At 39.3% G+C, this 72089-nt stretch overlaps 2 long non-coding RNA genes across 2 annotated transcripts; both read right to left on the reverse strand.

Annotated features, from left to right (window-relative positions):
- Positions 1-2946: 2946 nt before the first annotated feature.
- LOC141419598 (uncharacterized) lies at positions 2947-50396 on the reverse strand. The gene is made up of 4 exons (XR_012444237.1): positions 48291-50396; positions 46667-46824; positions 9908-10153; positions 2947-7629 (listed from the first exon to the last, which is right to left on the reverse strand). It is a non-coding gene; the product is annotated as an uncharacterized lncRNA (long non-coding RNA).
- Positions 50397-50538: 142 nt separating this feature from the next.
- LOC141419402 (uncharacterized) lies at positions 50539-58471 on the reverse strand. The gene is made up of 4 exons (XR_012444165.1): positions 57619-58471; positions 52617-56155; positions 52399-52469; positions 50539-51970 (listed from the first exon to the last, which is right to left on the reverse strand). It is a non-coding gene; the product is annotated as an uncharacterized lncRNA (long non-coding RNA).
- Between the last annotated feature and the right edge of the window lie 13618 nt (positions 58472-72089).

Below are 72089 nucleotides of genomic sequence, written 5' to 3' on the forward strand. Positions count from 1 at the left end.
ACAAATTTACTGAACAAAAAAGGAAACATAAAATGTTGAGGATCAAAGTTCAGCTGTCAATCTAACAAGGTGATCTATTTTAACTACATATATGTAAGTTTTTCCTTTAAGGATTGTACAAAGATAATAGCATTATGATAAATAACAGTTGAATAGTAGAAACATTATCATAAACAAATCAAATAAGGTATTTTCTGACCATTTCTAACTTTTTCCTACTTGGCATTATTTTGATTACATAACGGTACTTAAGTTGAAAGGCTGATGTTCCAAGGAAAACAATAATTTAAGGATATAAAAAATTATGCAAGTGGACTTTCCTTAATAGCATGTACTGTAAGCCATAGATTTCAGAATATGTAACAGTAGTGTAATTTAAATTATTGCATAGTAAAGGTGATTCACAAAAATTTATTAATAATTTCTAACACTTACTCAGCATAGAATAATATCTAAAAGCTACATCCATAACCCAGCTCTGCCAGTGGTTATCTCTGTAAGCTGGGAATAGTAAGTAGACAACTCAGAGAAACCTTTTTCTCTGAAATAAGTCATATAGTTCTATAAGGTTACTTTAAAGTCTTTGCATTTTGTTACATACATCCTACTTGATTTCTTTGGATTTCTGCTGCCTAAATTAATCAGGAAATGTACACAGTAAATAAAAGTTCACTAGTCTCATGAGAAGCAGCAAAGGAACACACACATTTCAGGAACATACATTTATGTTTACTTTTTTATTATTGTTGTGCTGGGGGGTACACTGTGACATTTACAAAAGTTACTGCAATATATCAAATATATCAGACCTGAATTCACCCCCACCATCATTCTCCTTTACCTGGCCACCCCCATTCCTCGAATAGTTTCCACAAGTCTCATTTTCCCCCTTACATACATGTGTATACAGTATTTGTACAATATTCACCCTCCTACATCCTTTCCCCAAATCTTCTCCACTCCCCACTCCCACTGGTACCAACTCTCCAGACTGTTCTGCCCTCCTGAGCAACATGTATTTTTTTTAAACAGACTTGATAGTCCTTTTGTAAGTAAAAATCAAGGTATGGCTATAGGACAAGAGGAAATATCTGTTATAATTAATATACTTTGTTTACTTAAGACCTCATATTTGTATACACACATACACATATATAGAATAACGGATATACACTATATATATATATGTATATATACATATACATATATGCATAAAACACACCGTATCTGGCTCTTTAAAGTTGCACTTAATCAGCAGATTGATTCACATTCACTGGGTGGTATCATCTGTGGATTTCTGGGTAATGTGTAGATTTCTGTGTAGATGTGAATTCAAGATTTCCTTGGGCCTCTCTCATGGTCTCTCATTTCTCTTCAGTAGTTTCTTTTTTTGATGCTGAGGATAAAACCCAGCGGCTTCTCACATGCTAGGCAAAAGTTCTACCACTGAGAATATCCTCCAGCCTATCAATTCCCTATATGTAAAAGAAAAAATAGAGGCTGGAAATACTAAAGAGAGCCAGAGCTGGGGATGCAGCTAAGTGGTACTGCCTGCCTATTGTGTATAATTCCTTGCACACACACACAGACACACGTGTGTGTGTGCACAACACACAATGAATTGACATCCTGACATTTAGTACCCAAATTTTGAACTTCTTCATATCAATTTTGTCAAATACTATTGTCTATGAACCATGACATGCACATCTTATAAGGGAAGTAGAAGCTGAAAGATGTAGTACACAATTCAACTCAATTTTTATTTTAAAAAGAGAAAACTGAGTTTTACAATTCAGTTGCTAATTCAGAGGATTTAAAATATTATGAGGCATTGCTTTTTATTTCTTTTGGAGGGGGACAATACTAGGGTTTCAATTCAGGGTCTTGCGCTTGCTCGGCAAGTGCTCTACCACTTGAGCCATGCCTCCAGTGTTTTCTGTTTTACTTCTATTGCAGGTATGGTGGCATGCCTTCCTGCTCTGGGCTAGCCTTGGACTATGCTCCTCCTACTTTCGTCTCTCACATAGCTGGCACTGACTACAAGTGTGGTCATCACATGGAACATGTGCCTGGAGATGGGGACTTATAACTTTTGACCCAGGCCGTGCTTGACCTTGATGCCTCCCGAAGAGCTGGATTACACATGTGCCCCACCGTATCCAGCCATCTATTTTAATCCTTTGCCTGAATTTTTCCCACTCAAGAAAGCAGACTTCCTTTCTAAACACTTCTCATGTCTTTCTTTGCAAGAAATCAATGAAAGTGTTCTCTCTGACAAAACTGCCCCAGGGGAACAAAGTAAAAACTTTCCTAATTTAGAGTGTAAACATCCTTAAATGCCAGGATGTGACAATTAGGATATACTAGCAACCTGCTAAATTTCATAAAAGCTGTCACCAAGATGGTCATTTTGGCCTTTTTTTGTGTTGGTCCATGTGAGGTAGTTATCAATGTTATTTTAGTCTTCATCAACTTCATCATCACCTTTTAAAATAAATATTTGTGCATAGCATTATGTTCAGAGGTTGAAAGAAACATAGAGCGTTAACAAGGGTGATAATGAGACCACTTCATTTGAGAGGTTAACAAAACCATGTATTTAACCTTTCTTTTCTGTCACTTTAGTTTTTTGGAGGTAAAATGCTTTTACCACAATATTCACTGTTTTTAAAGTGTATAGTTCAATGGTTTCCAGCATATTCACTAGCTTGTGCATACATCACCACTAATTCTGTAATACTTTCATCACCCCAAAAAGGAATTCCTGATCTGGGGATACAGCTGAGTGGTAGAGTGTTTGCCTAACATGCACAAGGCCTTGTATCACTCCCCCCTCACCAAAAAATCCCCTCCTTATCCAGAATCTGTCAGTCTCCATTCTCTTCAGTCCTTCTAAACACTAATCTATTTTCTATGTATTTGCCTATTCTGGAACTTTTATGTAACTGGAATCACAGAATTTTGTGGCCTTTGTGTCTTGCTTACCATTTTCAAGGTTCATTTCTATTATAGCACGTATTGTATGTCATTCCCTTTTATTCTTCAATAACATTCCATTCTATGGACATGCCACATTTTGCTTATACACTGACCAGTTTCTGAACATTTGTGTTGTTTCCCATTTTCATGCTATTGTGAATAGTGCTACCATGAACACTCGTGTATAGGTTTTTGTATAAACATGTTTCCAGTTTTCTTCGGAGGACTAGCTGACAAACTGGTGGTTCATATTGTAACTTTACGTTAAGTTTTTGTGGAACTGCCAAAACACTGGAAATGGCGAATTTTACAGTTAGCCAACAATGTACCATGTCTGCGATTTCTTTATACTCGTTATTGCTCTTTTGTGTTATAGGCAACATCCACGTTATCAAGGTGGGAATGAGATAGTTAATAAGGTGGAAGGTAAGCTCCTCTGCAGAACAGGAAGTACTAACTCCAGTGTCCTGTTCTTAGGTTTTTGTTTTGTTTTTAGTGCAGGGTAGAGTAAAAAATGCATTGACCTGTTTCTGTATTCAAGACGAAATTCAAAAAAGAAAACACTGTAGTCAAAAACCTTCTCCATTGTGCTTTCAAAAGTGCACCTACAAGAGTGTGACATGAGAAAGTACCGGGGATTCAACACTTGTTAAACTGAAGTTTGTCCCAATATTAGGAGCCTGTTCCTATCCTGTAATAAATTGGACTCTTTCAAATAAGTTTGTGATTTCATGCCTAGTGAAACTCCTTTTCCTTTTTCAACACATAGTTCAAAAGTCATGCCCTCTTGGAAGCTTTCCTGGGTTCTCTGGGCTTGTGATCATTACAAGGGGCCATGGAGTCACACTTTCTCATTCTTTAATATGAATGTCTGCTTGATTTATATCCTCGTGTTCCACATGAACAGGAACTGAGTCAAATTCACCTCATTCTTTCTCGAGAGGTCAGCCCAGTGCTTGGCACATTCAGCAAGGTTGTTGTGATGTAAGTGGAAACTCTAGAAAACACTTGGGTAGAAATGGCCCAGGTAAATATGGCAATGAGTGCCAACAGTTTTTGGCTGCGATTAATCTTCCCCTGGAATCACTTTCTTCAAGTCTGCTCCTCACATGGGCTCCCCAAGTTGATGTCCCCCAAGCACCCCATATTCCTGTCTCTTAACTCACTGTCCCAGAACTCACTGACCAAGGCCTCGTCTGGAGCTTCCCCTGAGGTCCTGTGCTTCCTGCTGTACCAGGGGGCCAAAGAGTTCTGTTACCAGTCTCTCTTCTGGCTCTGCAGAGGGTTGTAGCCAGTCACCTGACTCCTCACAGGACACCCAAAGCCACTGCCACTCCCTGCCTTGCCCCCGACATGCTCTCCTAACGGCTCTGTGGCAAAAGCTCAGCTTCAAGAATACACCCCAGAAAGCTTGCATTGAGGTTGTAAAAGGGGAGGAGCATATATTACTGCTCCCTTTGGCACAGGCTGCAGTACAGACTTAATGGTAATAGCCAGAGCAGCCAGTTTGGCCCCAAGATGGAAGCTGTATGTAGAGGAAAGCCGAGCAAGAAGACAGTGTGGTGCCACTATACAAGACACGGGCTGCTTACATTTGCACACTTGTATCTAAGGGAGGAATAAATCTCTGTTCAGGCTCCTCTTGTTTCTAGCAGTGACTCATGAGCACATTTGCCTGTTGTCCTCCCCACCAGATTAGAGGCCTCTGGGTCTGAACTAACTAGTGTTCTCCCTGCTTCAAAGGGGCCAGACACATAGTGAGCTTTTGTCAAATGAATGCATGAATAATACTTAGAAAGGAGACGTGGATCACTAGAAAATACTCTGTAGACACGTTATCTCTAGGAAAGTAAACTGTATTTCCAGAGGATTCCATATGATGGCCAGGGACGGATAATTGGAGTTTTTCAGAGAAAAGGATGATCGCAATTGTTAGGGTGAGGCATTGGTACCAATTACTACTGGCATATCTTTCTTTAAATCTAGATTCTATATGTGGGAGAAAACACATAGTACTTTTATTTCTGAGTCTGCCTTATGTTTTTAACATGGCGTTCTCCAATTCCACCCTTCTCCCTTTACAGTTTTCTAGCTATTGGACACCCCACCCCACCCTTGATGAACCCTTCCTCACTGGGGTTATGAATTATCACCCTTACATTATTTAGAAATCACAAAATCAAACGCTGGAGAGGAGTCATAGAAACTGGAGGTCGCATATATTGATGGCAGCGTGTAAAGTGGAACAGCCGAGGAAATGAGGAAATACGTTGGTCCTTCCCCTGGTCACCAGGGACAAGCTTGAGTGATGCTAAGTGTTTCTGCTTTGGTTAGGAGACCTATGGATCTCACCAGTGAAGTGCAAATGTGGGTAGGAGTTGTAGATTCTGGTTGCTGAGTTTCTAGATATGCAGCAATGGGCCAGGAGCCCTCTTTTCTCCCAGTGCTCACACCTACATAAGACAGGGATCTTGTCTCAGTGTCCAATGTTCCAAGACTGTGGGGCAGGCAGTGGAAACTTCTTCACATGCAGTCACTGCCAGGTCCTAGAAACACAGGGCTCAGTGGGGACTATTCCCAGCTTTGGCTGCACAGGTCCCTGGGCTGTGGGGTACAGCTGAAGATCTCCCTTAAATTGAGCCAGGAAAGTGAAGTCACTGGCAGGTTCCAGAGCCACAAAGCTGTTCATATTCTATGTCCAGCTCTAGACACACAGGTCTAGAGCATGTGAGTGGATGTGGGGGATGTCCCAGAGATCTCACTGGGAAAGTGCAGACACTGGTGGGTCACTGGACACCAGAGCTTGCAGTGGACTTTTGCCAGCTCTGACAGGTCCTGAGGCTCATAGGTAGACAGAGTAGCTCTCCTGAAGGTGGTGTCAGGAAATGCAGGCTAAATGCAACCACCAATTTCAAAAGGAAGCACCTTCTATTTTCCTCTGAAGTGTAGAACTCACATTTCAATGCATAAAGTTTATAGGAGATTTGTGTCAAAAGTTACTCTCCTGGGCCCAAACTGATACCCAGTGTAGAGGAAAGGCTTCTGGGGCTTGCAGATAGGAGGATACAGGGCAGGGCCTTCTGATACTCAGAGGAGTAAGCTCAGACAATAGGGCCTTTCTTAATAGGGCTCTCAGTTACAGCACCATATGAATACACTGGTATCAGCTGGTATGAATACAGCTGGTACATCTCTGGTACCAGCTCACTCTTCAAATCACAGTTCTCTTGTCTGTTTAGGCTATACGTTCACAAGTTCTTACAGACATGTGAACTTAGGTCCACAAAAACAGCTTTCTTCACAACAGCTTTGTGTGTAAGAGCCAAATTCTGGAGACCAAAATGTCCATCAATAGGTGAATAGGTAAAGAAATGATGGGTGCACCCAAAACCATGGGATGATAACATAGCAATAAATAGGATTGAATATTTTCTCTTTTGTATGGTGCTGAGGATTGAGCCTAGGGCCTCACACATGCTAGGCTTGCACTCTACCACTGAACTGTATCCCCAAGGAATAGACTTATGATGCACACAATGAATTGTATCAAACTAAGGCCAATGGAAAAGGCCAGCCCCCACAGGTCACCATTTTGCATGATTCTGTTTTGCAGAAATTAAACAATTAGAGAAATGGAGAATAATTTATGTTTGCCCCAGCATAGGGTTTGAGGCTGGCTGTGACTACAAAGGTAGCGTGTGATGGAACAGTTTTGAAACTTCATTGCAGTGGTGGTTACAAAAATCTACACATATGATGAAGTGACATAGATCTATCCAGCCCATTGTACCATTATCAATGTCCATGTTTTGATATTGTATACTAGATATGTACGACGTAAGTATTGTGTGAAGGGTGCTCTATATTCACAGCTTCCTCTGCATCTATGACGATTTCAAAGTAAAAAAGTGAAACACACATACACACACAATCTGACCTAGTGCTTCTCTGAGCTGCAATGAAAAGGAAAGTAAGCATTCTGCAAACAGCCAGGTACAAACACTAGGTACATGTGCTACACTTTATTGGTGACAAGGTGACGGAGGAAAAGCTCAAACCTAGGGAAAGATTGCTATATTTCTGGAACTAGATTGGATTGCCAGTTGACTGGATTCTTTGTCATCAGGCTGGAAGCTCTTCCTCCTCACCAGGTTCCCAAAATGAGCTGGAGATTTTCACATCATGACATTACCTGTTCTGATCTTCCTTCTTCTGAGGATGACAATCTCAGAGGTATTCTGTCCATTCTTGCATGAGACTCTGAAACATCCTCTTGTGTTTTTGCTGCCACAGCTTCCTTCTCTTCAGTCTTTCCACCATCCTTTCTTGCACAAGAAGGGCCTGGGTGGTACCAGAGTTCAGTGTCAAGTTGTTGAGGTCTTGTGTTAGCTTATCCCAGGAAGAAGAATGAGAGGTTGCTTTCTTCCTAGTTGAGATCCCGGGAATACTCCCCATATATTTCTGGCAGTAGCAGCATTCACATTTGAATCTCTTCTTATCTGTATCACAGGGGGAAGAGTATTTTGCTCTTTTGGCAACCTGATAAGGTACAGAGGCCTTGAATAATTTGTGTCTCCTGTGTTCCACTGACTTTGTTTTCATTCGAGCTGATCTTGAACTCTCCCATTGCTATTCTTCTTCCATCATCTCAAAGAAGAAAGCATATATTAGAAACACAAAGAGTCTAGTGAAAACATGTCATGTCTTCTACATTCCTGAAGCACCTACTATACACGGCTACACACATTTAAGGAAGAGCCCCTTGTGATTTCAGCAACTGTAATCTGTACTTCTAATTAATTAGTTTAGTCATTTCTTTAGATTGGCACTAAAATAAGCAAAGACGTGGTCAGCACATTTGGAATAGTGGCTAAAACCCCATCTGCTCCCTGCTGAATTTCACATACTACAGGAATCCCCAGGATAGCAATCTTCAGGTAGAGAACACAGAATGTCAGATCTTAATGTGCAAGTATTCATTCCTCTGAACGACCAACTCATGACCTGTGGAGGCATTTAAAATACTATGGAAAAGGGAAGTGAACCTAAGGAGAAGGTCATTGGCCACATGTTTAGTTTTGAAGGTCATTTCCCATGTCTTCCAACCTCCAATCTCAAACACTTGCAGAGTGTGTGTGTTGTAACTCTCCTTTGTCAGGTAATACAGAAACACGGATATGGGACAGATACCAGCTGTTGAGTCTTTCCTCTGGGCCAGGTACTGAGAGTTAGGTGCTTTGTATCCATTAGCCCATCAACACTGCCCCCAAACTTTTAAAATCGTTAAGGTCCTCATCACCTTGCAAATGTTAAAACAGACTTAATGGCAGACCAGTTCCAGAATTCACATATATTTTTCACCAGAGCACATGTCAATAAACATTGTGAATGCAAGAATGGAGGAGGCTGAGAATGGAGAGTTAACAAGGGTCAGATCAAGGAGAGCATTGAGTGATGTTGCAAGAGCAGCAACAAAGACTCAGACCATCTTACATAGCTGGAACATTTAAGATCCCGCAAGTAGCTTCACTCTTTCAGGAGACCGACTGGAGTTGAGCTCAACCAATGCATGTACTGTACAAGTTTATATATCTATAATTCCTAAATATGAACACATACGTTGGAGGTGGGGTGTTCAGTATCCCGGTGAAGGGGTTTACACATAGGAGAAAAGCTGAGAACCGTGTAACAGAGGAATAAGGGGCTCCTGGTAAGACCCTTTACCTCAAGACACTTTACTTCTCTGAACCTGTTTCCTACCTGTAAGTAACGGATGATCAATCCCACCATTGCTGAGTAGGTTTATATGAATAATAGTACAGGACATATCCACTACAGGATTTTTAGAGATAGTAGCAGTTTCCCTTTGAAAACTGATGCCAAAGAAATAACTGGACAAGTGTAAGTAGATTTATGATCAAAGATGTTCATGCTGCCATTATTGGTACTACTGGAAAATTGAAAGAAATGAACACAAATTGGTGTTTGCTTGAAAGAACGAGGCTTCACACTTGTGGTGGAATGCTATTAATTTAAACCTCTGAGTATGCTTTCAAATTTTCAGATCAAACCCAGTAAATGCTGTCTGGCTGCTGAATAAAAATGGTTGAAATGATCACCAGTGTTGTCTTGACTCCCAGGATATCACCCATCCTATTCTATCCTTCTCAGAATGCCCTCCAACAACCGCCACCCCTCCCCCAGAAAAGCACCACCTATCTATCCAAACCTAAGGGCTCAAGTCATGTGGCACTTCCTGTGTTTAGCTTTTCCAGGATCTACTAAATGTCATTCCCTACCTTATAGATGGTGCTTACAATCCTGTTGTAGATGCTTGCACAGCTATCTTCTCACTAGGTCAAAATACCCTTTGCCTTTTGATTGATTATCCTGACACAGACCCCAGGCATGCTCCCACCTCACCTTTGCTTGCCCCAGGTTTTCCTACTCTTCTTCCAGACACCCCTGCACCTTTATCTTTATCTTCAAGTATCTGCTCACTTATCACCTTCTTGTTATGGCCAGCCTGGAATACCCCATTTAAAACAGCATGCCTATCCATCAGCACTGCTAATCCCTTGCTCTTGCTCTACTTCTCCACCAGCACATATTGCCTTCTACTGTACCATATATTATTTTTATTTATTATATTTGGTATTTGTTGCTGTCATCCCCCACTAGGGCAGACATTTTAGACAGCTTGGTTGCCTGGAGCTACTTAGCTCCTAAGACACTGCCTGCTGTGTAGATGGCCCTCAATGTTTGTACCTAGAGGGAGTAAAGTACTTGGCACAAAGGAAAACCTCCATGATTCAGAGACTTCATTATAGCTGATCTCCTGATTAAATGATGATGAGGGAGCAGTGCAAAGTGTTGAATGCCAGAGGGAGGAAACTACCTGGATGTGATCACCACCACCACCTACTTGTTTATACCAGAGTCCTGGCAGTTGTTTTCAGTGGAGTAGGTGCTTCTCATTCTCCAGATAGTTGTATCAGTCAGACCATCCACACCACTCCCGTCTTGGATAGGAACCCTTAGGCAGAAATCAGAAGCTGGATTCTTTTGTTGCTTCCTCCACAATCTCATGACAAGCCTCAGATTTACTTTTTAAGTTCTTCAAATTCTCAGTCACTCTATGTTCACTTGGAAATACTACAACATAGATATCCTGCAAAACATGAATGTTTGTATTGAAATCATTCTTTCTCTTCTACTAAAGAATGAGCAAGAATTATGACAATGACTAATATTTCCAAAATCCTAGTGTGCTAAACATGTCAAATTATCATAAAACCTGCTAAGCTCATTGCAGAGAGGAGGAAAGGAAAGCTCAGCAAGAAATAGTGACAGACCTATGGTTATAGAGTCAGTTAATGGGAGAACACTTGACTGGAATCATGGGATGTCTGGCTCCCAGACTGCGAACTTCCCATCACACATTTCCACATAAATATTGACATTGATGGGGAAAACTGTACCATAGTGAAGGGTCAACTACTGAGGTGGGGTAACTAGGTAGACATAATAATGGGCCAGTTCTCTATAATTCGGCAGCTTGACAACTTACAGCAAGAACACTTAAGTTTTCCTAGAGGGAACATGTGGGTGGCTGGTTGAAATTTTTCTGGCTGGACCAAGATCGAATTCTGGCTCAGAAAATGGTGTTTAAAAGTAGAAAATGGTGCTTAAAAAGAGAATGCATGCATGTAAAATATTTTGTTTTCATTGAATGACTTTTAGGAATGTTTTATTTTTATTTATTTATGTACTTTAAAAAATTATTGTGCTGGGGGGATACATTGTAGCATTTACAAAGGCTCTTACAATGTATCAAATATATCATACTTGAATTCACCCCTCTTCCCCTGATTCCTGAAACAGTTTCAGCAGGTATCATTTTTGCATTTACATACATGTGTATACATTATTTTCACCATATTCATCCTCCTACCATCTTTCTCTGCCACCTCCCCCTTCCTACCAGTGCCAACCTTCCCCACCCCAGGCAGAACCTGTTTTACCTTCCTGCTCTGATTTTGTAGAAGAAAAACCATAAAAGATAATAAGGTAAACATGGCGCTTTTGCTAGTTTGAGATACAGATAACTACGCAGAGAGATTACTTCTGTTGCTTCCATGAACATGTGTATTACAACCCCAACTGGTTCATCTCTACCAGTCCTCTTCACTCCTCTCTAGTCCCCTTCTCACGGTGGCCCCGGCCAGTTTAACATTTCTACATTCATTTAGGATTATTTTAAAAGTAGAATTTTTGCAGCATCACAAAAACCTATAAAATATTGCAAATGCTTATAAAACAGAATATTGAGATTCATAAAATTATAAAGAGAAGAAAAGAAATAAACAATAGGTAGCCATGTTTCTTTCAACCTTTTTTCTGACTGTGTGTGAGGATGTGGCTACATGGTTAATTTATACCACTAAGGTCATGTCTTCTACATAGTTTTATGTAGGGAACATGTATACAATTATTTATTGTCATTCTATCCATCAAGGTAATTATTTAGAATATATAGTATGCAACCGAAACAAGCAAAACAAGAATTGTTTGGAAGAACATATAAGTAACAGGGTAAACCCTGAGTGAATATTAAGTTACTAGAAGTAATGACTGTGTTACTGGATGACCTATGGCCTCCTACATAGCTGGGACCACAGGCATGTGCAACCACACCTGATTTATTGGTTGAGATGGAGTAGAGGTTGACAACATTGCAGAAGGAGTGAGATGGTCTAAGGATGCTATGAACCAAAAAGTTATTTTCTATGATGCTCAAAGAAGAACTATTTAATCACCTCTGACTTAAACTTAAAAAGATTATGTTACTTTGAAGCTCACCCTACAGACCAATTGAAATTTAATTGGAGTGTTAAGGGATTTTAGTCAGTATAGTTGTTTTCCTGGGATAGGCAAGAGAAAAAGTGGGAAGATCTCTTTTAAGGATCTCTTAATGGAAAACCTGAAAGACTTGGGAAAAGGGAATGATAGGCCTCTTTTGAGCACTCTAGTAAAAGATTTTGATGAATTGAGAGACTCAAGTTTCTTTACAGGATGGTGGGCATGGTAGCTTTGGTGAGGAGCATGACATCACCCTATGACCCCCCAGGCCTCAGTCACATCACAGGTCTCCTCACCATATAAAGCAGTGACCTAGACCCAGTGATTGGTGCCCTTCCATGAGTGGCTCATCAGGAACAGGTCTCATGAACCTTGGCCCTAAGTACCTCAGCAAGGGAAGACTGAGTATGGTGGTTGTGGTAGTGGTGGTGGCTGTGTGTACGTGGTGAGGGGATAAATGGTATTATAGTATGTGAGGCAGAGAATATTGTAGGCCAGACCTCCAGTGTAATGGTAGACACAACCAGGTTTCCAAAGCAGAACATCCATAATTCTCACATATAACACAATGGTATTCAAATGTTAAATGACTCCATTTCCCAAACTGGAAATATGATTACAAGAGAGACTTACCAAGATGGAAAATTGCTAATAGACCCCAGAACACTGAGCTCTCACAAGCCTGAAAGAAAACTTCAGGTGGGGGAATCTGGCTACTCTGCCAAATAGGATATTATCAATATGTAGGTAGATCAAATCTACAATGACCAAACTTTAAATTACCTTTTATAGTGCAAAACAGCTCCACACACATGGGTGCCATGGCTGCCATACTGCTGTGCCACCGGGGAGCACTTTATTTCTTTCTTTTCTCTCTTTCTGAAGAGCAAAAAAAAAACCAATGAAAAGGATTGCAGACTGAATTCTGAAAGTGCCTGGGTTGTCATGGACCCTAGAGAGAAGGATCAAGAATTGAGGACATGGAACCTCCGACTGCTGCTTGTGATGGTGATCTGCTAACCTCTGATAAAACTAAGAGATGCATATAACCCATTCAGGTGGGCTTGCTGCATCTTCTGTCCTGGAGGAAACAGCATAGTTCGGATCAACTTGTGGGCATTGATTGCACCCCTCCTAGACAAAGCTGTTGGCCTAATAAATGGATGAAATGTCCGACCCTGCCTAGTAGGAGTAGAGGTGGCTCAGTCCAAGCAGGGGCTAATTGAGCCTGTGTGTGGGAATGGGCAGCTCAGCTCAGCCTAAGGGAAAAAAAAATCACACACCTCAGAGAAGTTAGTAGCAAGTTGAAAGGTACTGCCTTCCCAGAGAAGAGCTATTGGACCAAAGAGCTCAAGCTACAGCTCCCAGGTTTGCCCAGAAGGTGGGAGGGCCCGGTCACTGTTCACACATCAGCTCCTCAGGTGGGAGGAGGAGTGTTGGGAACCTGCATATCCAAGAAGCTGAACCCGACTGCCTTCCCCCCAAGAGGTACCTGTGCTCAAACATCTTGAGTGGAACCCCATCCAAACCTGTTCGGTAGAGATGGGCACCACCAATTGCCACCCAGCCTAGTGAATATATCCTAAGGAGGGGCAGGGGCCAAGAGAAAGCCCCTGTCTAAAGGGATAGCACCTGGAATGAAAGCGGCAGTGTAAAATCTGAGGATTAGAAATCAGAGGGGAGCACCCAGTGTACTCACTGAACACAGAGGAAAACCACTCCTCTCGATAACAAGGAAGGAATTTATTTGTACCAGTGGGAGGGGTGAGGATATGAGGAAAGGGTGAAGGAGGGAGGATGTGGTGGAACTACTATGTACTCATGTATGAAAACGGAAAATGAGACCTGCTGAAACTGTTCTAAGAAGGGGGAAGGGGGAATAAAGGAGAATGATGGAGGGGGTGAATCTAAGATCTATTGTAAGCACTTTTGTAAATGTCACAATGTATCTCCAGCACAATAATAATATGCTAATAAAAACAAAAATTAAAAGGAAAAAAAAGAAGTATGATTACAACATTCGTGTTTCAAAATATGCAGGGAATAACAGCCTACCGTGTTAGGGTGGGGTTTTGCACTTATCTGTTTATTTGTCTATTTATTCATTCATTTTTATGGTGCTTGACATGGAGCCCTGAGCCTTGTGCATGCTAAGCATGTGCTATAACCACTGCACCACATCCCAGCTGTTTTTTGCTTTTTGAAAGAAGAATTTGAAAGTGTTCAAGGCAATATGTTTGTACAGTCTGTCTAACCACTGAGTTACACCCCTAGCCATTGTTTTTTTTTAAAGAACAATTAAGTTTTCCTAGCATGTACAGGTTCAAACCTCATTACCACCCCCAAAACTTAATAAGAATCAAACAATTCTCAAGGTCATAGATTTGTACCATCTGCATGTGACAAAAGTTAGGTGTAAACATAACAATAATTGTTATGAGCACAATTATTTTGAGCACCAGTCTCTGTACCAGTGTCAAAAAGAGATAGGGAGAGAAAAAGTTGGTTTCACAGTGGAAGTTTCATAGGATTAGAAGGAAAGGAAAGTTATGAAAACCTCTAACAACATGCTCACTCCTGAGCCAAGCAATTTGTCTCCTCCAATTGTCACAATATTGCACAGAAGTGGGTGAATATTTGATTCATCTCTTGTCAGCAAACCCTTGAGACCTGGGACAGGAAGGTGACAATCAGGGGCTAATTCTCACAACTGTGTGACTAAGAAAGGTGGGGATGTGGCCTAACACAATTGAGGAAAAACACACAGCATTCAAGCTGCCAGCCAAAGCCAACTTGAGACAGTTAATGAGGAACTAGGATCCCATGAGGTACCGGCTGACAGGGTGAAGGAATGGGGAATGATGTAGGATAGCAGGGAAGGATAAGGCTGACAAGACATGGAAACAGCCAAGATGCCCCACTACAGATGAATGGATTAAGAAAATGTAGTATTTATACATAATGGAATTTTATGCAGCCATGAAGAAGAATGAAATCTTATCATTTGCAAGTAAATGTATGGAACTGGAGAACATCATTCTGAGTGAGGTTAGCCTGGCCCAAAAGACCAAAAATTGTATGTTCCCCCTCATACGCAGATATTAGACCAAGGGTAAACACAACATGGGGATTGGACTTTGATCACATGATAAAAGCTTTAGCACACAAGGGAGATATAAGGATAGGTAAGACACCTAAAAAACTAGATAGCATTTGTTGCCCTCAACGCAGAGAGACTAAAGCAGATACCTTAAAAGCAACTGAGGCCAATAGGAAAAGGGGACCAGGAACTAGAGAAAAGGTTAGATCAAGAAGAATTAACCTAGAAGGTAACACACATGCACAGGAAATCAATGCGAGTCAACTCCCTGTATAGCTATCCTTATCTGAACTAGAAAAAACCCTTGTTCCTCCCTATTATTGCTTATACTCTCACTTCAACAAAATTAGAGGTAAGGGCAAAATAGTTTCTGCCTGGTAGCGAGGGGGTATTGGGGGGTAAGGGAAGGGGCGGGGGGAGGGGGGGAGGAATGACCCAAACATTGTATGCACATATGAATAAAAGAAAAAAAAAAGATGAGGCTGAGCTCCACTACTCAGTAGAAAATGTGAGGGTCGTTTCCCAAATGCATGGACTTTCTACTTACACCATGGCTTGAGCAATCATAACCACCACTCAGATTGTGTCCTCCTTGTCACCTCCATCTGTCCCTCATCTCCAGACTTGCTCTGTTCTCTGACCCCTGGAAGCTCTGTCTTAAATAACACTCCTAAGAGCTCTCTACCATATTGAAGGGAAGTGATAATTTTCCATTCCTGGCTGCAAGTTTTGTACACCCAATCCAGAGAGTGCACTGAATTCTGTCTTTTTCATTTATTACCTGGAAAAAGAACCCTGGGCATGCTTAGGGACAGATTATTTTATGTTGAAGGTTTTGAGGTGATATAAGCTTTATTTTCATTTCTTTCTATTTGCAGAACAACTAAGCAGGGCCATTCACTTTTTTTTAAAAAAAAGTCTGGCCGGGTATGGTGGCTCATGCCTGTAATTCTACCTTCTCAGGTGGCAGAATGGGGAGGATCACACAGTTCAAGGACAGCCCAGGTAAAAAGATAGTGAGACTCCACCTCAATATAATCAGGCTGGGTGTGGTAGTGCATGCCTGTGGTCCTACCGAAGTGGGAGGCGTGTGTAGGAGGATCTTTGTCTGGAACCAACACCAGGAAAAAGCAGGAGGCCCTATCAGAAAAGAAAAGCATAAAGGACTATGTCAGTGACTCTAGTGGTATAGTGCTTGAATAGCAAGCACAAGGCCCTGAGTTCAACCCTACTATCACAAAAAATGAAATATAAAAAAACAAAAAAAACCTTTTGGGTGTGACCACAGAACCTGGGCAAACTTTGGCCCCTTTGGAGGCCTGTGCAGCCTGATGTGACTGGAAGGAAGATTGAGCAAGAAGCCCAGTCTCAGGGCAGCCCTGACCCCTCTGACCAAGGTCCTGCTGCTTTTGCTGCCAGGAGCCTCCATCCTTTCCAAACTTTGTGCATTTGACACCCCAGCGGCCTGGGCCCCATGAGTGGAACATTCCCTGAGCCCTAGAATGGTGGGTTCCATGTGTCCTGTGAAGTGATCTGTGGAGCCTTGAGGGATTTCTACCTCCACTCTAAGCGTGAAATTCCCCTTTGTGGAGGAGGAGACATCGGCATGGATGGGAGTGGCAAATGTGCAATATCATGTGTGTGTCCACCAAAGATGCTATAGGATTTAACACTGAAAGTCTGAATACTCTTAAACTCTCTGACCTCTAATTTCTCTATTTTGAGAGCCTCTAAAAACACACATTTTCCCAAATGAAAAGAAGTTGGTGATTTGTGAGTAAAAATGTACTTCCTATTCTCTGGCCTCTTTGGTATTTTTAGTAAGGGATAGGTGGTAATATTTTCAGTTGAAAACAGCCACAAGTTTCACCCACAAGACAAAATTCTTTGAAGGCTCTCTAGAAATGTCCTGGGACAATTATCCTGGGATTATGTGGTGTACCGGGACCTTTTCCACCCATGACTTCAGGATTTAGTGAAATCTACTTCCTTAGAATGGAAAAACAATTCTAAGTACCTTTGAAGTACCTTTTGTGGCTGGGTTACATGGTTCCAGGCAGTTGCTTAGGTTTCATCTTCTCCTTAAGCCCATTTTAGAAATCAGTGAATGTAGAAAAACCAATTCAGAAATGTAGTAAACACATCATTTCTGATAAGGGACTACTCCAGATATTGTAAAAGACTTTTTTGAAAGTAGACAAATTACTTAATTAAAAATTGGGCAATGCATCTGAATGGGCAATTCTCAAAAGAAAACCTACAAATGGCCAACAGGTATATGAGAAATGCTTAACATCACTAATCATCAGAGAAAGCAAAGTACATCCACAATGAGACATCATCTCACAATTGCTGGCATAGTTGCCATCAAAAAGGCTAAAGGTAACATGCTGGTGAGAATGTGGAGAAAGAGAACCCTTGCAGGCTGTTGGTGGGAATGTAAAATAGTGCAGCCATTACAAAAAGCAATATGGAGGTTCCTCAATAAGTTAAGAATAGAACTCCTCCATGATCCAGAAATCCCAATACTGGTTATATATCAGTGGTTGATAATACAACACAATTTATAGTCATTGTGCAGGTGCAGTACTGACATGGGTTCTACTCCATTTAGCTGTCCTCCAAGGATGTACTAGTTCCCTATGGTTTATGTACACTGCTGCTGTTGATATATTTTTAAAAACTGTGTAGATGAATGCATACCGAAATTGGAACTAAATATGAGACTCATCATAGATTTTCTCTGTCTCATTCTGTCTCTGTGTGCCTGTCTCTCTCTGCCTTTCCTTCTCTTTTACACACACAGACAGACACATACACTTCAGAAAATAACAAACAATAAAGAAAGATGTTTTGATAATACCTATAGTGGAGACACAAGTTTAAAAGTTTAGATAAGTACTTCAAGCATTCTGGGGTTGGGCAAGAGGTGTTAGTGGCATAGTGATGTGGGAAGAATGATGCCAAGGAAAATTGTTTCTAAGCAACAGCTGCTACAAGTCACAGAAGCAACAACTCAGGTAATGGTGTGAATTGTTTTGAATACTTCATGTATCTAATCTCACCTAGTGGAATGTAATCCACAAGGGCCCAACTTTTCCTACTTCTTTTATGAGTTTGAATTTTCTGCCTCTTTATTGAATTCCTGTGTTCCAAAGACATAGACTGTGTCTCCTGGTTGAGGCTTTGACCCCTTAAATATCTGGGAGAAGAAGCATTTGGGGTCATCGATGAGGAGGAATAATAGAAGGGTGGCTGTGTGACCTGTGGTGATTTCTGGAACTACCCCATAGAAGCCTACAGAGAAGCTCTATTTATAGAGCTCTTATGCTGTGTTGAGGAGTAAATAAGATAAGGAATGTAAAGGTATGTGCTCACAAGTGTAACCTTGGCTTATAGGCCTGATGTCCATTCCTTTGAGAGGCAGTGGGTGAAAACTGCCAGGACTGCCCGCTCTGGGGCCACACAGCTTAGGACTGTATCTGAATTCTCCCTCTCACTAGCTGTGTGCCTTTTGGTAAATCACACGATCTCTCTTTGTCTCATAATCTCATTTGTTAATGAGAGATAAGGATTTCTTGGCATTTTCCCAGCCAATTTGATTCTTTCAGAGATTTTTCTTATCCTCTCAGACACAGGGCCCTTTTTTTTATTCCCAGCATAGTTATGAGCCAAAGATAAGTCTCTACTCTGGCATGTTCTGAGACTCATGCCTGGAATCAAAGGCTAGAGCCTCTTGTCAGGTCACCACTTGGCTTTTTTATCCAGGTGGAATGGAGACAGTTTTCTGAAAGTCTTTTCTCCAGTGGACATTTCTATGCTAGGCATTGCTGGAATTACTGATGGTCATCAAGGGACATGACCCCACTGCCACACTGGATGTTAAGACCTCTAGAAGTAGTGTCACACCTGAGGACAAAAGAACCCGTGGGCAGGAAGAGTGGCCAGTGAAACAGGCTTTGACAGACTGACCAAAGGAGCAGGAAGAAAGCAAGCAGAGATGCTATGCTGTGGAAATGATTTGGACTTCCCGAATCCCCTAATCACTGGGTTCAACTTTCTTGAACCTGCTGTGATAGGCCTCAGTGGTATGGGAGCCTGCCTCTCTGACATGCAATAAAATAACCTGCTTGATAAAGTTGCGTTCTTCCAAGAAGCACCGTGCTACCTCAATCCCTTGCATAGGGCAAGGCTTCCTGGAATTACACTGTGCAACCCAACCTGCAGTGACTAAGACCCATTATTAAGGGTAAAATGTGCATGTCTACACTGGTGTGATAAGGTTCTGGAACAAGTGTAGAGATTCAAGGACAAATTCCATCCATTGAGGTTACAGAAAATTCAGCCAATAAATTTTCTACATCAACTCACATACAACATATTTCCAGTAGCAAACTAATGAAATAAGTGCAGTGAATGAGTGGCCTGAAGCATCACCCCTCTTAAGAATAACATTTCAGAGCATCTGACCAGCACCAGGCTTAGGATTTGGGGTTTGGTAGACTTTTGGCACCCAGATATATTCCCTCCTAGACAAAAGTCCTTCAAGTACTCCTAATCTGTGGGGGAGGAATCTATACTGAAGATGATAATCAAAACAGGCCTGAGTCAAGGGAGTCTGGGAACATGAGGAAGTTCCCACACCCCAAGAAGTCAGGAACAGCATCTCCCAGGGCATAGGATGACATACAGTATTACCAGTCCCACCTACAGATGAGGCAACAGAAGATCAGAGAGATTAGCAACCCACAAAACCCCCATTTTCTAACTACTTCTGTTGAAATGTATAGGCTTTACTCTGTCAATCTCCCCACCATGACTTGGTCATTTGCTTATATTTGCATCCAACCACCTATACTTGCCCCTTATCCTGTACTTTACAGTACATAAACATGCCTCTTGTTTCACATGAGGCCTTTCACCTTATGGAGTGGGCCTACACCTGGGCATGGCTTAAAACTGAATGTTTAGCTGAGTGTCAAAGGCATCACAGAAACTCTATTTGCACACAGTTTTCAACTGAAAACCCACCACTCCTCTCTACAGCTATTCACAACATCCTCCAATGGTGGGGTTTATTAAATGCCAGGAGTTCCCATAGAGGACATAATGCCTCTTATTTTCCACATTCATGTATGCTGCTTATTGGTCCGTCTTAAAAACACTGCTCACTGATGCCAGGGCTATCACAATAACTGACTTCAAATTACACTGCGGAGTCAAAGTAACAAAAACAGCATTGCACAAAACAGACACTTACACCAATGGAATAAAAGATCCAAACATAAGCCCTCACAGCTATACCCATGTGATTTTCAACAAAGGTGCCAAAAACATGTTGGAGAAGAAACAACCTCTTCCACAAATAGTGTTGGTGAAACTGGATATCCACAGGTAGAAGTCTAAAACTTTTCTCTCAGCCTGTGCAAAAGTCAATTCTAATTGATTCAAAGACTTTAATGTAATGCCTGAGAATAAGAAACTCTACAGGAAAACATATGTAAGTCACTGCGAGATATAGACATAGGCAATGATTTTCTGAATAGGATTCCAATAGCTCAGGAAATAAGAGCAAGAACTGAGAAATGGGATTGTATCAAATTAAAAACTTCTGCATATCAAACGAACAATTACCAGAATGAAGAGACAGCCTATAGGATGGGAGAAAATCTTTGCTATTCATTCATTTGACAAGGGATTAATAGCTGGAGTTTATGAAGAGCTCAAAATATTAAACTCAAATGTAACAAATGATTAAATTAATAAGTAAATGATCTGAACAGACAGGTTTCAAAAGAAGAAGTACAAATGCCTAATAAATGTATGAAGATGTTCAACACCCTTAGCCATAAAGGAAATAGAAATCAAAATACCAATGAGATTCTATCCAACCCCAGTCAAAATGGCTATCATTAAGAAAACAAATGAAAATGAATGCTGGTGAGCATGTGTGTGTGTATTGTGGGGGAAGGAAACCTATACACTGTTGCTGGGAATGTGAATTAATACAACGACTATTGAAATCACTATGGAGTTTCCACAAGAAACTAAAGATAGAATTATCCTATGATCCTTGGAACTGCTGGGCATATATCCAAAGGAATGTATGTCACCATACTTTAGAGTTACTCATGTTCATAGCAGTACTATTCACAGCAGCTGAACTACAGAATTACCCTAAGTGCATATCAAAAAATGAATAGATAAAGACAATGTGGTTTGCATACACAATATAATATTATTCAGCAATAAAGAAATGAAATCATATCATTTGCAGAAAAATGGATGAAACTAGAAATCATAAGGCTAAGGGAAATAATCCAGATTCAGAAAGACAAATATCATGTTTCTCTCTCATATGTGGAGGATAGACATAAACATATATATATATATATACGTATACATATATATGCCTACGTATATGTATACATACACACATATATATGTATATGACTCAATATACAATGAAGTGTGAATCAGTGGGAGGGGGAGGGCAAAGGAAAAGATGATGGGAGTTGAATATGATCAAAGTACCTTATACGTATATAAAAAATAGTATTATGAAACTCACTACAAATATAAAAAGAACAAAACACAACAAAAACAAAAAGACCCTAATCACACCATCATGGACTTTCCTAACTTTCTCTTTCTCCCTCAGTAATTACTAAATGGTGAAGCCAAGTGAAGCAGTTATTGTTTTGTCACGTCAATTATATGAACAAATTTCTGATATTGTTGCAATTCTAATGCAACAATCTGAACCATATCAGGAAACGGGTTAACCAATGAGTTGTGTGCTCACTAGGTATTCTTGACAAATTTGTTTGAATAAATATAAACTAAACTAATACAGGAACCAAATCTCTCTCTCTCTCTATCTCTCTCTCTCTCTCTCTCTCTCTCTCTCTCTCTCTCTCCCTCTCTTACACACACACTCTCTCCCCCCCTTTCTTTCTCTCTCTCTCTCTCCCTTTCTTCTTCACCTCTTCATTTTTTAAGATTTGTTTTGCAGCACTGGCAATTGAACTCAGGGCCTTGTCCTTGCTAGAAAAGCACTCTATCACACGAACCATGTCCCAGGACCCCCAAAACATCATTTTAAAGATTATCTGATAACACCTCACTACTGAAAAGTGAAATTCTGTTTGCTCCATCTCTTTCCATACTGAATTAGATTTCCATCGCTGCCATGTTAGCACCAAAATTATGACTTCAGAAGACAGAAATTTACTAACCCATAATTTCCTTATGGCATAAGTCTGTTTGGGCTTGGCAATATAACCTACTTTGGTTTTAAAGGGCCCAAATCAAGAGGTCCCCAAAACTGTGTTGCTTTCTTGAGGCTCTGAGGAAGAGCCTACTTCCAAGCTCATTCAGGTTGCTGAGGGAATTTTGTCCCTTGCAGCCTTAGAAGTGAGGTCCCTGTTCTCTTGCTGCCTGTCAGCTCAGGATGGTAGTTGCTGTTAGTAGCTGGGGTGCCCACATTCCTTGTTCTCCTCTCCCTCTAGCCTTCTCCAGCTGTCAACTTAGATAATCCAGGACATCTTCCTATCATAAGGTCACCTGAAATGCTGTTTCAAAATCTCTACTCAGCAGTGCCTGGATACTGCAGGGTGGAAGCTCCAGGAGATGAGAGTGTTGGAGCATATCTCAACGTCTACCACACATGTTAATTCTTTTTTTTTATTCATTTATTCACAATAAAATAAAATAAAAATAATTTTTTATTATTTTATTCTGAGGCATATAGTGAGTCGTGAGGCATAAAGCCAAGGAAACTGTATACTCTCAGACACTGAATTAAGACCAGTTTGCTCCTGTGTGCCATAAAAAGCCTAAAGATGCTGTTTCTCCAGCCAGAGAAATCCCAAATATTACATATGTGTGACAGCTGTGACACTGGAGACAGGATAGAACACCTCACTTAGGAATCCCTGCTTACGGTTAGTAGTAAAAATCCCACAGGTGCATGATCTTGTGGAAACAGCAACTCTCACCCGGCCTGTTTTTAGGTCACTTTTCTCTTTTTCTGGATCACTTCCATGTTGTCCTGATGCCAAATGGTGTCTTGAGTTCCTCTTGCTACAATACAACATGGTACTCTGGGGGAAGATAGGTTTTAGGCCTCCCAGAGCAGAATTCTTCCTGATATCCTAGAGAAACTGGAACTTCTTACAACCATCTTTCAGATAATGGTGTTAGGCCACAGTAAGCTATTGAAAGTAGGCAGAGATCTCTTTCTTTTGGGACAGGGAAAGTTAGAAAATCCCACCCTCTATGTCTACAGTGACTGGAGAACAAAGGTCCAGGGCCTTAATGATCAGCTTCTTAGGGTGACAAGCTGGCTAGGTTTCCTTTTCCTTTTCATGAGAAATCAAGTACTACTCCCTGATTGAGAACTTAAAACTAACATCCCACACCCCCACCCTAAAGGACAGTATGGCAACACTGCAGGGTCCTCCCCCAGGATGTGGTGTTTATCTGGGAGTCCTGTTGACTACAGAAATGTTTCCAGGTTACTAGAAGTGACATAACAGTAGAGTGATGGAGAAATTGGTCATAAACTCCATCCTTTGGGGGGTAGGTAGAAGTGGGGGCCTGGGGGTGTCTACAAGCAGGAGGACTTCATGGGTAGAGGATTTGAAAGGAGGTGGGCCTGTCTGTGTGACTGGCTGGGATTGGTATTTCTGTTAGAGTACACATCAATGCATACCATTTGCATCCATTACTTTACATCTGTTTCTAAGAGGAACTATTGGAAGTGCTCAATGCATCTTCATGCATTCTTAAGCAGACAGACACAAATGGCCTCCCCTTTTGCCAATGGGATAACTCACAACTGACCAGCCACTTTAGAAAATGAAACATTATTTTTCACTAAATGACCACAGTGGTATAAAGTAATTACCACACACACACACACCTTATCGTCATCATCTTCATTGTTTAGATTATGTAACTGGGGCTCAGAATGCTTCAGTATGCTACACCAATGTACTAAGCAATTGGAGTGTTGATGCAAACCCAGGAGTCCCACATCTTAACCACCATGTTGTTCTGACATTCACTGATGACTGCCACACCCATAACTGCAGCTCCTTCTCTCTCCTTGGTGATGGTTCTATGTATGGAATCATTTCTCAGACAATTCTGTCTGAAGATTCTATAGACACTTCATACTCAGTGTGAGCACACTTGAATTTATGCTCTCCAACAAATAGCAAAAGAGCTTTTTCTCTAGTGTTTGTAGTTCTGTGAAAGACAGCACAATCTACCCACCTGCTCATGCCATCCCAGACTTCTCTGCAGCTCCCACCATTGCTCATGCATCCATCCAATCACCAGATCCTGCCAATTCATCTTCAACACTATCTTCTCTCCTTACCCATCTAGCTCTTAGCCTTTCACTGAGTACTCCTGGATTTGAACTCTCAGAGCCCACTGAACGGCCCTGTGACAGGCAGGCCTCCTCTCAGATTGTCACCATTGCAATGCTTATTGACTTACGTATGTTCGAGCAGTACATTTTGGTATACAAAAATTCTTTTAAGAAGGGGTCCTCCAACCTCTTTATTCTCCTGTTTAATTTCCCCCACCCCTTGGGTACTGGGAATTGAACCCAGGGCTTCATGTGTGCTAGGCAAGCACTCTACCACTTGAGCTATGTTCCCCCTCTTGTTTAGTTTTGTTTGGTCAGTCCTCCCTATGGGGAGGCATATTATGGCATATGCATGATACATACGAAAGACTATACATATGTCTTCAGAATATATATATATGTGTGTATATATATATATACATATATGTGCACTTCTCATAGCTCTTCATATATTATGTATAAGATATGGATAAAATTGTTAGTTTGCTATGGTTTGAGCGTGTCCCCTAAAGGCCCACCTGTTGGAAATTTCATTCCCAGTATGGCAGTGGCAAGAAGCAGGGGGCCTAGTGTGAAGTTAGTCAGTCACTGGGGACATGAATTCAGAAGATATTAGGTAGGCCTCATGAGACCCCCAGTTTCTCCTTGCTTTCCTGTCCTCTCCATGTGATCACTACCTCTCATATGCACTCCTACCACGATGCCATTCAACCATGAAGTGAGGCACCTACAGGCACCCTCCTGAGGATTAGGGCCAGGATGTCTGGAATTTCAGCTTCCAAACCTGAGACCTAAATAAACCTCTTTTATTCATTTTGGGCATTTGGTTACAACAATGGAAAACGGAAGAACACAATGTATACATACATATATGAATATACGTATACCTATATAACAAGTAATGTAATAAATCCATTAATTATTGAAAATATAGTTTCATTGGAATAAGTGTTAATGAGATTGAGGGAGTAGACATATTGCAGGCCTTTACCAGTCAAAGGATATTTGTTAACTTCAATAATCAAATATTCTAACCCTTCTTTGGTGTCTGGGGTTTTTTACTCCCATTTTTTTGACTGACATGGGATCAACTGTGTACCCCAGGCCAGTCTCAAACTCATGATCTTTCTTTTAAGCCTCCCAAACGCTGTGATTACAGACATGTGCCACTGTACCCAGCTTTAGTGGGGCTTTAGAATTCTTAAGCCTGGACCCAATTCACCATGATAACATTGGTGACTGGCTAGAGGGAGGGTTCTCTTTTGTAAAGTGGGAGGAAGAAGATTTGAAAAAGAGAAGTGGAAACGGGGAGCCCATATGTTTTCGAGCAGTGGATGAGTTTTAGGAAACAACACTTAGAGAGTCAGAAGATTTGGGAGTAGAATCCCTGAAGTCACTAGGGCTCAGAAAATCTGTGAAGGACTTTTTGCTTCTCCAAGTTTCCATGAGTGTGAGGAACCCAGTTTATAGACTGTTGCTTGCTCTACATGTCATGCCTCAGCCAAGCATGGAAGTGGTGAAGGTCCAGAGAACCCTGATGTTCCCACACATTGATGGAGGATCCCAGAATGGCCTGTTGGTGACTTTTTCTCAGAAGTAGGTGTGGACTTTATCACAAAATGTTGGGTTCCATCTTGCGTTCCCTCTAGTCAAAGAAACGTTTGAATATCCCTCTATATAGAGGGCTCACACAAGAGAACCAAAGAAGAGAATAGAAAGATTGGAGAACCCCTTCTCTAAAGCATTTTTTGTATACTAAAATGTTTGATAAGAAGTCATGGATTGGATAGACCTTAGGGAAATGGCTAGCTTCCCAATGAGTGTGCCAGTAACTCAGCCCAGAGAATCTCCTCCTTACATGCTAGGGAAAGGGTCCATTCATGTAAAGTGACGCTAATGTACGGAAAGTGAACATTTGAGCTCACAAATCCACTAATATTAAAGGAATTGCTTGAATATTGGGATTCTCAGAGGCTAGGAAGCCTGTATAGGTTAGAAGGATGGGTACTTTGAGGGATTCCCACCAAAGAAGCAAGCACACTTCCCTTATTCCTCCTTTCACCTGGTATCTTTACAGTTAGTCCCTACTACCCAGGGAATTGAATTCTTTTTTTTTTATTCATATGTGCATACAATGTTTGGGTCATTTCTCCCCCCTTCCCCCACCACCTCCCTTACCCGCCCCTGCCCCTTCCGTCTCCCCCCTCAACCCCTCGATATCCAGCAGAAACTATTTTGCCTTTATCTCTAATTTTGTTGAAGAGAGAGTATAAGCAATAATAGGAAGGAACAAGGGTTTTTGCTAGTTAAGATAAGGATAGCTATACAGGGACTTGACTTGCACTGATTTCCTGAGCATGTGTGTTACCTTCTAGGTTAATTCTTCTTGATTTAACCTTTTCTCTAGTTCCTGGTCCCCTTCTCCTGTTGGTCTCAGTTGCTTTAAGGTATCTGTTTTAGTTTCCCTGCATTAAGGGCAACAAATGCTATCTAGTTTTTCAGGTGTCTTACCTATCCTCATACCTCCCGTGTGTGCTCTCGCTTTTATCATGTGATCAAAGTCCAATCCCCTTGTTGTGTTTGCCATTGACCTAATGTCCGCATATGAGGGACAACATACGATTTTTGGTCTTTTGGGCCAGGCTAACCTCACTAAGCATGATGTTCTCCAATTCCATCCATTTACCAGCGAATGTTAACATTTCGTTCTTCTTCATGGCTGCATAAAATTCCATTGTGTATAAATACCACATTTTCTTGATCCATTCGTCGGTGGTAGGGCATCTGGGCTGTTTCCATAATTTGGCTATTGTGAATAGTGCTGAAATAAACATGGGTGTGCAGGTGCCTCTGGAGTAACCTGTGTCACAGTGTTTTGGGTATATCCCCAAGAGTGGTATTGCTGGATCAAATGGTAGATCAATGTTTAGATTTTTAAGTAGCCTCCAAATTTTTTTCCAGAGTGGTTGTATTAGTTTACATTCCCAACAACAGTATAAGAGGGTTCCTTTTTCCCTGCATCCTCGCCAACACCTATTGTTAGTGGTATTGCTAATGATGGCTATTGAAACTGGGGTGAGGTTGAATCTTAGTATGGGTTTAATTTGCATTTCCTTCATTGCTAGAGACGGTGAGAATTTTTTCATGTGTTTTTTTGGCCATTTGAATTTCTTCTTTTGAGAAAGTTCTGTTTAGTTCACTTGCCCATTTCTTTATTGATTCATTAATTTTGGGAGAATTTAGTTGTTTAAGTTCCCTATATATCCTGGTTATCAGTCCGTTGCCTGATGTGTAGCTGGCAAATATTTTCTCCCACTCTGTGGGTGTTCTCTTCAGTTTAGAGACCATTTCTTTTGTTGAGCAGATGCTTTTTAGTTTTATGAAGTCCCATTTATCTATGCTATCTCTTAGTTGCTGTGCAGCTGGGGTTCCACTGAGAAAGTTCTTACCTATACCTACTAATTCCAGAGTATTTCCTACTCTTTCCTGTATCAACTTTAGAGTTTGTGGTCTGATATTAAGATCCTTGATCCATTTTGAGTTAATATTGGTATAGGGTGATATACTTGGATCTAGTTTCAGTTTTTTGCAGACTGCTAACCAGTTTTTCCAGCAGTTTTTGTTGAAGAGGCTGTCTTTTCTCCATTGTATATTTTTAGCTCCTTTGTCAAAGACATGTTGGTTATAGTTGTGTGGCTTCATATCTGGGTCCTCTATTCTGTTCCACTGGTCTTCATGTCTGTTTTTGTGCCAGTACCATGCTGTTTTTATTGTTATTGCTTTGTAATATAGTTTGAAGTCAGGTATTGTGATACCTCCAGCATTGTTCTTTTGACTGAGTATTGCCTTGACTATTAGTGGCCTCTTGTGTTTCTATATAAATTTAACGGTACATTTTTCAATCTCTTTAATGAATGTCATTGGAATTTTGGTGGGAATTGCATTAAACATGTAGATTACTTTTGGGAGTATAGACATTTTTACTATGTTGATTCTGCCAATCCATGAGCATGGGAGATCTCTCTACTTTCTATAGTCTTCCTCAATCTCTTTCTTCAGAAGTGTATAGTTTTCCTTGTAGAGGTTGTTCACATCCTTTGTTAGGTTTACAACTAGGTATTTGATTTTTTTTGAGGCTATTGTAATTGGAATTGTTTTCATATATTCTTTCTTGGTTTGTTCATTATTAGTGTATAGAAATGCTAATGATTTTTCTATGTTGGTTTTATATCCTGCTACCTTGCTGTAGCTATTGATAGTGTCTAGGAGCTTCTGAGTAGAGTTTTTTTGGTCTTTAAGGTATAGGATCATGTCATCTGCAAATAGGGATATTTTGACAGTTTCTTTACCTATTTGTATTCCTTTTATTCCTTCTTCTTGCCTAATTGCTCTGGCTAGGAATTCCAGTACTATGTTGAATAGGAGTGGAGATAGTGGGCATCCTTGTCTAGTTCATGATTTTAGAGGGAATGGTTTCAGTTTTTCTCCGTTAAGTATAATGCTGGCTGTAGGTTTGTCATATATAGCTTTAATAATGTTGAGGTACTTTCCTTCTATTCCTAGTTTTCTTAGACCTTTTATCATGAAATGATGTTGGATCTTATCAAAGGTTTTTTCTGCATCTATTCAGATGATCAAGTGGTTTTTGTCATTGCTTCTGTTAATGTGGTTTATTATGTTTATTAATTTTTGTTTGTTGAACCACCCCTGCATTCCTGGGATGAAGCTTCCTTGGTCATGGTGAATGATCTTTTTGATGTGTTGTTGAACTCGGTTTGCCATTATTTTATTGAGGATTTTTGCATCAATGTTCATTAAGGAGATTGGCGTATAGTTCTCCTTTTTGGAGGTGTCTTTGCCTGGTTTGGGGATAAGTGTAACACTGGCTCCATAAAATGTGTTAGGCAGTTTTCCTTCCCTTTCTGTTTCATGGAACAGGTTAAGGAGGGTGGGTATCAGTTCTTCCTTAAAGGTCTGATAGAATTCCGCAGAGAATCCATCAGGTTCTGGACTTTTCTTTTTGGGGAGACTCTTGATTGCTGCTTCAATTTCATTTTGTGTTATAGATCTATTCAGGTGATTAATTTCCTCTTGGTTCAGTTTTGGATGGTCATATGTATCTAGACATCTGTCCGTTTCATTAAGATTTTCAAATTTATTTGAATATAGGTTCTCAAAGTAGTCTCTGATGATTTCCTGGACTTCTATGGTGTTTGTTGTTATCTCCCCTTTTGCATTCCTGATTCTACTAATTTGGGTTTTTTCTCTCCTCATTTTAGTCAGGTTTGCCAGGGGTCTGTTGATCTTATTTATTTTTTCAAAGAACCAACTTTTTGTTTCATTAATTCTTTGTATGGTTTTTTGTTTCTATTTCATTGATTTCAGCTCTTATTTTTATTATTTCTCTCCTATTTGTTTTGGGATTTGCTTGTTCTTGTTTTTCTTGGAGTTTGAGATGTATCATTAGGTGATTGATTTGGGATCTTTCAGTCTTTTTAATATATGCACTCATGGCTATAAACTTTCCGCTCAGGACTGCCTTTGCTGTGTCCCATAGGTTCCAGTAGGTTGTGTTTTCATTTTCATTGACTTCCAGGAACTTTTTAATTTCCTCCTTTACTTCATCAATGACCCATTGTTCATTAAGCAATGAGTTATTCAGTTTCCAGCTGTTTGCATGTTTTTTGTCTTTACTTTTGTTGTTGAGTTCTAGTTTTATTGCACTGTGATCAGATAAAATGCATGGTATAATTTTGATTTTCGTATATTTGCTGAGGCTTGCTTTGTGCCCTAGGATATGATCTATTTTGGAGACGGTTCTGTGGGCTGCTGAGAAGAATGTATATTGTGTAGAAGATGGATGAAATGTTCTGTAGACATCAACTACGTCCATTTGATATATTGTATATTTTAGATCTAGAATTTCTTTATTGATTTTTTGTTTGGATGACCTATCTATTGATGATAATGGGGTGTTAAAGTCTCCCACAACCACTGTGTTGGCGTTTATATATGCTTTTAGGTCCTTCAAGGTATGTCTGATTAAATTGGGTGCGCTGACATTGGGTGCATATAGGTTAATAATTGTTATTTCCTTTTGGTCTATTTCCCCTTTTATTAGTATGGAATGTCCTTCTTTATCTCATTTGATCAATGTAGGTTTGAAGTCTACTTTGTCAGAGATAAGTATTGCTACTTCTGCCTGTTTTCGGAGGCCATTGGCTTGGCAAATCTTCTTCTAGCCTTGCATCCTAAGTCTATGCTTATTTCTGTCGGTGAGATCGGTCTCCTGTAAGCAACAAATTGTTGGATCTTCCTTTTTAATCCATTTTGTCAAACGGTGTCTTTTGATGGGTGAATTAAGTCCGTTAACATTAAGTGTTAGTACTGATAGATATGTGGTGATTCCTGTCATTTAGTTGTCTTAGTTGTTGAAGGTTTCATTGTGTGTACCTAAGTTGAGGTTACTCTCTACTTTCTTGCTTTTTCTTTACCTGTAGCTTGGTGCTGCCTGCCCTTTCATGGTTATGTTGGGTTTTACTTTCTTTGTGCAGAATCCCTTGGAGAATCTTTTGTAGTGGTGGCTTTGTGGTCACATATTGTTTTAGTTTCTGCTTATCATGGAAGACTTTTATTGCTCCATCTATTTTGAATGATAGTTTTGTTGGATAGAATACCCTGGGGTTGAATTTATTTTCTTTCAGTGCCCGGAAGATCTAACCCCATGTTCTTCTTGCTTTTAATGTTTCTGTTGAGAATTCTGCTGTGATTTTGATGGGTTTACCTTTGTATGTTATTTGTTTTTTCTCTTTTACTGCCTTCAATATTCTTTCCCTAGTTTCTGTACTTGTTTTAATGATGATATGCCGTGGGGTAGTTCTATTTTGATCTGGTCTGTTTGGTATCCTAGAGGCCTCTTGTATCTGTCTGCGAATAGATATCTCTAGATTTGGGAAATTTTCTGTTATTATTTTGTTGAATGTATTACACATTGCCTTTGCTTGCACCTCTTCTCCCTCTTCAATGCCCATGATTCTTAGGTTTGGTCTTTTGATGGAGGCAGTGAGTTCTCGCATTGAGTTGTTTAACTAACAGTTCTTCAGTTTTTCCTTTAATTACCATCTCATCTTCAAGTTCTTAGATTCAGTCTCCTGTTTGTTCTATTCTGCTGGATTGGCCTTCCATTTTGTTTTGAAATTCTGTTTTGTTCTTTTTTCTGAGGTTTTCCATATCCTGAATTCCTTCCTCTTAATGTTGTCTATTTTTGCCAAGTTCATTTATCTCTTTATTAATCATGTTCTTTGTTTCACTTTGGTGTTTATACAGTGCTTCTATGGTTTCTTTTATTTCTTCCTGTGCTTTTTCAAATTCTCTATTTTTGTTGTCTTGGAATTTCTTGAGTGTCTCCTGTACATTTTGGTTGACCATATCCAGTATCATCTCTATAAAATTCTCATTGACTACCTGTAGTATTTCTTCTTTTAGATTGTTCTTGTGGGCTTCATTGGGTTCTTTGGCATAGTTTATCTTCATTTTTTTGGAGTCTGGACCTGAGTATCTGTTTTCTTCATTTCCCTCTGTTTCCTATACTAATGTTTTGCAGTGGGGAAACTGGTTTCCCTGTTTTTTTGTCTTCCCATCATTGCCTTTGGTGTTGTTATTGTCCCCGTAGTGTGTGCAATTAAGTATTATCTAGCTTGTAATAATAACAATGGTTATATTTAGAATGGAAGGGTGAAAGGAGATGGAAAGCAAAGAAGTTAAAGAAAAAGGGAAAAACAAATAAGCAAATAAGTAGAAAAAATACAAACAACAAGAAAAGTTTCAAAGATATAAACAGGGAGAGATAGTGTACTAATCAACTGTAAGCTCAACAGGCATTAGAGGCACAGACAGAGGATTTAAAATGAAAAATAAAAATTAAAATTAAAAATTAAAAACTTAAAAAAATATATTAAAATAATCTGCATGTTCAAATGCAATAGTTTCAGTTTTAATAATTTTGGTGTTCATCCCTCAGCCTCTAATCCTGGAGATGGTGCCTCAGATGTTGTTCTGTAGTTGTCTCATCAAAGGGGAAACATAAAACAGAATAAAACTGCACAAAACAAAACAAAAAACCCACAAAGTGTCCCAAGTTCAAATGCAATACAGTTTCAGTACATTTTTCAGCATGGAGGTGTAGTTCAGTTGTTTTCTCATCAAAGATAGGGAGAGAGAAAAAAAAGAGTCTGGAGACACATCTGTGAATGGCTATCTGCAGCTGTGGTTCGCCTGCCCGCTGCTGTCAGCCTGCTGTTGTTGGAGGCTTTATTTATGCAGATCTCAGGGGTGAGCTTAACACTCACCTAGCCCCTCAGGCTTTGTTTACTCAGAGTTCTCCTGGGCGCGATGCCACTGCTACAAGCTTTCCCCTTTCCAAGCACACTGGGGGAGGTGACACTGCACCCACGTTGTCAGGCCGGCGTGGTTATTTACAGTTCACATGGGAAGTGGGTCTTCCCCCCTCTCCTGTGGAGTTTTTCTCCCACTGCCACTTTTACAAGCTTTCCTGCTCCTGGTTACTGGGCATGTGCCGCTGCTCCAGCCTTCTCCAGCCAGGATGTGAGGGATTTCCCCTCCCCCCTCTTCAGTGCTCAGGGTGCCCCACCCTCTATTCTACATTTTTTTGTTGTTATTGCTTATTATTCAGTTTCTCTTTTTGCCCTGGGTGGGGGTCGGTCTTTCCAGGGGGCTATGCTGATCTGGCCCAGGGTTGTCTGTGGAAGTACTGCGTCCAGGTTAGTTCACCTTGTGGTCCGCATATTCCCAAGCCGTCTGGGCGCTGGCATCTGGTGGTGGCACGGGAGCCCTCCTGGTTTCTCCATTTAACGTGAAGTGGAGATGCTATGCGCAGGCTGGAGGTGTGGAGGAGTCAAAGTTTTGCGTCTTCTCGGTGGTTTTTCCTGTAAGGTGTATCTCCAGTGTCTCTCCAAGATTTTACTTTAGGAGACATGCTTTCTGCTTCCTCCCTTCAGCTGCCATCTTGGAATCCTCGGGAATTGAATTATTAAAGAGAATGACCACTGCTTTTTTTTTTAAAGACACCCTTTCTCTCCCACAGTTGTGTCTGGGTGTTAAACACTAATCTATTATGAATAAAAGAAATCTACATTCTGATATTTTGGTAAGCAACCAGACTACAACCCTCAAAGACATCAGGTCACAGGCTTTATTTTGTGCAAATTATATTCTAGCCTTCTTTCATGCAGTCTCAGAAGTCAGCAGTAAATGGAAAGATTGAGATCTATCAAGGAAACAAGGAAGGTTTTTCTCCCATTGGCTTGCTCTTTTCTCTCACATCACAACATGTCCATCATATCTTGCCCATTATTCAGTTTCTCAGCTGCCCAGTGCTTGTATCTGAACTCCAGCACAGGGTTCCCTGCAAGACCTCATTGCTAATGGTAATAGTTAAAGAAGGAAAACATTGGGGTTTGCAGGTCTAACATTGACAGATTGAACATACTCTTAACTATTGACACTCATTGGGATGTATAATCATTAAGAATGGAGACTGAAGGGATTCCAAGATGGCGGCCAGAGGGAGAAAGCAGAAAGCGAGCCTCCTATAGTGAAATCTTGGAGAGCCACTGGAGACACACTTTGCAGGCATAATCACTGAAAAGAGGCATAACTTTGACCCCTCCACACCTCCAGCCGGCGCAGAGCATCTCCACGTCACGTTAAACAGAGAAACCAGGAGGGTCCCCGGGCCGCCAGTCGCCGGCGCCCACACGGCTTGGGAAGACGTGGACCAGGTGAGCTTCACGGTACCGCGGTACTCCCACAGACAAGCCTGGGCCAGAGCAGCATAGCCCCCTGGACAGGCTGACATCCACGCGGGGAAAAAAAAAAAGAGAAACTGAGTAATAAGCAATAAGAGCAATAAAGACACACAGGAAAGAGGGTGGGGCGCACTGAGTGCCGAAGATTGGGGGAAGGGAACCCTTCCGGGGAATGTAAATAAACAAGCCGGCCTGGCAGGAGAGCCTCTGGCGGGAGCGGGGGCGCGCGCCCAGCAACCAGGAGCGGGAAAGCTTGTGAGAGTGGCGGAGGGAGGAAAACTCCACAGGAGAGGAGGGAAGACCCACTTCCCATGTGAACTGTAAACAAACATGGCAGCTGGCAGGAGCAGCAGCACCCCCCAGTAATCAGGAGCAGGAAAGCTTGTGAAAGTGGTGGTGGGAGGAAAACTGCACAGGAGAGGGGGGAAGACCCACCTCCCACATGAACTGTAAATAAACACGCAGGCCTGACAACACGGGTGCAGTGTCACTTTTCCCAGTGTGCTTGGAAAGGGGAAAGCCTGTAGCAGAGGCTCACGCACAGGAGAAATCTGAGCAAACAAAGCCTGCAGGGCCAGGTGAGTGCTAAGCTGACCCCTGAGATCTAAATAAATAATGCCTCCAGCAACAGCAGGCTGACAGCAGTGGGCAGGCAAGCCACAGCTGCAGATACCATTCTCACAACTGTCTCCAGACTCTTTTTTTTCTTTGTCTCCCTACCTTTGATGAGAGAACAACCAAATTACACCTGCAAGCTGAAAAACTTACGGAAACTGTATTGCATTTGAACTTGGGACACTTGGTGGGTTTTTTTTTTTTGTGCATGTGTGTGTAGTTTTGTACTACTTTATGCGTCCCCTTTGATGAGACAACTACAGAACAACATCTGAGGCACCATCTCCAGGATTGGAGACTGAGACAGACACCCAAATTATTAAGAGTGAAACTTCATTGCATTTGAACTTGGACGTTTTTTGGTTTTTTGGCTTTTTGGGTTTTTTTTAATTTTCTATTTTTTTCATTTTATTTTAATACATTTTTATATATAGATTTTTCTTTCAATTACTTATTTTTTATTTTTTATTCTTATCTTTATTTTTTTACTTTTGATTTTCAATCCTCTGTCTCTCTAATGTCTGTTCAGCTTACTCTCGATTAGTACACTAAAGCTCCCTGTTTATACCTTTGAAACCTTCTTGTCTGATACCTTGTTCTGTTTTCTCCTTCCAGTCTGTGTATTTGTTTTTCCCATTTCTTTAACTTCTTGCTTTCCATCTCAGCTCACCCTTCCATTCTAAATATTACCATTGTTATTATTACAAGCTAGAAAATACTTAATTGCACACAGTACAGGGACAGTAACAAAACCAAAGACAATGACGGGAAGACAGAAAAAACAGGGAAACCAGTTTCCCCACAGCAAAAAATTAGTACAGGAACCAGAGGGGAATGAAGAAAACAGGGACTCAGATCCAGACTCCAACAAAATGAATATAAACCATGCCAAAGGACCCAATGAAGCCCACAAGAATAATTTAAAAGAAGACATACCACAAGTACTCAATGAGAATTTTATACAGATGATACTGGATAGGGTCAACCAAAATGTACAGGAGACACTCAAGAAATTCCAAGACAACAAAAATAGAGAATTGGAAAAAGCAAAAGAAGAAATAAAGGAAACCATAGAAGCACTGTATAAACACCAAAGTGAAAGAGAAAACACAATGAACAAAGAGATATATGAACTCAGGACAAAAAAAGACAACATTACAGAGAAATCCAGCCAGGATATGGAAAACCTCAGAAAAAAGAACGAAACAGAACTGCAAAACAAAACAGAAGGCCAATCCAGCAGAATAGAACAAACAGAAGACAGAATCTCAGAACTTGAAGATGAAATGGTAAATAAAGGAAAAACTGAAGAACTATTAATTAAACAACCCAAGACCTGTGAAAAGAAAATGCAAGAACTCACCAACTCCATCAAAAGACCAAACTTGAGAATCATGGGCATCGAAGAAGGAGAAGTGGTGCAAGCGAAGGGTATGCGTAATATATTTAACAAAATAATAATGGAAAATTTCCCAAATCTAGAGAAAGATATTCCCATACAGATGCAAGAGGCCTCCAGGACACCAAATAGACCAGATCAAAATAGAACTACCCCACGACATATCATCATTAAAACAACAAGTTCAGAAACTAAGGAAAGAATATTGAGGCTGTAAGAGAGAAAAAACAAATAACATACAAAGGTAAACCCATCAAAATCAGAGCAGACCTCTCAACAAAAACATTAAAAGCAAGAAGAGTGTGGGGTGAGATCTTCCAGGCACTGAATGAAAATAACTTCAACCCTCGGATACTCTACCCAGCAAAACTATCATTAAAAATAGATGGAGCAACAAAAGTCTTCCATGATAAGCAGAAACTAAAACAATATGTGACCACAAAGCCACCACTACAAAGGATTCCTCAAGGGATTCTACACTTAGAAAGTGAAACCCAACTTAACCATGAAAAGGCAGGCAGCACCAAACCACAGGCAAAGAATAAGCAAGACAGTAGAGAGTAACCTCAACTTAGGTACACACAATCAAACCTTCAAACAACTAAGACAACCAAATGACAGGAATCACCACATACCTATCAGTACTAACACTTAATGTTAACGGACATAATTCACCCATCAAAAGGCACCGCTTGACGAAATGGATTAAAAAGGAAGATCCAACAATTTGTTGCTTACAGGAGACCCATCTCACAGACAGAAATAAGCATAGGCTTAGGATGCAAGGCTGGAAGATGATTTACCAAGCCAATGGCCCCTGAAATCAGGCAGGAATAACAATATTTATCTCTGACAAAGTAGACTTCAAACCTACATTGATCAAACGAGATAAAGAAGGACATTCCATACTAATAAAAGGGGAAACAGACCAAAAGGAAATAATAATTATCAACCTCTATGCACCCAGTGTCAATGCACCCAATTTCATCAAACATACCCTGAAAGACCTAAAAGCATATATAATGCCAACACAGTGGTTGTGGGAGACTTTAACACCCCATTATCATCAATAGAATTGTCATCCAAACAAAAAATCAATAAAGAAATCCAAGATCTAAAATATGCAATAAATCAAATGGACCTACTTGATGTCTACAGAACATTTCATCCAACTTCTACACAATATACATTCTTCTCAGCAGCCCACGGAACCTTCTCCAAAATAGATCATATCCTAGGGCACAAAGCAAGTCTCAACAAATATAAGAAAATAGAAATTATACCGTGCATACTATCTGATCACAATGCAGTAAAAGTAGAACTCAACAACAAAAGTAAAGACAAAAAACATGCAAACAGCTGGAAACTAAATAACTCATTACTTAATGAAGAATGGATCATTGATGAAATAAAAGAGGAAATTAAAAAGTTCCTGGAAGTCAATGAAAATGAAAACACAACATACTGGAACCTATGGGACACAGCTAAGGCAGTCCTGAGAGGAAAGTTTATAGCCATGAGTGCATATATTAAAAAGACTGAAAGATCACAAATCAATCACCTAATAATACATCTCAAACTCCTAGAAAAACAAGAACAAGCAAATCCCAAAACAAATAGGAGAGAAATAATAAAAATAAGAGCTGAAATCAATGAAATAGAAACCAAAAAAACCATACAAAGAATTAATGAAACAAAAAGTTGGTTCTTTGAAAAAATAAACAAGACCTACAGACCCCTGGCAAACCTGACTAAAATGAGGAGAGAAAAAACCCAAATTAGTAGAATCAGCAATGCAAAAGGGGAGATAACAACAAACACCATGGAAGTCCAGGAAATCATCAGAGACTACTTTGAGAACCTATATTCAAATAAATTTGAAAATCTTAAAGAAATGGACAGATTTCTAGATACATATGACCAAGAGGAAAAACTGAACCAAGAGGAAATTAATCACCTGAATAGATCTATAACACAAAATGAAATTGAAGCAGCAATCAAGAGTCTCCCCAAAAAGAAAAGTCCAGAACCTGATGGATTCTCTGCGGAATTCTATCAGACCTTTAAGGAAGAACTGATACCAACTCTCCTTAAACTGTTCCACAAAATAGAAAGGGAAGGAAAATTGCCAAACACATTTTATGAAGCCAGTATTACACTTATCCCAAAATCAGGCAAAGACACCTCCAAAAAGGAGAACTATAGGCCAATCTCCTTAATGAACATGGACACAAAAATCCTCAACAAAATAATGGCAAACCGAATTCAACAACACATCAAAAAGATTATTCACCACGACCAAGTAGGCTTCATCCCAGGGTTGCAGGGGTGGTTCAACATACGAAAATCAATCAACGTAATAAATCACATTAACAGAAGCAAAGACAAAAACCACTTGATCATCTCAATAGATGCAGAGAAAGCATTTGAAAAGATCCAACACCATTTCATGATAAAAGCTCTAAGAAAACTAAGAATAGAAGGAAAGTACCTCAACATTATAAAAACTATATATGACAAACCTACAGCCAGCATTATACTTAACGGAGGAAACCTGAAACCATTCCCTCGAAAATCAGGAACCAGACAAGGATGCCCATAATCTCCACTCCTATTCAACATAGTACTGGAATTCCTAGCCAGAGCAATTAGGCAAGAAGAAGGAATAAAAGGAATACAAATAGGTAAAGAAACTGTCAAAATATCCCTATTTGCAGACGACATGATCCTATACCTTAACGACCCAAAAAACTCTACTCAGAAGCTTCTAGACATCATCAATAGCTATAGCAAGGTAGCAGGATATAAAATCAACATAGAAAAATCATTAGCATTTCTACACACTAACAATGAGCAAATTGAAAAAGAATGTATGAAAACAATTCCATTTGCAATAGCCTCAAAAAAAATCAAATACCTAGGTGTAAACCTAACAAAAGATGTGAAAGACCTCTACAAGGAAAACTATACACTTCTGAAGAAAGAGATTGAGAAAGACTATAGAAAGTGGAGAGATCTCCCATGCTCATGGATTGGTAGAATCAACATAGTAAAAATGTCTATACTCCCAAAAGTAATCTACATGTTTATTGCAATTCCCACCAAAATTCCAATGGCATTCATTAAAGAGATTGAAAAATCTACTGTTAAATTTATATGGAAACACAGGAAGCCACGAATAGCCAAGGCAATACTCAGTCAAAAGAACAATGCAGGAGGTATCACAATACCTGACTTCAAACTATATCACACAGCAATAACAAGAAAAACAGCATGGTACTGGCACAAAAACAGACATGAAGACCAGTGGAACAGAATAGAGGACCCAGATATGAAGCCACACAACTATAACCAACTTGTCTTTGACAAAGGAGCTAAAAATATACGATGGAGAAATAGCAGCCTCTTCAACAAAAACTGCTGGGAAAACTGGTTAGCAGTCTGCAAAAAACTGAAACTAGATCCATGTATATCACCCTATACCAATATTAACTCAAAATGGATCAAGGATCTTAATATCAGACCACAAACTCTAAAGTTGATACAGGAAAGAGTAGGAAATACTCTGGAATTAGTAGGTATAGGTAAGAACTTTCTCAACGAAACCCCAGCAGCACAGTGACTAAGAGATAGCATAGACAAATGGGACCTCATAAAACTAAAAAGCTTCTGTTCATCAAAAGAAATGGTCTCTAAACTGAAGAGAACACCCACAGAGTGGGAGAAAATATTTGCCAGCTATACATCAAACAAAGGACTGATAACCAGAATATATAGGGAACTTAAAAAACTAAATTCTCCCCAAATTAATGAACCAATAAAGAAATGGGCAAGTGAACTAAACAGAACTTTCTCAAAAGAAGAAATTCAAATGGCCAAAAAACACATGAAAAAATGCTCACCATTTTTAGCAATAAAGGAAATCCAAATCAAAACCACACTAAGATTCCACCTCACCCCTGTTACAATAGCCATCATCAGCAACACCACCAACAACAGGTGTTGGCGAGGATGCGGGGAAAAAGGAACCCTCTTACACTGTTGGTGGGAATGTAAACTAGTACAACCACTCTGGAAAAAAATTTGGAGGCTACTTAAAAAGCTAGACATTGATCTACCATTTGATCCAGTAATACCACTCTTGGGGATGTACCCAAAACACCGTGACACAGGTTACTCCAAAGGCACCTGCACACCCATGTTTACTGCGGCACTATTCACAATAGCCAAGTTATGGAAACAGCCAAGATGCCCCACCACTGACGAATGGATTAAGAAAATGTGGTATCTATACACAATGGAATTTTATGCAGCCATAAAGAAGAATGAAATATTATCATTCGCTAGTAAATGGATAGAATTGGAGAACATCATTCTGAGTGAGGTTAGCCTGGCCCAAAAGACCAAAAATCGTATGTTCTCCCTCATATGTGGACATTAGATCAAGGGCAAACACAACAAGGAGATTGGACTTTGAGCACATGATAAAAGCTTTAGCACACAACGGAGGGGTGAAGATAGGTAAGACACCTGAAAAATTAGTTAGCATTTGTTGCCCTTAATGCAGAGAAACTAAAGCAGATATCTTAAAAGCAACTGAGGCCAATAGGAAAAGGGGACCAGGAACTAGAGAAAAGGTGAGATCAAAAAGAATTAACCTAGAAGGTAACATACACGCACAGGAAATTACTGTGAGTCAACTCCCTGTATAGCTATCCTTATCTCAACCAGCAAAAACCCTTGTTCCTTCCTATTATTGTTTATACTCTCTCTACAACAAAATTAGAAATAAGGGCAAAATAGTGTCTGCTGGGTATTGAGGGGGTAAGGGGGAGAGGGAGGGGGCGGAGTGGGTGGTAAGGGAGGGGGTGGGGGCAGGGTGGAGAAAAGACCCAAGCCTTGTATGCACATATGAATAATAAAAAAAAAGAAGTAGCGTGTTTGCCTAGCATGCACAAAGTCCTGAGTTCAATCCTCAGTATTGCCCCCCACCAAAAAAAGCCTGCATTGAAAAACTGAGGCTTCTTTTTATTGTGCAAATTGTGCAAATACTTTTGTGCCAGCAATGTGACCATAAAGTTATTGACGAATCTTGCCTTAGTCCTTCTATCTGTCCTTCCCTGCGTCTATGAATGCATGACAAAATGGCCACATCCATGGATCTGAGAAATGTTTAGAGAGCTTCCACAGGCAAGGAATTAAAGCAAATCCACTAAAAGCATCAGTACTAATCTGTGAGGCAGAACAAGGGTTCCGCTCACTTCAAAGCTTTGTTTCTCTATTGCCTCTTCTGGGCTGAGTCGCCTCCTTTCCTCCTTTGCACCTTCTTTGACATGTTTATCACAAGCTCATAAACAAAACTATTCAACCATGTTTTGAAGCATTTTTCTGGCTGCTGAAGCAGTGGAAATCTCTGCACAGACAAGAGCAAAACATTACAAAATATCCAAATAACCTAAGTACTACATATCCACTGACTGGTACTTTCCAATGTGTGCATTCCAGAGCAGAAAGAGCAATTTCTACATGCTTAAGACAAATTTTCATATTTTGATGTAATCTTCCCCTGTGTTGTAAAACTGTCTCAGATCACTTTCCCATTATTTATCTGTAGGTATTTATTCAATGTTCATTTTCTTGCATTTTGCTTTCTCTGGATATGTGACTGACAATAGGATACAGAATCCTTTAGACAAAGCCAGGAGATTATGCAGAATGTGAAAAAATGAAGTTCCCCAATTTCCTCTCATATAGATTTTCTGAGTGCCCTCAGGTAAATGGACATCAAGAATGCCAGAAAAATGATTGGATCTCACAAACATAACCCAACAGTCTGATAAAAGGGAGCCTGAGGTTATAATGTTAATGCATACATGAATGCCTTAGTCTTTATTTCCACTTATGAAAGTCTGGATGGTCCAGTTATTCTCTGTGGAAGTCTTAATCAGAATATCTGAACATACAAGTCACACCCTGAAGTCTCTCCATTTTGATTCTCAGGTAAATCCCCATCAAGACACTTCTGTGTATAAGAGGCAAGAGAGACAGTGGCATCTCCCATGAAAGCCCTCCATGGAGGTTCCTTGCACAATTATTTGATCTGATGCGTCCCTAGGGAGATGTGTGCTTGCTGGGATAAGTTGAGAAGAAAAAGAGGGTGATCAAAGAAAGATGTTCAACCTTTGAGACACACACAGCTAAAGTTGACAAGAAGCAATTTTAATTAAAATACTATCTTATGGCAAAAAAGAATGATACACAATTTCTACTTGTTAAATAAGACTTAATTCACATATTTTTTAAGCTGTATGTACATAAAGAGTCACTGTGCTTTGTGTATAAAGTCCATTACATACATTTGAAAGGATGACATGGCACCTTCAGGTCTTAATGCCAATATTAAACTTGTAAAGGAAAATTCAAAAGTAGGAAAACACACATTCAGTTTTCCAAATATCCTTTGGGAATCATGATCAAATATTTTCATATCACTTATGTTCTGTGTGTATGATTTTCATGTACTACTGGATTTAATCATCCCAACAGCCTCTGAGGTAGACCTTATTTTTATTCCTCCCTTGCAACAGAAAATACACCAGGAACTCAAGGGGATCATGAATCCTAGGTCTTGATTTTGAAGACTCTGTTCAGAAAGACTCTGTTCATACTGACTCAATCTCTGAACCACCTATATCCATCACAAGGTGAAGAGGAGGTACAGTGTTGGGTTTGGGATCTGAGGCAATCTTATTTTTCCTAAGAACAAGATTTGCCAGCATCCCAACAGTCATACATCAGATCTTCCTGTACTTGGGCTATTCCTTTTAAAGGTTTACATGAAGAATGGCCAGTCCACTTTCCAAACAGCACAGTCATCAATTAGTGCATTCATTCCCCCAATAATTATCTATAAGTGTTTTCCTTTCTATGACTGAACAGCTCCAACCACACCCCACAATGCTGTGGCCCTGTCTTATGAATGGGAGGTGGCAAGAGGTAAGCATATCATTTTGTCCAAACTCTTATCCCAAATTGGCACATATATTTGCTTTGACATCACCCCAGGGGCCTTATGGCCTCTGTACAACATGAGAATTTTTTGTGGCATGCATCAACAAATTGGTGGGGAGAAGGCTCAGTTGGATCTGTGTCTCCCCTTCCCACATCCTTCTTGCCACTAGAGTGTTCAAGCCCTAACTTGTAACCAGTACCAGTAAGTAGAAAATTCTTTTTTTTTGCTTTTGGTGGTACTGGAGTTTGAACTCAGGGTCTCATGCTTGTTAGGCAGGCACTCTACCACTTGAACCACTCTATCAACAAAAGTTAAATAATCACTTAATGTTTAAGAAACTAATGCTCCTTCTGACTTTTGCTATCCACAGCATGTGTGAGAAATAGATATAGTACACATGCAAAATTCTTCCACTCAGTTAGTGAGTCAGTGAGTGAGGAAAGAGCAATCAAGAGTAGGTTGTTGTACATACAGTTTAATAAATCTCCTCGGCCCCCACTCATTCCCACGTGAGAATCCAATAACTAGAAAACTGAAGCGAGAAGGATGGAACTGGCGATCACCATGTTAACAAAATAAGGCAGATCCAGGAAGAAAGATATTATATGTTTTCTCTCATATATGGAATCTAGATTTAAAGAAAGATATTCCAATAGATGGAAGACCATTAGAGAAGAAAAAGGTGACCAGGGAGAGCATGAGAAGGGATAAGAGAGGCAAATAGAAGGAGTGAATATGGTCAAAATACATTATTTACATGTATGGAAATGTCACAAGGAAGCTTATTACTTTATACAATTAATAATCACTAAAAAACACAAAAATGTGAAGAGGTAATATAAGACTGAGGGGGGGTTACAGGTAATTTCCTGAGGCAACTGTTGCCTCCAGTCTAAAACAGGGTATAATATTGCAGAAGGAAGAACACAGCCAAAGGGGCCAGGTTGACTTCCAACTCCACCTGCTTGGTTGGCACTTCATGTGTCACTCCTCTAGTTCTGAAGATCCCTAGGTTAGAGCTTCCCGCCCTTTCACATCCCATCAGCAGTTCTTCGACCCTGACCTCCAGGTGCCAATTGTAGAAAGTTCAAAGTTCCACACTGCATATCCAAGACAATAATCAGGAAGTTGGATGGAGATCATGGAAAGGTTCTGTGTCTCTGTGTGTGTTCATGTGTGTGCATAGATGCCAGTATGTATGCACACATCTTAGATAGAGATATGTGTTAACTGAACCTAAAAATATGTCCCTAGCCATAACACCTTGATTATACCTGAGATTATCTGAACTTAAAAATAAAATGGAAATAAAATAACCAGAGCAAAAAAGGCTGGAAGCGTGGCTCAAGCAGTAGAGCACCTACCTAGCAAGTACACAAATCCCTGAGTTCAAACCACATTACTGCCAAAAAAAATTATCCAGAAATGATGAGGAATTGCTTAACATCAGAATGTTCTAGGAATAAGATTAAATTAGAGCAGTCATTGCCCATTTGTGAAAGAAGAGGATATCTTCCAGAGGTAGGGGTTTCCCAAAGAGGGTTCTGAATTTGAAAAGGCCAAACAAGGAATCAAGGAGGAAGACTGGGGACACTGTTGGCTCTCTGGTTCATTTGGGTGCCATGGTAGGGCCAGCAGTCAGACCAGCCAGACAGGAATTGCCCCTCCCCATAAAAAGAAGAGTCCTCTGCCCACAGCATGAGGTTTATAGGCTGGTTCTGGCATCCCAGGCTCAGGGAGTCCAGGAACCATTCTTGGTTAACTGATATGCTTCATGTGGTGAGCATGAACAGAGTCTCACACCTGCTACATTGAAAGAAGATACCAATGTGTCAGTGCATATTTTGTATTTTGAATTTCCATGGTATAATTATTTAAATTTGCTCAAATCTTTCTTTGCAGAGCTAAATGATAGATGACTCCAGTTTGGTGACGGCATTTTTCAGCTTTACTTAGACATGGTGTGCAAAACCTGACATCCTGAGATACACAGATAGGTAGATAGATAGACAGACAGACAGGTAGAAAAATAGTGAAACAATTACCAAAATCAACCTCATTACCTAACAATCACATCAATCATTACATTGGCATATGTGTGTGAAGAGGGTTCTTAAGACCTACTCTTTTAATATACCCCATGTATATAATACATTTCCCCCTTTTTATCATCCTACATTAATTTTACAAATGGGCTTCATTATGACATTCTAATATAAGTATTTAATGTATTTTCATCATAGTCCCCTCCAATCTACTTGTTAACTGTACTCACTATGCTATACATTGAATCGCGATGAAATATATTCATTGCATTACTGAAGGTTTGTGCACTTGACCAACATGTCCCCATTTCTTTCCTCCCCCCACTGACCATGGGAAACCATTGTTCTAGGAAAAATATGAGCACTTCAGTGTGGGGAGTGCATTAAAGCCTATGAGAACTGGACACAAGCAAGGCGACATGCAGTTATTGCCCTTACCTGTAGGCCGAGATAGGCACAGCCTCCAGCCACGAAACAGGGAAAGGCAGAACAGCTGTGTCTCCTAAGTTGTGTTCAGAGAAGCAAGAACACAGGTTTCTCCTGTTGCGATGTCACACCCCTCCCCATGGCTCCACCCTGTTTGCTGCTATAAAAGACCCCTGAAGGAGGAAGAGGGGATTTTGCCTTTGGGGGCTTTACTTTGGGCTTTTGGACTTTTGGACTTTTGGACTTTTTTGCTTGGCTTTTGGCTTTTTGGCCTGGGGGCTTTTTGCCTTTGAATATTGGGAAGAAGCTTTTCCTTTGGGCTTTTTGGTGTGGGAACTTTTGGAAGGGAACTGAAGGGAAAAGAATTGCTGAAGGGAAAGTGCTAAAGAGGGGTTGGTAGAAAGTCTGCACTGAGAACTTTAACATAGGCTTCAGAAAGCAAAGCTGAGAAAGAACTTCATACATAGGCCTTAGGAAAGCTAAAGCTAAAGAGAAGCCAAAAAGAACAAGGGACAGTACACAGTGCAAGTCTAAGGACTGAGACCTTAAGAGTTATGTATATGCAGTTTTTAGGCATGGCTGCTGGTTTGCAAGTTTGAGCACAGAGGCTTTGAGAAAGCTAAAGAGAGATGGGACAGTGCAAGCCCAGGGGCAAAAGACTTTAAGAGCAATTAAGGTAAAGATAAGCTAAGAGAGAACATGGGACAGTGCGAGCCTAAGGAAAGAGGTTTTAAGCAAGGTTTTACAGAACTGCAAGGAGGAAGTCCTTAAAGAATCAAGATAGAGAAAAGAAGCAATGAGGGTTGGGCATTTCCAGCCAAGTGTACAACACACCTGATCCCAACTTTCTGTCTGTCTATCCTGTATCTTTTCTAAAATCTCCAGTATCCCCCAGTTAAGCCCAGTTAGGTCCAGTAATAACCAAGGAACAAGAGAGAAAACCTCGCCCCAGCAACGGAGGGGCATGAAAAACAGTGCCCCCTTCACTTCAGTTTTATACAGTATTTTTAGTGTACCTTTGTTTTGACTGCAACTCATCTCATATCCTAATGTCGGCACCAACATCCTTTGAGTTTTTCCCATTTTGGCTTTCAGATTTTCAGATTAAGGATGCTTAGCCTGTATTTGTGAAGTACGTTGAAAATGAAGCTACTAAATAATGAAATAATCAAACCTAAAAAGAAACAACAAAGAATCAAAGCAATCAATATCTCAAAGAGACATTCTGCCCTTCCGTGTTCACTATAGCATTATTCACAACAGCACTCATATGGAGCACTACTATGTGTCCATGTATTGATGGTTGGATACAAAATTGTAGAGATTATTGTGTACACATACACACATTGACAAAGGACTATTGTTCAGCCATAAAAAAAGGAAATCTCGATGTTTGGGACACATAAAAATGCACTTTGAGGATATCATGTGAAGTGAAAAAATACCTAACAGAGAAAAAAATACTGCATGATCTCACTTATATACAGAATCCCAACAGAGTCATAATATTTTCAGGATGATAAAGTAGATTGTTCTCTGTAGTCATATGCATTTTGATGTACTTAGTAGAACTGCATTTCAATAGAAATCACTAACAATTATTCCATGAGATTTGACCAAGGGATGCCACACAGGATCTCATGAGGGAGCTTGGGAGTTAAAGTGACATTTCAAGGTTTGTCTCCAAAATCAAGAGAATAGGAAGCAAGGAAAGGATTGCCATCCGTGTAGCTCATAGGATTTGGATTGAACTAGATCATGGGAGGGAGATTGTGCTTGTATTTGTGAGGACAGGGGTGGGGAATGTGCTTGGGAAAAACTGAGGTGTGCCACTTGCATCCTGTCTGCCCAGCAGGATGTACCATTTTCTACTTTTTTGACTTGTTTGAACTCAGTCAATCATTCAAAAATGCACAATAGTTTTACTACTACCCTAATGTGCAGTGTAAAAATGGATAAAACAAAGCTTAAAGACCAAGCAAATTTGAACAAGATTGAAGAGGCTAGAAGTTTTTGAGATGGGATAGGAGCGCACACACTCTGGCTTCAGTCTCCATTCTTTTTTTTTTTTTTTACTTTATTTTTTATTTTTTATTTATTTTTTATTATTCATATGTGCATACAAGGCTTGGGTCATTTCTCCCCCCTGCCCCCACACCCTCCCTTACCACCCACTCCGCCCCCTCCCTCTCCCCCTTACCCCCTCAATACCCAGCAGAAACTATTTTGCCCTTATTTCTAATTTTGTTGTAGAGAGAGTATAAGCAATAATAGGAAGGAACAAGGGTTTTTGCTGGTTGAGATAAGGATAGCTATACAGGGAGTTGACTCACATTAATTTCCTGTGCGTGTATATTACCTTCTAGGTTAATTCTTTTTGATCTCACCTTTTCTCTAGTTCCTGGTCCCCTTTTCCTATTGGCCTCAGTTGCTTTTAAGGTATCTGCTTTAGTTTCTCTGCATTAAGGGCAACAAATGCTAACTAATTTTTTAGGTGTCTTACCTATCCTCACCCCTCCCTTGTGTGCTAAAGCTTTTATCATGTGCTCAAAGTCCAATCCCCTTGTTGTGTTTGCCCTTGATCTAATGTCCACATATGAGGGAGAACATACGATTTTTGGTCTTTTGGGCCAGGCTAACCTCATTCAGAATGATGTCCTCCAATTCCATCCATTTACCAGCGAATGATAACATTTCGTTCTTCTTCATGGCTGCATAAAATTCCATTGTGTATAGATACCACATTTTCTTAATCCATTCGTCAGTGGTGGGGCATCTTGGCTGTTTCCATAACTTGGCTATTGTGAATAGTGCCGCAGTAAACATGGGTGTGCAGGTGCCTCTGGAGTAACCTGTGTCACAGTCTTCCCAAAAGCAACATTAATGTGACTTAATCCAAGAAGAGTCATGATTCATACATCCTTTGGTGCTAGTCAACCTACTACAATGCCCACAGGTGTCAATACACAATATTTATGCAACTAGATTCATATATTTTTATTGGGATATGTTTATTGTACAGGGGGAATTCATTGTGACAACTCCAAATTGGCTTATATTGCACATTGATTAGGTTGTCCCCACCATATCTCTCCCTCTACCCTCTCCCTGTCCCACTTCAAGCAATTGCAAGAGGTTTCATTGTTCTAGTTCATATAGGTATAAGATTCATGTTCTTTTAAATGTCCATGAAAGCCATAGGTGGAGCCAAATAAAGGCGTGTTTAAGAGTTATCAGCAATGGCTAGCAAGTGTATGGACTATATGCCAAAAAGTAATCCAAAAGGAAATCAGAAAAATTAGATTCTTTGCCCTGAACACAAAAATCTAGGACTTCCCTTGTTATAAGCTATTTTTCCAGAGAAAGTGTGCCTAGCTAATGGGAATGTGATCAAGTTAGTAGTCACTGGACTTTTATTTCCTTGGCAGTACTCACAGATATCTAGCGGTCCAACCAAACAGGATCAGAAATGCCTTCTTTCTTTTGCCATATGCCTTAATAAGATTTCTCTGGCAGCCTGACCAACATAAATGGCTTTGCAAGAGCTGGAAAAAGCATACACACATGCACACTAACTCTGGGACTTATTTTAACAGTATTCTCTAAATTTTAAAATATTGCCAGTAATCATTTGTAAGAAAGGCTGTGTAATACAGACCAACTAGAACAAGTTTCATCTTTTGCCATGTGCCTTAAAGATGACTTCTACACCTATTTAAACATGATGTGAACAGATTTGTACATGTGTCCATGGGAAGTTTGCATGCTAATAATTGCTCCCTGAAATATTAATATTCAAAATTTTTAAAAAATTGCAAATCACCATTTCACCAAGCTATGGGACCATAGCTCTCCTTTTAAGTGTATTTTCATAATGACAATATTACTTTCAGTGTAAAATATGAGTCCTGGAGGAAGAAAAAGATGAAAATGTGGAGGAAGAAAAGACCTCAGTGTACAAGATGAAGAGATCATCAAGCATCTTGCATCCAGTTGGGCCTGTTACTGTGGGTGTCTTAACATTACAGGAATTTGTTCACATTAATTTACTTTCAAATGTTGAGCTAGAATATATCCCATTATATAAATGTCTTCCATTTTGCTAGTGGATGATATGCCCATCTAATTAAGAAAACATAGATCCTGGAGAATTCTATCCCATCAGTGCCTTTATATGTATGCTCATCTGCTTCCCAGGAATATATCCTATAACTTTCATCTCATGCTTTTAAACAGTTGGCACCAACCCATCTGAACATAGATTAAAAAAGCTTGCAAAATCCTTGTGGCCAGCTATTTGGAGTAGCCACTCTGTGGGAAGAGCAACATTACTAAGAAAACACACATGACAGTGTTGAAAAAGTTTTAGACTTAGTTATGTTTGGATATATGGATGTGTTCTTTATGTGTATTAGATATAAGGTGATATATAATAATGCATACACATTTGAAACTTGGTTTCTTTAGAACATTGTTGTTTGACCTTCATACTAATTGTGTTAAAAGTGTAAACCACCTCTATGCAGTGCCATGTCAACAAATCTTCTAGTTCAGTAAAGCCTAGTTACATATTGATATTAACCCCATTTTATAATGACAAAACTGAGACTTTAGAGATTGTGTCTTACTTAGGAGCTCTTGATAATTCAAGAAACTGGCAAATGGATAGCTGGTTTAACACAATTTTTAAATGGGTTTTACAAAGTGAAAAATATCTAAAGTTTTTTGTAGAAAAATCTATAGCTAAATAACCTACCATAAACAAATTATTTCTTCCAGATATTTTTTATTATAAATTTTTATTAGGATATATTCATTATACCGGGGGGGGGTTAGAAGTGATAATTCTGATCAGACTTATATTGTACATTATTTACATTTCCCCATTGTCTCTCTCCATCTTCTCTCCCCTTCAGCCCCCATCCACCCCAACCAAAGCAACTGCAAGAGGTTTTTATAGTTCTGTTCCATATAGGTATATGAAGTCCATCTACCGTATACCATCACCTTAATTTCCTTCTTTCACTCTCCCTCCTCCCAGTAGTACTCCCCCCTCCCACATATACTGTGCCTATTTTACAGTCCTGGTTTTTATTATTAATATTTAAGTTGATGTTCCAGGTATTTTTAAATGAAATATTTACATGTCTCAAACGATGGATAAAAGTAGCAATTCACTAGTGAAAAGGTTTCTAGAATATGATTGACATGTGCCCATGAAATCTGTCCCTCTCACTTTCCTTATTCTCACTCTAAGACAGTAATTTTGCTGCTATTTTTCATACTGTGGTGGCACACTGGATTTCTTTAAGGGAAGCTGCACATAGGGCTTTTGGGCCTAAGTATAACTGTGTTTTAAAAAAAATAAAGGTTTGTTTCACTATTCCGGTACAAAAGGATGTTACAGGCTCCCAAATCCTTCAGTTATTCTATCTGAAAATTATACTTTAATTCTTACTGAAATCCTATTCGGGATATAGACTTCATATTTAATCATTAGGTAGTGCTCACTGCAACATGCAGTAAATGTTGGTGTGTTGTGGTTGATCTCTACACTGTCATTTTAAAAACAAGTTCCATAACACAGGAAAGTAAACATATAGATATTATTAATATTGATAGTGGGCCAGTGTTCTTGAAGCACAATATTCTTTTCATATATTCTTTTGATCTTTACATTTTACTTTTTAAAAACAATTTTGAGGTTTGAACTTGGGGCCTCATGCTTGCCAAGGCCACTGCTCTACCCCTTGAGTCAAGTCCCCAACTACTTTTCACTTTAAAATAGAATTTACAGAAAATTTAAATAATAGGTAACAAAAATAACTCACATTTATTTCATGTAGCTTCATCAATTTTAATAGTTCTTGCTAGGCTGATTTCTTATCTTTTTCTCCATTCCTCCCTCACTTTTTCCCCTCTGTACATACACACATGCATGTGCTCTTTTTCGTATTTGTTATTCATATTGCTGAATATTTAAAATTAAATTTTAGGTACTATGATGATTTTTACCAATAAATGTGATTAACTGAATAATGAAAACATATAATATTTAACTATATAAGCTGTATTTTCCCAGTTGTCTTATAATTTCTTTACAGGACCTTTTTCAGAACCACAGTCCAGTCACAGATGATACATTGCATTTACTTCTCCTATATTTTAATTCTCCTTTAATCTGTACCAGTTCTTCATTTTTCTTTGCTTTTGATGATGCTGTGAAGTTTCATTAGTTTAGTTGTTTTGCAGAACAGTCATCAATTTTTGCTTGCTTCATATATTCTTTGTTCTTCATTTCACTCCATGTTTATTCACTCCTGTCCCAAAATACAATAGATACTAGGGATATAAATACCAGTGATCATCATGACTTTAGCCTTGGCATGACAATCCAGTCAGAGACAACATACCTCTGATTTAATGTTTTAGGCGAATAACCAATATGTATAATTATTGATTTAAAATGAGAAATATCATAACAAGACCAGTCATAGATAGGTACAAATGGTTCAATTAAATTGTCTCAGGACAGTCTTGGGAAAGAATGGAGAGGACATTTTTATATATCTGCTTTCCTTTTTTGTGGCAGAAAAGTTTTGAAATGATTCTTCTGCTATTTTTTTTTCATTGCATTTATTGCCATACTTGCTTAAACCTTTTATTTAATAACTGAGGGGATAAATATTATTTTTCCTAATTCCTGGGTCATATTTCAAGACTTAAAATAATAACTGCTTTTACTTACAAGGGCCAGAGACAGGAGCTGATCAGCAGACACCAGCTCTTCAAAAGACTGCAAGTAACTCCCAGATGGACCTGATGTAAAGGAAGAGATTCAACTGAAACTAGAGCCCTTTCTAGTGCTAAAAGTAGGTAGTAGTGCTACTATGAATGCAAACCCTGAGATTTCTATTTTCCACTATATTCTTTAATAATGAGGAAATTATACTACTATTTCAATACCTTATATTCACATGTCAGGATTCTTTGAAACGTAGTTCAGAACCCAAATGCCTATCTAGACCTGGTGAGATAGAAGCACATTTGTACAAAATCAGATTAAATTATGAAAAATGAAAGCATTTCATTATTTTTATACTTTTGTGTCTAAGTCCTTCAACCAACAGCTAGTAGTTTCACATAATTTTGTGAAGGGCTGCTTTTCACAAATACATAACACCTTTGTAATAAATAATAGCTTACATTTTGATTCCACATGTTGATAGAAAAGTTTTAAAAGTATTGTGAATATATAATTGCTCACAAAAACTGGATTGCTTTTCAGTATGTGAAGAAGCGTTCTTCTTAAGTACACCAGAATTATGGATGAAAGTGAGGAAAAACCATTATATTACCCTGTATGCAAGGCTAAAATAGACAAAAGAAGTATTTTTTACTTATCTACAGTAGAAATGGAACAAATATAACACCATCATTTCTACATATTTCACTCAAGCAATTCCAACAGTGACATCACTGTTTTAGCTCTCCTATATTTATTATTTCAAATAAAGCATCTAAATGATACTTGTTAAAACATTTCTATTGTTTCAACTTGTTTTTCTTGGTCAAATTTGTATAGAAGTATACAAAATTCTTCCTGTCTGCTTAAAATTTCCCTTAACTTTGTTCATTTAATCCGTTCTGAGTTTAAGAGTCTTATATATATCCTTACTTCACTGGAATGCATTATGTCTCAGAAACACCATTAACGTATGTGAATCTGAAGAACGTGAAGGTTGACTATAAGACAAAAGGTCACCTTTGGGATTCTGTTTTGGTCCCTTTTATAAAATCCAAATGTCATTTGTATACCTAAATTTAGTGTTTTCTTGATAAAGCCGTGCCAATTCATATTCCCAACTGTCATGTTTATATTATAGATGAAGGGAAAACACAACCTTAAATGAAGACCAGTTACAAACAGGCATATGCTGTCTTTCTATCAGACATTTCACTGTTAAATTCCTCACAATAAACTTTTACAGTTTTCTACAAAGAATTCTTGCACATTGTTAGTGAAATTTATTCCTAGTCTTTGATGCTATTGAAAATTGCAAGTTTTGAAATTTTATATTTTATTTGGATTGGTATGCAAAGCAATAATCCTTGAAAGTGGATTTATCTCATAGTCTTATTAAATATACCTGTTAATTCTAAAATTTTATCTCTAGATCCTTTTTATCAATGCATCTGCTGAGAAAATTATTAGTCTGGTAATGCATGATTTCACCGATAAATAATCTATGTGCTCATCCCTGAGCCTCCACTTACTTTTTCACCCCCACTAAATAAAAGAGCTGTACAATAAGAAATGCTATTCAAAATCTATCTTACTTAGGAATGACAGGAGATTATTAATGGTCATTATATTTACATAAGTTTACTATATTTTTCTGACCTCAAATGATAAAAATATGTGATTCAAATATAAAATGGAAATATGTGTAAAGTATCACAATCTCACACAGAATAAGCAAGGGATCCATATTCCATGATACTGCCTGAAAAGTATTAAGTCCTAGGTAGAAGAAAAGTTGTAGAAAATGGGTATATGCTGAGGCAAAATTGCTTTGGTCCTATCAGTCCTGTCTCCTAATAAGCTATGGCATGAAATAACCATGGGTTTCCATTTTGGTTCTGACATGCACTAAGTATATAGTGGTAGGAAATACACTTACATTCTTTCATTTTTTTCTCCATTTCTAAAATAGAAATTTACATTAAATATTTGTTATGATGAATAAGAGAATTTATGTTTTGGATATGAAGTACCCCCCAAAGGCCCATGTGTTAAGTAAAGTACACTCACAGTGGGGATACATTGAGAAAACCCATTGAACATCAACTTAAATATTAACAATGAAAGACAAAATTGTAAAATAGGCACAGTATGGGGGTGGTACTTATGGGAGGGGGAGGGGTAGGGGTAAATGAAGGAGATTAAGGTGAAGATACATGGTTGTTGGACTTCATATACTTATATGAAATAGAACAAAGAAACCTCTCAATTGCTTTAAGTGGGGCGGGGAGGGGATTGAGGGGGAGAGACGATGGGGTGATCTAACCAATGTACAATATAAGCCTGATTGAAATTGTCACTATGAATCCCCCCCATATAATGAATATATCCTAATAAAAAATTATAATAAAAAAGAGGAAAAAGTCCTATGTGTCGTAGGCTTGATTCCCTATTATCAAAATGTGATTGGGTCCTCAATGTGCTAGACTTACCAAGATCCACTGAGGATTTTAGAGCTGATGGGCTATTAGGAAGTGAGCACTTGTTGGCAGAAGTAGGTCACTTGGGGTGAGGAGTCATGACTTTGAAGGGTATATCCTGCTCCTGGCATCTCAGTCTCTCTTACCCTGTTTGCTGGTCAACAGGTGATCGGCTTCCTCTGCCAGGTGCTTCCACTGCCACTATGTCCTGCCTCACCTCAGGCTCAACTCAATGCAATCAACTGACCTTAGACTGAAACTTCTGATACCATGATTCTCCTTTAAGGTGTTTCAACAGATTTATTGTCATAGAGAGAAAAACTGATTAACACAGGGATATAGCACATGAATTTGGCATTACAATACAAATGAATTTAGTTCGCTAGCTATAGTCCATCTTTTCACTTAAGTTTTAAATATTTCCATTTCAATCTCCTTTGTAATCCATTTCTATCAAGAGATACTCCCTTTGAACTTCATGTACGGTTATCATTTTCTTTTAAATTAATTTGATTTAAGAAATGAATTTAAATATATTAATTAAATCATAATGTATTATACTTGTTACCAAACAAGCTAATAAATGTACAGTTGGTTTGTAAATGACAGAGGTGTGACAAATGCTGCCCTAAGACATATTATGTGCTGAGAACTGCCCATTGCTGTGTGTAATGCCAAGGAAAAGAAGTCAATATCCTGAGCATTCAATTCTGCACAACACCAGAGTCTGTCTGTCAAGGTGTCAAGTAGTGCCTATACAACATTTCATGGGTTAACACAGCCACAGGGGCCACTATTGCAATGGATAGGTTCATAAATTTGTCTGGTAAAGAGATAATGAACTGAAATGAATTCAAACAGTATATTAGTTACAAACACAGAAAAAGCAAGATCATCATTGTGTCAGATCCTTGCTTCCCTAGTCCCATAGTTTAACACTAAATCAGAAGTAGTTGGTAACACATATCACAGGACACTCTTCTTAGAGCTATACTCTAAAGCAAAGCAAGACAAAGTGACCTGTGCTCAGGTGGAACTGGAAATGGATGTGAAATGGCTTGTGTCAACCCCAACAAGATAAGGGAGGCAGGTGAGAAATTGTTTAGTGGTAGCTCCTCGCTAAACTACTTGCCTCTCCTTTCTCCAGGGAGAATTTAAGAATGTTCTTGCAAGATCCAGTCAGATTACATTCTAGCCTTGGCCACATGTGCTATGTTGTTGACATGCATGGACCCAAGGGCAACACGTCCACATATAGTGGAACATCTTCCCTCCAGGATCTGTTAGAAAAAAACAGCAGTCAGTGCCTATAAACATTACATTTACAATGTTGCTTCCTAAACTGTGGAGATGTTTTTCCTGTTTGAGATCATTACAAAAGATGGGTTAAGCCATACATGTCAGGAAACATCTGGGATGCTAGAAACTAAAAGACCAATGACACATGGTCCTTACTATGAGGGATATCATACTGTGGTAATTAGATACTATAAACTGAAAAACATTTGAATTACAAATGCAGAATAACAGGAAAGGGACCCAGTAAAAATCAAAACAAAATATAGTAAATGGGGTAGCCTAGAAGCAAGAATTAAACACAGAGGAGGACTCACTGTCAGAGTGAAAGAGGTCAGCTGACATACTTGATGGTTCTGACATGTGGCATTTATGCCTGCCATTTAAAAGCTGAACTAACTTGATGAGAAAATTTGTTTTCCTTCTAAATGGATTTACAGACAGCCTAGTCTGTTCTTCTGCCATTTGTGCTTTTTACTTTTATTTTCTTTTACATTTTTATTAGCATATATTAGTTGTACAAAGTGTTTTCATTGTGATGTCCACATACATTCATACAATGTGCTCTGACCAAATTCACCCCCTCTATCAATCACTCTCATCCTTTTTTCCCCTTTCTTAATACAATTTTAAAAGGTTACATTGTTCTATATTCATACCATTCCAGATATCTCTTTGTTTTTATTTACATGGGATATCACGGTCCATCCTTCAATTTTTTAACCTATTTGTCTTTTAATACAAACTGAGTCTTATTAGATAGCATTAGGTTGGATTATTTTTAATCTATACTGCCAACCTTTTTTAATTGGTGAGTTTAAGTCCTTTATGTCTAAAGTGATCACTAATATAGAGGGAATTATTTCTGTCATTTTGCTATTTGTTTTCTGACTTATCTTTTCTTTCCTTTGAGACAGAGTCTTGCTATGTAGCACAGGCTAGCCATGAACTTGAGATCCTCAGCTTCCTGAGTGCTGATATTTCAGTATGTGCCATCACACCTAGAGCTATGTCTTATCTTTTTTGTTACCTCCTGCAGTAGTCTTTTTGTTTGTTTTTCTTCATAGTGGGTAATTTTTATTCCACCCTTACTTCCTTTTCTTGAATTTAAACCAATAAAACTTCAAGAGCATACAAAACACTTTTCATACATACTCCATCCAACTTCATGCTTGGATGAAAAACTTCATTCTTTTTCAAAATATGTCTTTATGTATTGTCTGTACACTATCACAAATTTATAATTATTGCTTTTGTGCATTTGTCTTTTAAATCAGGTGAAAAACAGAGCAGTGATAAGCCAAAACTATAATGTTACCTGTATTTTTAATGATACCTATATTTTATGATTTTATAATTATATCAATACTTTTATCAAAAGCCTTTATTTCTCCACATGGTTTCAAGCACTGTCTGCTATCTTTTCATTTAAGCCTTAAGGACTTACTTGGCACTTTTTGTAGAGAAGTTCTGCTAGTGATGAATTCCTTCAACTTTTGTTTATCTGGGAATGCCTTACTTTCTCCTTCACTTTTTAAGGATAGTTTTGCCAGGTACAAAATTCTTCATTGACAGAGTTTTCCATTCAATGCTTAAATCATGTCTTCCCACTGCCTTTTGAACTCTGTGGTCTTTGACAGGAAATTGGCTGTTACATTATTAAGGATCATTTATATACTGAGAGTTCCAGTTTTATCATCTGCAAAACAGGAATTATAAAACTTACTATTGCCTGATAGGAGAATTACAGAGAGTTCCTAAACACCTGAAGATATTTTTTGAATGGTTGTTTTGAAGGACTAAGAAGGGAAGACACAAGTGGAGTGGAGATGGACACCAATGATCAGTAGGTCTAAATATATCTTAGACCCAGCCTCCCCTTCCCTGTTTTGACCCTTGAGCATCCTTTATTCCTTTTAATGGCCTGTATTCTCAGTCACATTCAGAGCCTCCCTTTATAGACAATAGTTTAGTGTGACAGAGCCTACTAATGGCTCTCCATTTTAGTGGGATTGTAACTGCCTGGCTGAAGTCTACTTCACAAGCTGCCCTTCAGCTAACATGGTCTGGTTAACAAGATATGGCCAGTGTGATGGAGGGAAAATGATGTGCACAGCCTCTGGCTTAGGGTCTTTTCTTCATCTTGCAATTCCTTTATAAACAAATTTACTAAACAAAGAAGGAAACATAAAGTGTTGAGGCACAAAATTCAGCTATCACTCTAACAATGTGATCTGTTTTAACTACATACATGTAACTTTTCTTTAAGGATTGTACAAGGATAACAGCATTAAAATAAATAACAGTTGAATATTAGAAACATTATCATAAACAAATCAAATAATTTCTGATAATTTCTAACTTCTTCCTTGTTGGCATTACTTTGATTACATAGCAATACTTAAGTGAAATGCTACTGGGTATGAAAAATTATGTAAACTGACTTTCCTTAATAACATTTACTATAAGCCATAGATTTCAGAATATGCAACAATAATATCATTTCAGTTATTTCATAGTAAATTTTATACACAAAAGTTGGTTAATAATTTCTAACATTTAATCAGAATAAAATGATATCTAAAATTATATCCGTAACCAACTCTGCCAGTGGTTATCTCTGCAACCTGGGGAGAGTAACTAGTCAACTCAGAGAAGTTTTTCTCTGAAGTAAATCATATAGTTTTGTAAGGTTACTTTAAAGACTTTGCATTTTGTTACAAACACGCTACTTGATTTCTTTGGATTTTTGCTATGAAAATTGATCAGGAAAGATACACAGTAAATAAAATTTCCCTAGTCCCACTGAGAAGCAGAAAAGGAATACACACACACACACACACACACACACACACACACACGCACATTTTAGGAACATGTATTTTTAAGTGGATTCAATAGTTCTTTCATAAATAAAAATCAAGGTATGGCTATAGTCAAAAAGAAATATCTAAGTTATAATTAGTATAGTTTTTTTAATTTAAGGTCTCATGTTTGTACACACACATATGTGTGGAGATGGATACACACACTCTATTTCAGCATAAAAACATACTGTATCTGGCTTTCTTAAGGAGCCAGTTAGTAAGAAGATTAATTCACATTCATTGGATGGTACCATCTGTGGATGTCTGTGTAATGGTTGTAGATATTAATTCAAAGTTTCCTTGGGTCTCACTCAAGGTCTCTTATTTCTCTTTAGGTGCTAGGGATAAAACCTAGGGGCTTGACATATGCTAGGCAAAAAACGTTCTACCACTGAAATTGTCCTCCAGCCTATAAGTTCCATATATTGTAGAAAGAAAATAGAGACTGGAAATACTGAAAAGAGCCAGAGCTCAGTGGTTGCATTTGCCTATTGTGTGTGATGCCTACACACACACACACACACACACACACACACACACACACACACACATACATACACACATACACACACACACACTCACTGAATTGACATTCTGACATTTAATACAAAAATTTTGACACTTCTTCATATCAGTTCTTTCAAACATTTTTGCCTATGGACCATGACATGTACTTTTTACAATGGAAGCAGAAGCTAAAGGACTTAGACATTACATAATTCAACTTGATTGCTATTTTAAAAAGAAAAACTTGCAAATTTAGAGGATTTTAAACATTATGATGTATTCTGCTTTATGTATTTGAGGAGGGACAGTGCTGGAGTTTGAATTCAGGGCTTTGCACTTGCTAGGCAGGTGCTCCAACACATGAGCCATGCCTCCAACCCTTTTTTGCTTTATGCCTTTTAAAAAATTTTTAATTTTTGTTAGCATATAATTGTTTTACTGTGGGTAGATTGTGGTATTTACAAAAGTGCTTACAACATGTCCTAGTTAGATTCATCCTCTTCATTATTCTCCTTTGTTTCCCCCTACTCCCTACTTAGAATAGTTTCAACAGGGCTCATTGTTCCATTTTCATACATAAGTACATATTTTCCACCATATTTGCCCTCTTCACCCTTTCCTTATGTCCTCCTCCTCACACCTGTACCAACCCCATACAGGATCTGTTTTACTTTCATGTCCTTCATTCATTTTTGAAAAAAGTCATTTTGTTTGTTTAAGATAGCTAAACAGGGAGTTTCATTATTACATTTCCATGTGTATTTGTATTATATCCCAAATTGTTTCACCCTTTCTATTTTCTGCTTTCTACCTTAGTTCCCTTCTTAGGATAATTTCAACAGGTTTAATTATTTTTATATTCATTCTTATATAGAAAGTACATGAACCATATTCATCCTCTTTACTTCTTTTTACTTCCTTCTTTTACCGCCCCCCTCCCCACCCCCGTTAGTGCCCACCCCTTAGAGTGACCTGGTTTTCATTCTTACTCTACATTGTTTAGGTGTTTGTTCATTGTTTAGTGGGATTTTTGTCTTGGTATTATACCCGTGCATGTATTGTGCTTAAGTCAATATAACTCCCCTCCACTGCACTTCCTTGCTCTTTTCCCCCTAGCCTGTGTTGTTTGTTTCCAGTGTGTTTCACTGTGTCTTGTTTCTACACAGATGTGATGTACTTCATTATTTGTTGCTACCTTTCTTTCCTTTTTAACTCCTCCCTTGGTCTCCTCTACCAGTCCTGCTTTTGAATGCATGCTATATATTTATTTCTATGTATATATAATATTCTTTGTATTGGCCTATATTCCACATATGAGAAAAAACGTAGCCTTTGGCTTTCTAAAGCGCGCTAACTTCACTTAAGGCGATGTTCTCTAGTTCAATCCACTATCTTCAAATGACAAAATTTCATTCTTCTTTATGGCTGGATAAAATTCCATTGTGAATAAATATCACATTTTCTTGATGAGCATATTGACTGTTTCCATAACTTAGCTATTGTGAATAATGCTGCAATAAACGTGGGTGTGCAAGTATCTTTATTGTAACCTGACTTATACTTCTTCAGGTATATCCCTAAGAGTGGTATTGCTAATTGTATGGCAGTTCTATTTTTAGTTTTTTGAGCAGCCTCCATACTGTTTTCTACAGTGATTGTACTAATGTACATTTAAACCAACAGTGTATAAAAGTTCCTTTTTCCCTACATTCTTGCCAACATTTGCTGTTCTTTGCATTCTTGATGATAGACATTCTAACAGGAGTGAGGTAGAATCTTAGCATGGTTTTGATTTGCATTTCCTTTATGGCCAGGGATGGTGAGTATTTCCTCATGTGGCTTTTGGCCATTTGTATTTCTTTCTTTGATAAAGCTCTGCTCAGTTCATGTGCCCATTTCTTCATTGGGTCATTGATTTTGGGGAAGTTTAGTTTTTTGAGCTCCCTGTATATTCTGGTTATTAATCCCTTGTCAGATGTATAGCTGCCAAAGATTTTCTCCCATTCTCTGGGTTGCCTGTTCAATCTGGTGACCATTTCCTTTGCTGTGCGGAAGCGTTTTAGTTTCATGCAGTCCCATTTGTCAATCCTTTCTCTTAGTTGTGGAGCCATTTGACTTCTATTAAGGAAGTCATTGCCTATGCCTATAAATTCCAATGTATTCCCTGGTCTTTCCTGCACTAGCTTCAAAGTTTCAGGTCTTATATTAAGGTTCTTAATCCACATTGAGTTGATATTTGTGCAGGGTGAAAGACATGGATCTAATTTCAGTTTTCTAGATTCAGACATCCAATTTTCCTAGTAACATTTGTTGAAGAGGCTGTCTTTTCTCTATCGAATATTTTGGGCACCTTTGTTACAAATCAGGTGGGCGTAACTGCATGGATTCATAGCTGGGTTTTCTGTTCTGTTCCACCGGTCTTCATGTCTGTTTTTGTGCCAGTACCATACTGTTTCTATTGTTAAGGCTCTGTAGTATAGTTTGAAGTCAGGTATTGTGATACCTCCAGCGTTGCTCTTTTTACTCAGTATTACCTTGGGTATTTGTAGTCTTTTGTGCTTTTGTGCTTACATATGAACTTTAGGGTTGATTTTTCAATCTCTGTAATGAATGTCATTGGAATTTTGATGGGGATTGCAACAAATATTTAGATTGCTTTCTCTTTTTTTTGATATGATCATGTGCTTTTTGCCTGGGACTGACTGTGGACCGTGATCCTTCACATAGCCTCTCACAAGTGTGCCCCACCACGCCCACCTCTTTTCTAGAGATGGAGTCTCGTAACTTTTGGCCAGGGCTCAATTTGAGCAAGATCCTGCAAATCTCCACCTCATGAACTGTTGGGATTATACATGTGTGCCACCATGTCTGACCCTCTGTTTTATTTCTATGAATTTATTTTCCACTTAAGAAAACAGACTTGTGCTGCAGGCATGGCTCAAGCAGTAACTCACCTGCCTATCAAGCATAAAACCCTGGGTTCAAACCCCAGTACTTTCAAAAAAGAAAGAAAAGGAAATAGAGTTCAGTTCTAAACATTATTCATGCTTTTTGCTAGAATTCAAAGATGGTGTTTTCTCTGGCAAAATTGTCCCAGAACAAAGTAAATACTTTCCTAATTTACAGCATAAACTTCCTTTAATGTAAGTATGTGATAATTAGGATATACTATCAATCCTTTAAATTTCATAAAAGCTATTATTAAGATGGTCATTGTGGCTATTTTGCAGATGTTTCATCTTAGTTAATTATCAGTTATTTTAATCTTTATCAACTTCATCACCACCTTTTAAAATAAATATTTGCTGTATAATATGTTTAGAGGTTGAAAGAAATATAGAGAGTTTAACAGGTTGAAAATGAGACCATCTCACTTTAGGGATTAATAAATCCATACGTATTTTAGATAAAAAGATTTGAGGAATTTCAGTATTTAAAACCTTTCTTTTCTATCACTTATTTTTGTAGACATAATGCTTTTGCCATAATATTCACTATTTTAAAGTATATAGTTCATTGGTTTTCATCAACTAGTTTGTGCATACATAATTCTATAATGCTTTCATCACCCCAAAAAGGAACTCCTGGTCTGGGGATGCAGTTGACAGGTGGAGTACTTTCCTAACATGCAAAAAGCCTTTGGTTCAGTCCCCAGCACTGAAAAAAAAACCTCCTTACCTTTAGCAATCAATTTCTATTCCTTTTAGTCATTGCAACCACTAATCTAATTTCTATCTCTATATATTTGCCTATTATTCTCATTTTGCATAAATGGAATCACAGAATATGTGGCCTTTATGTCTGGCTTACTGTTTTCAAGATTCATTTCTATTATACCATGCACCAATGTCATTCCTTTCTATTCTCCAATAATACTCCATTGTATGAACATGCCTCATTTTGCTTATACACTAACCAGTTCTTGGACATTTGTGTTGTTTCTACTTCTAAGCTATTATTAATAATGTTGCCATGAACATTAGTATGTAGGTATTTGTGTAAATATGTTTCAAGTTCTCTTGAGAGAACTCTGCAAGTGACAGTTCCTTGGTGCATCCCAAGGTACCCAGCCTGGATTGGACTTGTTGTAGCCCTGGGTGCTCCTGGCCTCCTTGGTCTTGCCTGCCATTCCCTTCCTCAGCCTGTGCTTCTAGGTTCCCTATATCCCATGCCAGGTAACACACACACACACACACACACACACACACACACACACACATACCCCACAGCACATCATATTCATGGTGTTCACTTAACTGACAGAAATATACATACAAAATTCACTGTCACACTCCTGACAGATAGCACACAATGCAGGCAATGAAAACAGAGAAAGAGAGAGACAGAGAGAGACACTCAGTCAGGCTAGAACGCCTCTCTCCGCTGCTATGACACAAGTTCCTGAGGAAGTATACACACCCATAGGCACTGGTCTTATAGTCTGATTCTGCAGCCATGTGTGTTTCCCTGTTTATAGTATTTCTATCACTTCAGAAATAGCCCAGGCTTGACCTCATGGGGTCCACGTGCCAGTGAAATGCCTCCCCTGTCCCTAACAGAGTATGGGTGTCATGGTTGGATAAGGAGCTCTAGTTTATCCAGGAAGACTTGGTCAGGGGGACTCTGTGTTGCTTTTCACACTGCATTTATGGGAAGAAGGGTCACCACACTGTTAGTCATGAATGTCTTCAGTAGGGCAAAGACAAGGAAGCATCTCTTCTACTTTCTTCTTTGTATATTTCCATTTTGCATATATTTTTTCGTCAAGAAGCATGTTATCATTTTTGCATAAAAATATATTTATTTTCAAAAGAGAAAAACATAAAGCCCCTAAAAGTTCAGTAAGAAATGTACATACCTATATTTGACCACAGACATCTGGAGACAGGTCTGTCAAGCCAGCAAGTGCCTCAGAATCATGAAGCCACAAGGCCTTTCTCTGGTGCTTGGAGCAGTAGGAACCACAGGTGGGGCACTTGTGGATGTAGAACCCCATGGGACACCATGACGATGCCCAGTTTGTAAGTTCCAGGAAAAAGGATCTGTCACTGCTGATTATACCAAGGCTTCGGGAACTATAGTTCTATAACAAGTAGTCAGATTGAAGTAGTAACAGTTTTCCAACAGAGAAAAGCCCTGACCTGATGGATTCACTGCTGAATTCTACCAGACCTCTAAAGAACTGACATCAATACTCCTCAGTCATTTCCATGAAATAGAAAGGGAAGGAAAAGTACCAAACTCTATAAAGCCAGCATTACCCTAATATCAAAACCAGGTAAAGACACAAAAGAAAGTTATAGGACAATATCCCTGATGAACATAGACGCAAAAATGCTCAATAAAATATGTGTAAATCCTAACACATTAAAAAGATCATACACCATGATTAAGTACATTTCATTGCAGGGATGTAAGGATAATTTAGCCTTTGCAAATCAATGTAATGTGACACATAAACAGAGTCAGGGACAATAATCACATGATCATCTTAACAGATGCAGAGAAAGCCTTTGACAAAATTCAACATCCTTTCAGGATAAAAGATCTAAAAAACTAGGAATAGTTTTTCCTCAACATTATAAAGGTTATATATGACAAATCCATAGCCAACATCATACTGAATAGGGAAAAACTGAAACCATTTTCTCTAAAGCCAAGAATACAACAAGGGTGTCCATTCTCTTCACTCTTATTCAATATAGTACTAGCATTCTTAACCAGAGCAATAAGACAGGAGAAAGAAAGGGATTCAAGTAGGGAAGAAAGAAGGCAAATTATTCCTGTTTATAGATTATATGATATTATACCTAAAAGAAACTAAAAAATCCACCAAATCCTCTTAGATTCTTATAAATACAATCACCAAAGTTGCAGGATATAAAATTAGTATACGAAAATGAGTTGCTTTTCTATGCACCAATAATGAACAGACTGAGAAAGAAATTAGAAAGACATTCCATTCACAATAGCATAAAAGATAAAATACCTAGGAATAAATTTAATGAAGGAAGTGAAATACATACAATGAAATGTATAAATCATTGAAAAACATCAGAAGAATGAAGGTGCTGGGAGCATGGCTCAAGTGGTAGAGTGCCTGCCTAACAAGCACAAGGCTCTGATTTCAACACTCCCTATTGCCACAAAAAAGAAAGATGGAAGGACCTCTCATGCTCATGAATCAGCAGAATGCATATTGTAAAAATGACTACGCTACCAAAAGCAACCTATACGTTCAATGCAATCCCCATCAAATTTCTAACAACATTCTTCACAGGAAAGAAAAATCAATCCTAATATGCACACAACAAAGACTTCAAATTACTGAAGCAATCCTGAGCAAAAAGAGCAATGCTGGAGGTATCACAATACCTTACTTTAAATTATACTACAGATCCATAAAACAGCAATAAAAACAGCATGGTCCTGGCACATAAACAGACACAAAGACCGATGAAAAGAACAGAAGACCTAGATACAAATCCATGCACCCATAGCCATTTGATTTTTGACAAAGAAGCCCAGAATAGATGTTGAAGAAAAGATGACAGCCTCTTCAACAAATGGTGCTGGAAAATCTGGATTTCCCTGTGTGGAAGACTGAAGCAAGATGACAGTTTCTCACCTTATACTGGTATCAACTCAAAGTAGACTAAAGATTTTTAATGTAACATCTGAAATTGTGAAACCACTACAGAAAAGAATAGTGAAAACACTGGAACATACAAGCATAGGCAATCACTTCCTGAATAGAACTCCAATAGCTCAGCAATTAAGAGAAAGGATTGACAAATGGGACTACATCAAACCAAAAATCTTCTGCACAGCAAAGGAAACAGCCACCAGACTGAAGAGGCAATTCACAGAATAAGAGAAAATTTTTGCCAGCTAAGCATTTGTCAATGGATTAATAACCAGAATTTACAGGGAACTCAAATTACTGAACTCCCAAAGATTCCACAACCCAATGAAGAAATAGGCAAATTAACTGAACAGACATTTTTCAAAGGAAGAAGTATAAATGGTCAATAAATACATGAATAAATTCTCAATGTCTCTTCCCACAAAGGAAATGTAAACCAAAACTACATTAAGACCTCACTCTAGTCAGGATGGCTATCACCTAGAACACAAGCAACAACAAATGTTGGTGAGGATACAGAGAAAAAGGAACTCTTATGCACTGTTGGTGGGAATATAAATTAGTATTACCACTACGATAAGCAGTATGAAGATTCCTCAAAAAACTAAAAATATAACTATCCAGTGGTACCATTCCTGGGCATATACCTGAAAGAATGTAAGTCAAGATACAATAGAGAATTGCACACCCATTTTTATTGCAGCACTATTTACAATAGCCGAGCTATGGAAACAAGCCAGATGTCCTATAACTGATAAATGGATTAAGAAAATGTGATATATATATATATATATATGGAATGGAACTAGAGATGAACATGTTAAGCAATATAAGCCAGGGTCAGAAAGACAAAGATTTAATGTTTTCTTTCATATGTGGAAGATTGATCCAAAAGATGAATGTGAACACAAATACAAACATGATCAAATATATGTATTTTATTTATATATATATATATATATATATATATATATATATATATATATATATATATATAATGTAAAACATGTTTGTAGTGGGAGTATTTGAGGGGATGGGGGAGTGAGGAAAAATATTGAAATACATTGCATCTGTCTAAGAAGGCACTTCAAAACGTATTAAATGCTATTGAATTATTAATAGGGGACAGAGGGAAAAGGGTAAAGGAGAGCAATCTGTTTAAAATAAAGTATATTTCACAGGTGAAATACCGTGGCAAAATCCCTTTAAAAATGAAGCACAGGAATGTAAAATAGGTCCTGTTAAGAGGTGAGCACTAGTGGAAAGGTGAAAGTGAATGGAGAGGGTGAAGGAGGTTCAATACGGTAGATGTGCTTCATACTCTTGTGTGAAAGTAAAAAATGGAGCCTGTCAAAATCATTTTAAGTAGGGAGAGGGGGATGAGGGAGAATGTAACCAAGGTACATTGTAAGCATATATGGAAATCTCACGATGCAACCCCCTGTACAACTAATATATATGTTCATAAAATGTTTAAAAAATAAAAAGATATACTCTGGAAAGAGACTGTTCATTAGTATGCTCACCTTGGGGTTACTGACTCAACAGGATTCAAAACCATGTCTTCCTGACTCTAGGCCTTTGCTCACAGTTCCTGGGCTTGACTGGCTCTCAGGCAAAGGGCTTATGTACTCTGGCTGAGGTTCTGTCTGTGAGAGTATAGGGACCAGAGATGGCCTGGGAGGTGTTGCACTACAGGAGGTAGCACTTCAGGCCTTCAACCCTCTAGGGATGATGAATGGCACAGGATGAGAGGTAGCCCATGGAAGAGAAAGAAGCACTCTCACCAAAGGAGGCAGTTGTGCAAAGGCACAAAAGGTAGGCAAGGTGAGTGTATCCAGGCCCAATCCTCAGAAAATAGGTACCAGTTTGGAGACAGCTGTGATTCCAGACACCCTAGGCCCTGAGCCTCATGGTTTCCTCTGTCCTAGACTCTGTTAAGTACTGGCAGGTCCTCATACTGCTCAACTGGAATGACTGTCTAGGACAGAGGGCATGTCCACTCCCCTCACCTTCCAAATCCTCATGAACAAATGTGGTTTCTTACTGCAGTTGAGCATGATGATCACAGACAGCATCTCTGAAACTGGCCATCCTTGAAGGGCCTCCCTCCTATCTCACCAAAAGCTTGATTCCTCTCTCTTGACAAGTCCTTTTCACACAGCAGTTACACAATGTCCCCTCCCCATGTCTTCATATAATGTAGTACTTGGTCCATGGTACATGCCTTCCAGAGGACCACCTGATCCCCAAGCCCTTATACTGCCTAGCACTGGGTACTTCCCCAGCCCTATACAGTGAAGTCATTGCCTTGGCCTTTCCACTAAAAGGCGACTCAGCAAAAGGGAAGAAGTGAGGTTGGCACTCTGGGGTATTCGATAAAAATGACTGTGGAGTGAATGAATGAATCGTAGGGAACTAAGGACCATTTACTCCAAATGTCTTGTTCTGCACTGAGTATCTGGGGCTCAGAGAGGTGTAAAGACTTGTCTGAGTCATCCAGAAAGGCACAGATGTAGCTGGGATATGAACTGGCACTTTTCTCTAGAAAGGCAGTGACAAAATGTCCCACATCCACCACCATTAGTGCTGCAAGGCTAGTTCCTCCTGTCTTCTTTCTTCTGCCATGAAGAAATCACTTGTCACACCTGCACCCCAGGATAATCCTATGTCAGGAACTGGGTGAGTTCCCTCAAGAAGTCAAGGAAGAAAGGCTGTAGAGGTTTACAACTGTAATACCAGCTGCTCGGGAGGTAGAGATGGGGGAAGCACAGTTCAAGACCAGCTAGGGCAAAAAGGGTAAACCCTTTCTAAAAATAGCTAAAGCATAAAAAGGGGTCCTGGTGAGGCATGGCTCAAGTTGTGTAGACACTGCTTAGCAATAATGAAACCCTGAGTTCAAACCCCAGTACTGCAAAAAAAAAAAAAAAAAAGGTCAAGAAATATCTGTGAAGGGGTAGCTTTGGAAATCCACAAGTAAAGAAAGAGTGCTAACATCCCACTTATTACCAACCCAGCTCTGAACTCAACAAATTATTGAATTTAGGGATCACAATGTCACTGAAGTCATGCCTCATGAGGTGTCCTATATGATGTGATCAGAGTCAGGGATAAATGTTTTAACAGGGTCAGGGCTAAGCATGAGACCAGGTTCAGCATGTGATTGGTGTCAGTATGTTGCCAACTTCATGACTTATAAATATGAGCAGGGCTCAGTATTTGGACTTGGTCAGGGATCTTCACATAATGTGGGCTGGTGTTTGGCATGGACCAGATTAAAGCTCAGCACATGCTGGGTTAAAGGCTCAGCATGTAACCAGAGTCACAGAGCAGTGTGTGATCAGGATAAGGACTCAATGCTTAACAAGGACAAGGGCTCAGTGTGTGAGCAGAGGAGGCCTCAGTATCTGACTGCTGTCAGGGTTCAAGTAGTCATTGGGATGATAGGCCACAACATGACTAAAATTTACGTACAGTAAAGCAGTGACTATAGCACATCTATCATCCCCTTGGAGAAGGAAATCCTGATCAGCTGGGTTTCAGGGCCTGGCTCCATGTTCTGTGTCACCTGGATCATCCCTGCCAGTGCTATCATCACATTTCTTTTGTCTTTATTTTCTGGATGCTTCACTGCTCATTATCTGTGAGATCTTTGAGAACACCTATCCTGTATTAAATATTCCTAGATCCTTAAAGCTTACTTATCCCAGAGGTGAGAACCTCAATTGTAACGAGTACTTGACTTCTTTTTTCTTTTTCAGTAGCATGATGATACTAATTTAATCAAACATAGTTATTTTTATACAACTGTCAGAAATACATTGTAAGTAAGAGTAGGACAGGATAACTCATCCTAAATATCTGAGATGTAACACAACACAATAATTTTACGTCAGTGGGATTTAGTGCGATCCTTCAAAAAGGTGTTACAGCAATTATGCAAATAAGAATTGCAGTATGTTCAAAATGTACCTGTATGGATGAAAAAACCTCTGACACAATGGTGAGATTAAATGTAATTAAATCTTAAATGTAATTAATGGAGACCACTGTGTGATGGGACTGTGGGTAAGAGTTGCCTTTAATTTTACACATGATTACAGAAAATTTCCAGAGTGAGTTAAATAACTTACTGATAAGGGGCCAAACACCCCAAAACAAATAGGTACAAGAAGATCTTTCAGAGAAACCTTAACACAAGTACCTAGGCAGCCACATGGGAGAAATGCCAATTTGAAAAGCAAAGTACTGTGTCCACACGCGGTGAGGTTTATTGAGGAATCCCCAAAAGATAGTACCTTATTCCCCAGCTCAAGCTCCAGGCAAGCACAGAAACGGTAGGGGAAGGGGGGAAAGGGAAGAAAAACAAAGCAAAATCTTCTTCCAATGAAAAAGTCTCCGGGTTAAGTTTTTTAAAACGGGAAGGGCGGGGGAAGAGTCTGCGCAGGACACGAATAAGGCGCAACACTGCCATTTACCGGCGGAAGAAACACAAAGTCTCCAAAGCCTTCCTGGAGAAGCAGCCTGTGATGGACTAGAATGAGAAAACAGAGAACCACAACACAACAACATGAAAGCCTTTCATGCACATCCTTCCAGTACTACTACAACACTACTCCACAATACTAGCAACCTTCCTCCCTTACAATGGCCCCCCTGGGCAGGAATAAAGCAAAACATGCTGGGAATCATTTTCATTATTACCCGAAATTATTACAGAAAATTTCGACTGAGATTACATAGTGTCTATAGCAAGAATTTACAGAGAAGCGGAAATACAAATAGTTGGGACCCAAGGTAGTACCAGAGAAGAAACGCATAGTTGAAAATCAAAGGGTCGAGGTTTACTCTGGGAACCCCCAGAAAACCAAGCCACAATCCACACCTCCAGCTGCCTGCGGACAGACTAGGCAGGGGGCGGGAAAAAACCATAACCAAAACCAAAACCCCTCCTAAACTCATAAGTAGAAAAAGGCTCCAAAGCCGTTTTTTTCAAGCACGCAGGGCGGGGGCAGGGCCGCTGCATGGAGCAACACTGCCACCTAGCGGGCAGAGAAACCGGGAGCCATGGCTGCCGGAACAAACTCCCATTTTTCTGCTGTTTTCACGTGCAGACCCTTGGAGGTGAAAGCTGGGGAAGCCAAGCTGGATGAGGGAGAGGACCACTAATACTTGCCAAAGTGGGTCCGTGTAACCATTCCCAACAACGAAGCAACCGCGGCGGAAACTCCCAGAGTGAGGTTAAACCCCAGGACAAATAGAGGAAACAATGAAAATATCTTTCAGAGCAGAAATACAAATAGCCCGGATACCTAGGTAGTCCACCAAAGAAATGCCAACTTGAAAAGTAAAGGGTTTTGTCTACAGGCGGTGAGGTTAGGGAGTTGCCCTAAAGCTGCAACTTAATCCCCCAGCTCCTGCTGCAGGCAGGAACTGGCATGGTAAAGGAAAAGAAAAAAGAAAAACAAGGGCTCCCCACTTTTTTCAAGTAAGAGGGGCAGGGAAACAGGCGTGCAGGAAACCTGCACGGTGCAACACTGCCATCTAATGGCCGTAGAAACAGGACCATAATTAGGGAAAACCTTTTTCTTTTCCTGCTCAGAACCGTGGAGATGAAGGCTGGAGAAGCCAAATGGGATGGGGGACAGGCCCACAGGATGCACGAACATCTGTGGAGAACCATCCGGAGCAAGGAAGCGTTCCTAGACCTAACCTCCAAACCACAGCAACAGCAGCAGGAAGTCCCGGCCTCGCCGGAAGCAGGCCGCGGCTCCTGACCTAGGATTGGCGGGTTCTGGGCGTGCGCGTGGGAGTCCAGCGAGGGCGCTGCCAGTCTCCCACCCGGAGTTCGCCTGCACTTTCCTTCCAATGCTGTCGCTACCTGTAAGCCAGGGGTGG

Source organism: Castor canadensis, chromosome X (assembly GCF_047511655.1).
Source record: "Castor canadensis chromosome X, mCasCan1.hap1v2, whole genome shotgun sequence".
Lineage (NCBI taxonomy): Eukaryota > Metazoa > Chordata > Mammalia > Rodentia > Castoridae > Castor > Castor canadensis.